This window comes from Corylus avellana, chromosome ca6 (genome assembly GCF_901000735.1).
Source record: "Corylus avellana chromosome ca6, CavTom2PMs-1.0".
Classification (NCBI taxonomy): Eukaryota; Viridiplantae; Streptophyta; class Magnoliopsida; order Fagales; family Betulaceae; genus Corylus; species Corylus avellana.
Genome location: NC_081546.1, coordinates 24,800,898 through 24,861,845, shown reverse-complemented (window position 1 = coordinate 24,861,845; position 60,948 = coordinate 24,800,898). Strand labels below are relative to the sequence as shown.

The 60,948-nt window shown below is 33.8% G+C and overlaps 5 protein-coding genes across 5 annotated transcripts; 2 read left to right on the top strand and 3 right to left on the bottom strand.

Annotated features, from left to right (window-relative positions):
- Positions 1-202: 202 nt before the first annotated feature.
- LOC132183912 (NAC domain-containing protein 54) lies at positions 203-3,434 on the top strand. Its single transcript, XM_059597378.1, has 3 exons — positions 203-359; positions 460-737; positions 2,900-3,434. Exons 1-3 carry the CDS (start codon positions 203-205, stop codon positions 3,188-3,190), a joined length of 726 nt encoding a protein of 241 aa, XP_059453361.1. The 3' UTR covers positions 3,191-3,434.
- Positions 3,435-3,920: 486 nt separating this feature from the next.
- LOC132183911 (uncharacterized) lies at positions 3,921-7,413 on the bottom strand. The gene is made up of 6 exons (XM_059597377.1): positions 7,097-7,413; positions 6,687-7,008; positions 6,432-6,566; positions 6,129-6,211; positions 4,338-4,443; positions 3,921-4,213 (listed from the first exon to the last, which is right to left on the bottom strand). The coding sequence occupies exons 1-6, from the start codon at positions 7,366-7,368 to the stop codon at positions 4,118-4,120; spliced, it is 1,014 nt and encodes a 337-aa protein (XP_059453360.1). The 5' UTR covers positions 7,369-7,413; the 3' UTR covers positions 3,921-4,117.
- Positions 7,414-8,418: 1,005 nt separating this feature from the next.
- Positions 8,419-13,026, bottom strand: LOC132183910 (sucrose synthase 7-like). Its single transcript, XM_059597376.1, has 15 exons — positions 12,864-13,026; positions 12,641-12,773; positions 12,400-12,554; positions 11,945-12,137; positions 11,717-11,835; positions 11,406-11,622; positions 11,015-11,110; positions 10,763-10,936; positions 10,549-10,665; positions 10,303-10,469; positions 9,991-10,215; positions 9,350-9,916; positions 9,130-9,268; positions 8,894-9,048; positions 8,419-8,668 (listed from the first exon to the last, which is right to left on the bottom strand). The coding sequence occupies exons 1-15, from the start codon at positions 12,962-12,964 to the stop codon at positions 8,536-8,538; spliced, it is 2,691 nt and encodes an 896-aa protein (XP_059453359.1). The 5' UTR covers positions 12,965-13,026; the 3' UTR covers positions 8,419-8,535.
- A 1,602-nt stretch (positions 13,027-14,628) lies between these two features.
- LOC132183685 (protein argonaute 1) lies at positions 14,629-21,414 on the bottom strand. The gene is made up of 22 exons (XM_059597057.1): positions 21,299-21,414; positions 19,758-20,464; positions 19,456-19,664; positions 19,213-19,362; positions 18,980-19,113; positions 18,661-18,770; positions 18,443-18,549; positions 18,193-18,331; positions 17,928-18,044; positions 17,639-17,746; positions 17,463-17,534; positions 17,254-17,376; positions 17,001-17,166; positions 16,642-16,901; positions 16,363-16,505; positions 16,102-16,164; positions 15,964-16,027; positions 15,708-15,843; positions 15,545-15,618; positions 15,352-15,446; positions 15,169-15,200; positions 14,629-15,056 (listed from the first exon to the last, which is right to left on the bottom strand). Exons 2-22 carry the CDS (start codon positions 20,454-20,456, stop codon positions 14,839-14,841), a joined length of 3,219 nt encoding a protein of 1,072 aa, XP_059453040.1. The 5' UTR covers positions 20,457-20,464; positions 21,299-21,414; the 3' UTR covers positions 14,629-14,838.
- Positions 21,415-53,413: 31,999 nt separating this feature from the next.
- On the top strand, positions 53,414-59,832 carry LOC132184737 (uncharacterized protein At4g15970-like). The gene is made up of 5 exons (XM_059598474.1): positions 53,414-53,744; positions 57,216-57,587; positions 58,479-58,960; positions 59,345-59,437; positions 59,640-59,832. Exons 1-4 carry the CDS (start codon positions 53,535-53,537, stop codon positions 59,385-59,387), a joined length of 1,107 nt encoding a protein of 368 aa, XP_059454457.1. The 5' UTR covers positions 53,414-53,534; the 3' UTR covers positions 59,388-59,437; positions 59,640-59,832.
- Positions 59,833-60,948: the final 1,116 nt, after the last annotated feature.

Genomic DNA, 60,948 nt, shown 5'->3' with positions numbered 1-60,948 from the left:
TAAGATATTATATATATATATATATATATATATTGTACGTAAGAAGGAAAGGGCTTGCAAGAAACGTTTGTCTGAGAATCTGTTAAAGAGAAAGTGAAAAATGAGCCAAAGACAAAGGACTTTGAATCCTTTTCTATATAAGTCATGATCAGAGCCGGTGTGGTTGTGGTCTCATCATCATCATCATCATCAGAATCATCAGATGGCACCAGTCGGACTGCCTCCTGGCTTCAGGTTCCACCCAACAGACGAAGAGCTTGTCAACTATTATCTCAAGAGGAAAATCAATGGCCAAGAAATTGAACTCGACATTATTCCTGAGGTTGATCTCTACAAATGTGAACCCTGGGAGTTAGCAGGTTAATATTTTCATTTTATTTATTATTTCTTTCTTTTTCTGTATATATATATATATGCATGGCTTATTAATTTAATTATTATGTTACATCAAAACGGCAGAGAAATCGTTCTTGCCAAGTAGAGACCCGGAGTGGTACTTCTTTGGACCGAGGGACAGAAAATACCCGAATGGGTTCAGAACCAACAGAGCGACTCGGGCCGGATATTGGAAGTCTACTGGAAAGGACAGGCGGGTTACATGCCAGACCCGACCCATTGGAATGAAGAAGACGTTGGTTTACTACAGAGGCCGAGCTCCTCAGGGGATTAGAACTGATTGGGTCATGCATGAATATCGCCTCGACGACAAAGAGTTTGAGGACACCTCCGGAATTCAGGTATATACCTTAATCTCATTTTCTCTCCCACGTCATTTTATCATATATATATATAGTTATAGTTATAGTGTTAATGTTGATGATACAGACAAACCAAAACAATATATAACAGCATTGATCATATATTAATTAATGCGCAGAAGTTTGATATTAATTAAAAAAATAATTGATTGATATATTAATTAAGTTGCTGCAAATTCACCCAGCTGATCAGGAGAAATGGAAAAATTAAAACAACACACAAATGCAAAATTAATACTCTTGAGCAAAATAATTTGTTTTATATATATATATATATTTTCCTGATTCCCAGCCTAGCTACTTGATCAGTAGCAGAAATGTTAAACTTTAAATTATTAAATTTACAATTTCTTATAAACTTAAGCTTTTAAAATTAACGACGATATAATGACATGGCATCAAAATCCAAATTCTAAGATTTAACTTCTCATTCAATTAAAATAGTTAACGCATTGGTTGATTCACACGTGAGAATGAGTATTAAAATATAATTAATTTACCATTTCCTATCATATCCTCGATCATGGAAATTAAACTCACCCTTAATAATTAATTTTCATGTTTCCCTCTAATTTATTATAGGCTTTTGGTTGAATCTTAATAATTAGCTCAGTAAGTGATGAACTTAATTTATTAATTAAATGAAGATTAATCTCACCAAAAGCCTTACATTTAGGAAACCATTTTTACAAAAGTAAGCATTGTGATGTCAAGAGTAGTCCTTTTAGAATTAGTCCCCAACCAACCTCATCAAACTCTGACAGTCCCCCCACCCCCTTTTTTTTTTGGACAAGTACTTTTTAATGGCAAAAGACATCCTAAGCTAATTAACAACTACTATAAGTACTATAATTACATGATTTTTTTTTTTTTTGGTTCTTCTCATACACAAGTGTCACTATTTGACTTAATTCCCCCACTGTGAAAAGCATTTTCCTTAAGTGCTTTATTATTTTCACCACCTCTTTTACACCCAAGGCCAGAAAGCAAGCCAATTAAAGCTTCTTCACCAATTGCCACCACTAATTCTCTACAATAATATTACTGTTGAATTTCTGAGGTGTGTGTAGGAATGTGGGAAGTGCATGACGTGCATGCAAAGTTAGGATCTCTCTCTCTCTCTCTCTCTCTCTCTCTTGATATGTTTATTTTATATATATATATATATATATGCATCAACAATGGCTGACATATTATATATATATATATATATATATGCATCAACAATGGCTGACATATTCGTTACTTGCACTGTTGTTAGATCTCTTAAGTGTCAAAGTCATGATGCTCCACTTTGTCTTTCTCTCTAATGAGACAAAAGTGTTATCCCCTATATGACCCAAATCCCTTCTCAAACCCTTTTTTTGCTTAATTTTATCAACTTTTAAACATTCTCTGATCTACAAATCTAGATTCCATGCCAATTAATGTTATGCAACTCAAAAAGCGTCTCTCTCTCTCTCTCTCTCTCACTCTCACTTTCATGCCTAAGAAGGTGTCGGCTCTACTTTTTCCTTTATTCCAAACAACCCAACAAGCCAATGGAGACATCAATCTAGTTATCCATCCATTCATTCCCTAATAACTAGACTTACAGGCATGCAACTGTTCTGAGTCTTCTCATGGATTCTGCATTCTGATTCGGAGTTCGAACTCTATCTCAATCATTTACCTCCCTTTATCAAAAGTTTTTCGTTAAACATTGTGAAGCATGTACTCGTCCCGACATGTAATGGGTGATTCAAAAGCATAAATATTTCTTGACCCTATTTTGTTAGACACCAAGGAAACCACTGACATGCAGTACCTGAGGTGGAAGATCTTCTGCAACTTTTTTGTCTATACACTAAAAAAAAAAAAAAGATAGATATATATTTATATGGTGTAGAGCCTGATCCTGCCGGTGTAAAACTAACACATATATCAGTTTCAGCCCCAATAATTGACTACTTTAAGCTTTATTTGGCCTTGTATGCAGCCTTTAACTATCCATAGAGATATTTTATAGAAGATTTGCAGTTTGATGAACCAGCTTTATCTTTATTTGCCTCTCTCTCTCTCTCTTATTGGCATTCAGAATTGAAAACAGAAAGAAATGCTTTACAGAATTGAGAGATTTTATTATAAGGGGTGTCTTGCAGGATACATATGCACTTTGTCGGGTGTTCAAGAAAAATGGAATCTGCTCTGAAATTGATCAAGAGCAAGGGCAATGTAGTATATCATTACTTGAAGGGTCGCAGGGTGTGATAAATGATTATGAAACCATGTCTCCAGATGTTACCATGGCATCATCATCATGCATGGATGAGGAAGATAAAGATGATTCATGGATGCAGTTCATCACAGATGATGCATGGTGTTCTTCTAGCGCAGCTATGGGTGGTGCTGGTGGTGGTGAAGAAATCTCTCGCATGGCATTCACAAACTAAAGAGTTCATAGCATGCATGGAATGGAATGGATGATTGGTGGCGAATAACATAAACTGGATATATCTTTTATATAATAAGACACTTTTTTCCAAACAGTTCCTAAGATTTTCTCAATTTTCATAATTTGTAGATTAATTATCTTTACTGGGATATGATGGTATGGTTATTGGGTTGCTTCATTACATAGGGTCATATTATCATCAGATGACTCTCTGGAATTTTATTTTTTATTAGCCTCTTCTTGGAGGTGATTTGGATGTTACTTTGTGGAATAAAAGGACATTAATTGAGATCATTGTTTTTGTTATTGTTGGATTATGAGATCGAGCTTACATATACACACAAGCCGAGAACTTTTATCCCTTTTTGTAGCCTTTTAAATAATTATTTATCTTAAAAGCTTAAATTAATAAGAAAGTTTAAATTTAATTATTTAATTAAAACACTAGAAAATTTAATTAAAATTAAAAAGTGAATTACAAAAATAAGAGTCGAGTTCAAGAACTTGTATTGCCATCCCATCCCTACCCAACCCGACCTATCGGCCCGTAGTGGATAGGTCCCAAACACCCCCTCGCCGCCACCGCCACCGCCGGCCACTTTCCTTTCCCAATTCATAGTGTACATTTGCAAGGCAAGCCTACTCGAATAAATTTATATCAGTTTTTTTTTTCTTATAAATAATAATTTATTAAAAGAAAAAGGCAAACCCCTTGTACACCAAAAGCATACAAGAACCAAAAGTATACAAAAGAGACAACCATCCTAATGGTGTCTAAAATCTACAAAGTTAAGAAGAGCTAAAAGATTCGAATTTGATAAATTAATAATTAGGAACATATTGAAGAACACTTTACGTATGGGATTTCAACTTGTTTGTCTGTGATTCACAGGGCCACCACACCTTAATGGCTGTTTCTCTTTGCCTATGTTAAAGCATTCTTCCCAAACTTCCACAGTTCCAACTCTGCTGAGCTTAACATGAAAGAACTGGCACTTGCATGCCCACCACCTCCAAATTCCTGAGAAGAAATGGCAAAAGAACATTTAATTACTCTTTCAACTGCATTTATCAAGTATATATCCCCCTTGTTAAGGAGAGGAAGGGAAACAACATTCATTGAGCAGAATATGTAAACGAACAACCTCTGAGATGGGTGTTGTGTCTTCATTGTCCACACTCCTGAGGCTTATTTTCAGCAACTGGTCGTTTTCAAGCTCCGGGACCCTGTATACAACAGCTCCGATGCCCCTAAGAGAATGTAAAATGCAGAGTGGATAGGTAAGCATGTAGAGGGTGATCGATCTCTCACACCCACAAAAGAAAGAATGCAGAAGATAAAATCTAGTGGTGAAAAAGATCCACATGTAAGTAGACAACATTCAAGCTGAATTCTATAAAGAGGGCAGGACATGAAAAGGAAATAAATACAATACAAAACTAAGAAACCCACACTAGGTCCTTAATTAAAATCTATTTACATAATTCAACTCAACTAAATCTTAACTGAAAGCTATTCACTGCAAATATAATTTTTCTACAAAACTAATGCTTTGATATATGGCTGCCAATAACTCCAATTCGAAAAAGAAATGAAAAAAGTTTGAAAATTTTGTTAAAAAAAAAAGAAAAACACACAAACTAAATTCTGAACCTATCCAAAGGTATCAACTTTCAAGTAATCACAAGAAAGATACAATATTCACAAACTACCATGCACATTGCATACAGGATCGTTTGGAATCTTCATGCAATCAGTGACTGGCCATTAGGTTTGTCAAAGAGATGGAAAATATTTTGCTTTATATCACCAAGCTAGTAATATTCGCAGTTATATGCCACCATTCTCAACCAGGAGAATCCCTTTGGATCCCCCTCGAATCTTGATGCAATCAGTGATGGATAAAATGGATTATGGGGGTCATCAAGTTAGTGAAAGACCTTTCAAAAAAGGTCAATCTTTCTCCTTAAGATAGATAACAAAGGTTATAGAGTTGCTTCCAGTCAACCTGTATTTGTCATGCCACTCCAAACAGTGCTAAATATTTTTTAAAATGGTGTTCTTTCTTTGACAATTGTCCCATATTGAATGCAGCACTTACTAACTTCCAATGTTTGAGCTTCTATATTTAGGACACCTTATCCAGCTGCATTTTGTAACCTCCATCTTGCACACGTCGAAAAGGTAGGAATTTTAAGAAAGGAGGAGCATAGATATAAGAAAGAATTTTCATTGGTTCTTTTCCAGGACAAAATATAGGCTCACTTGTGGAAGCTGCAAAAAATAGAGGCTTTCATATGAATTTTTCAGGCTGCAAGTGGTTCTTGAACGCGTCATGTCCCTTTATCCGTGCTATATATGAGTGGTTTAATACCACCAGAATTGAATCAGCAAACATGACAAACAGAGAGACTACTTTGCCTCTTATATGACATTTAGCTTCAATTCCATCTTTTATAATTGTAGACACAGCAGGCATTCATGGAAAGGCTAGCTTTACTAGCAATCCACTATCAATTTTCCACACACCAAATTCTGTGCACATGCATAAATACAAACACAAGAAGTTGACTGCGAAAAGCTAAATATGGAGTGCTAACTTGTTGCCCTTCTAGAAATTCATTAACTTGTGAAACAATTTCAGGAGAACCACGTATACAAACAAATATATGAATCCATTTGGAAGTATCCATTTCATTTGAGTCACCAAGTTTCTTCATTCATGCCACTAGTCCATCGATAAATCAATGCTAGGTTCAAATGAAAGGTAGTCCTAATATTTTTTTTCATCAAGATTAACATGATAACATGGAGCATTTTCTCGAGTATGTGCAGAAAAACTAGAAACGAAGAAGAAAGAATTTAAGAGAACAGAATAAAAAATGAAATAAGAAAATTATCCCAAAATCATAATAGGAAATAAAATGCCACAAACCTCAACTTCATATTGCTACTTTTTCTAGCTAATTGGTGTCCCAATTCACTCCTTAACTCGGAAATGGAATCTGCATCAGCAGCCTACAATTAGAGTACGAAATTAGTGACTTGTATTCTTTTATTTATCTACAATAAGTAAACATACAAATCAAGCCTTCAAACCAAAAAACGAAAAAAAGGAAAGAAGGAAAAAGATATCAATAGCCATAGTAGACAAATCTCATGACAGAAAGTGGAAATAATGAAAAGCACAGAGATTTATGGAGGTGTTAGAAACCACAGAGAGAGAGAGAGAGAATACCAAGCAATGTCCAAAAAGTCCACCACCAAGTGCAATTTCATAAGACTGACTGAGAGATTCATCTATTAACTTCTGCTTCTGTAACAGGCTCAGCTTGCCTTGACTAATCACAGATTCCACATCCAAAGAAAGCAACTACCAGTTTCATGGTTTACACTATTCATTCTCAGTAAATGCACAACAAAAAAAAAGAGAAAAGAAAAAGAAAAAAAACACAATTGGAATGAAAATCATCAAACCCAACAAATGAATCACCTGTTGAAACAAGGAGGGGTTCAACTGCACGTCAAACTCAATACCCGAATCTTTCAACCCGCTACTAAAAGCTTTGCTATTGGGAAGCCTCCACCTCCACAGATCTCCATCTTCAATGAACTTAAACAGTGGTCCAAGTCGGTCAAATTCACCCACCTCCAACACCGTCTGATTAGGACAAAACTTAAGCTTTTCCTTGAAATAATCAAAAGCAATGGTGGCCCCACTCCTCTCCATGTCTATCACCTTCGTCACATTCTCACCCGCCGCAGTCTCAGCTAGCTTCTCAAGCGCAGTCTTGTGATGGTCCAAAACGACCACTCTGAAGAACCCGCACCCAACATACTCACTCACCCACAGGAACCAAAAAAAAAAAAAAAAAAGAACAAACAAACAAAAAAAAACCAGACCTGTCGACTCTGGAAGAGATCTCCTGGACGAACCCTGGGGACCCCACGAAATCAAGGAGGTAAAGATCGCCAATTTCACTGAGAGGAAGCTGTTGCGCTGTGATGGGCATGTAGACGGTGTGGGGAAAGAAGAGGGCCGGGAGAGAGGCGGCGGAGAAGTAGAGGTGAGCTGCCAAAGCGGCGAAAGCGCCGTCGGGGCACGGGTAGTGGTATAGTATCGCCGACGCTTTTTGGGTTTTCCCCACCGACTTCATCGTGTTGGCCAAGCCCATCCCCGACGTGGCAGAAGGCACGGCCGGTTATTTTATTTTATTTTATTTTTTTCAGAGCAAATTTGAAAAAAAGAAACAAAAGGAAAGTGGGATAAAAAATTAAAAATTACATTTTTATTTCATTACTTTGCTGACATAATAGTATTAATAAGTTCTTAATTGAGACTTTTACGTCAATATTTCTATTTATTTAGATTCTCAACTTGTAATTAGACTATCTTAGAGTTAAAGTAGGAAACAAAGTCTTTCTATAAACCGCGGACACTACTTAAAACACGTTACGTTAATGTTTGAGAAAACTTCACTTTAACCTTCCAAACTTTTACTCGATTTTATAAATCTTCTGAACTTCTAAATCTCTTATTTTGAACCCTTGAACTTTCAATTACTCTCAATGTGGATCATTCCGTCAGATTTTAAACGTTACATGACGTTTATACCCCTAACTTTTGTATAAAATTTCAACTTCCAAAACGTCTTTTTATTTTTTATTTTTTTAAAAAATGAAAATCAATGACATTTTGATTTTTTTTGTATTTTTAAAGGCTAAAATTAACAGAAGAGTTCTAATTGAGAGTAATTGAAAGTTTAAGGGTCTAAAATAAGAGATTTGAAAGTTCAGGAAGTTTGTAAAATCGGGTTGGACTTTAGGATCTTATACCAATTTGGTCTTTTTGTAAAATTCATCCCAATGCAAACCGACTTGTGCATAAGCTCATCAGAATCTGATGAGCTGCTTTTATAGGCAAGAGTGGAAGAATTTCCCTGTTTTTTCCTTGCTCCCTATTGTTGTTATATGATCTATCAGTGACCTTAACTCTCCTTAGGGTGTCCCCAATTTCTCTTTTTTTTCCCCTGTTTGTTCTTTCTTTTTGTTAATGTTTCTGTTCTGTCTCTTTTTACCATTTGCTCAGGAAGCATGGACTTTTCATGGTTTAGCAAACATTCACTTCAATTTTCACCTGGGGTTTTATCAGACATAGAAGAAGAGAGCTCTTTCAAAACACCCAGTTAGCCACCCTCCATTGCAGGCAAAGCAAAGAATATCTCTAAAATGAACTTTGTCTCATAGAGTGAGAGACTGCCGGAAAGGCATCTTATTATTATAAATAAACCTTTACAAATTTGAGGAATTTGAGTGATCTTTCTTCTCACTTCATCTTACTTTCAATTTGGCCCATTTGAAATTGTGAATAGACCATACAACTTCGTTAGGATGTAATAAATTAGAAAGAGAAATGCAAGAACGAAGCACCAAGTCCAAGGGCAGCGTACAGTCTGTACTTGTGGTTGGGGTTCCCTGTGAATAAAATAAACCACTTTTGAGTTAAAATGGGTCAGAATAGAAAACTCTTAATACACGACCCCGCTTACAAGAATCGTGTATAGATTGAATGAGGACTCGAACGGCCGATCTCGTGGTATTAACTAAACGAGTCAACCATTCGAGCTGATCCTCACAGGCAAATCAAGCGACTTTTGTTCAGTAAATTTTATAGTTTTGTCTGAGAGTTAGCTGACATGCCTTGGTTGTAGCGGAGATTCAGTTTTTGGCGGCCGGACTTCTGGTTTTGTTTGCAGGGGTGAAATTCCCTCCATTGGTGCTCGTGGTTTGGATGTAGTTTCTGGCCCTCGTGTTGGTTGTTGGGGTCCTTCGCTTGGGATGAGCAACTTCCTTGCCTGTGCCACAAAAAGTATTGTTTACTTTTAACATAAATTGTCTATGATTTGAATATGTCCAAAAGAATTGTCAAAACTCACCAGATTCCTGAATTGGAGATTGTAGAACATTTGGATGTATCTTTGCTTGGCTAGCTTCTGCTCCTTGTTCAACTGCCTCCAGAATCCATAGATTGTTCCCATGTTCAGCAACTTCTTTGCATAAATCTTCCATGTGTAGCTGCAAGGAAAGAACAACCAGATATAAAAGAAAATTCACATGGCTCTCTTCCTATATCCTGGCATAATATAATCTCAGTACCATTCATATATACGCTGGAGACCAGCTTTTGACATCTTGTTCCAATATTCAGCATCCCTCTTGCATTTCTCAAAGAAATCAGCAATCTTGTTGCTCGATTCATCACCATTGTTGGGGTCAATATGAAAGCCTGAGATCCCATCAACAATAATCTCAGCAGGGCCTCCTTGGTTTGTTGCAAAGGTGGGCAATCCACAGTTCATAGCCTCAATGACTGTCAGGCCAAAAGCCTCATACAATGCAGGCTGCACAAAAGCTCCCTTTGTGTCGGCAATACAACGATACAGCTCCCCATTTCGATATCTATCAGTTTGAGCTGCAATCCATCTGATCTGACCCTTGAGTTGGTATGTCTCTATCAAAGCATGCATCTTTTTTATTTCTGCTATTTCTTCTCTGTCCTTTGATTTGGATGGATCAAAAAATCCTGCTACAACCACAAGATTTACCAGGCTTCTCAGCTGTTTGTTCTTTCCATACCATTCAGTTAATCCTGTGATGTTTTTCACTGTATCAAGTCTTGCCATCGAGAAGATGATTGGTTTCTTCCTGTCTGCCAGATATCCTCTGTTCCAAACATGTTGATTTTAGTTTGTGTGTTGTTATAGTAATTAAATGGAACCAAGACATTAGAGACTTACATGTGCTCCTCGTTATCCTCCTTACTGTACAGTAGCTCTTCAATGGCAGGGCTAAAAGAGGTTAGCCGCCTCTGACTCTCAGTGTAGGGGAAGTAGACAGATTGGTCAGCCCCAGGGGCTGCAATGTTGAACTTTGGATCAAAAACATTGATGCCTGAGACCACCCTATAAAGTCCTGGCATTGTAAATGCTGTGTGGCTTTCATACTGTCCAGGCCTATCCTTACTGAAGAATTACAACATAAACAGTTGATGTTAGTTGTGTGATTGTATTATCAAGACAAAAAGGAAAAAAAAAAAAAAAAGTCGTAACCTTCCAGCAATTTCTTGAAATGTGCTTGTTATGATGAAATCGGCTGCATTCATTGAGATTATGTCAGCTGTGAACTGACATGAAAAGTGGTACTTGGGATCCAAATCCTTCCATTTTGCATCTGAATCTTCATACTTGGTTTTTTCTAAGGCATGAGCAATAGTTCCCTGTGTTTGGAACATGTCAAGTTTCAGATTTAGAGTAAAACATAACAAAGATAAAACTTCTGAAAGAAATGGATTAGACCTGAGTTATTCCAAGTTTGCTAGCCATCAAAGATGCCACCAAGTTTCCATCACTGTAGTTCCCAATGATGAGGTCCGGTTTGCATTCCATGTGTTCAAGGATCTTAGCAGTAGCATCCTATTGATGAGAAGGAGAAAGAGAGAAGGCTAGAATGAGAAATTTTTTGTTGAACAAATAAATTGAGAAAAATTGCTAGACTGAGAGAAATATTTGCCTGAGCAAATCTCTCAAGGTAAGGGTAGATGTCAAAACGGGAAACCCATTGGCGGAGAACTCCATTCTCTGTCATAAATGGGACTCTAAGGATCTGAGAGTGATTAGTGTCAACTATAGGCTCCAGCTCCTGGTTGCACTTTGTCCCTCTAGCATCTGGTATAAATCTGGTTACCTGTGAAATAAAATTCAGAAAGTGAAACAAAAAACTTTCTCCAAAGCATTTCCTACAATCCTTTGTTAAATAGCTCACCACAAGAATCTGAGGCTTCACAGCAAGACCTTGCTGCTTAATTCTGTGGAGCAGTTCTTCTTCTAAAGCTCTTACTTGATCCAGAATGTAAACCACCTAAATTTTAAAATAACAACACGGAAACTTGATACATTAGTCAAGATCTGCGTTTTTAGTCAAGAGGGGATTCGAACTAGTGACCTTCGCTTCATGAGGCGTGGTTCACAGCCGATTGAGCTACCCCTTGAAAATCAAACAAGGAAACTTGATACTAAATGTAAACCACCTATATTTAAGTTAACAACATGGGAACTTGATAATTCAAGAATGTACAAGGTTTTTTGGTGGTGATTAGTATTATTATCATTATTATTTGTTATTGAATAATGATGCTTGGGTGCATTATATATACCTGGCCGCCTGTATCAGGTAATCCGAGGACATCTGACTGGCCAAAGTAGCCATGAGGAGAGAAGATTACAATGTTGAAAATGCTGGGCAGCCTGCTAAAGATCAACTCCAATTTTTCAGGGTCTGGTGCTTGGAGTGCCTCAGAAAGTATTGTCATTGTCTCCTTTGCACTTTCTGCAGTACTTCCCCAGCCTTTCTCGAAGCCCCACTCTTTAAACCTGCAAGAAAAGTAGTACAGAATTAATTAATTAAAGGGTAAACTGTCCAATCTGCATGGAATTTATGAGTAAACAACATGGAAATAATGGTGACCTCTGCTCAAAATTCTGAAATGGGGAGTCTTTGGGGAGCCCAGACAAGTGTACTTCAGCAGCAACCAGGGCATTTTGAAGCTTAGACACAGAATCCAGAGTTCCATTTATCATAAGATTCTGCAAAATTGGAGCAGCATGGATTATTGCCATTAAGTTTCTAGCCATAATCTTTTCTAAGTAATTGGTTTCTTCCATTTCTGGGTTTTCTTGTGAACTATGTTTGTACCTCTCCATTATGATTTAGGGCTTGTAAGTAGTCAAGCAATGGCTTTGCACTATCACAGCTCCCATGTAGCCTTGAGGTCATGAATTTTGAGATGAAGCCCACCCCATTTCCAATAGAAGAAGGAAGTGTCATGCGGGGAGTGGAAAAGTCACTGGCTCCAAAATCTATCTCCAAAGCATCTTCATCGTTTGCCCTACACATTCAACAAGATGAAAGACCATGTTCAAAGTAAAAAACTTACCGAGGCAAAACCGTGCCAAAGTATAAATGAGAGGTCAAGCCTAACTTTAATAGAAGCCGAGCCTAGTTTTTAAGCCTAAAAACATATAGGTAGATAAGGACAGACCAAACTACTTATAGGCAGCGGCGGCGGCCTCCCCTTTTCAAGAAAATATATGAATTTCAAGGCATTGCCTTAAATAACAAAGTTTTCAAGTCATTGCAAACCGAATTACCAGTCTTCATCGAAGATCGTTTCTTTAAATTTCAAATATTCTGAAGTAGTGATACCGTCGACTGATAGATCGTCAGCGTTCACCTTAACGAATTCCCAAAATCCAGGATTGGGTCTTACAGCAAAAGCAACATATGGTGGAACAACAGCTGCCTCCTGCATAGTTTTCAGATGGGAAAATGTTGGTCTTTTTTTTTTCTTTTTTCCTTTTGCACATGAAACGGAGAGGTAATAAAGATTACCTTAGTGGAAGTCAGAATGTAACCAAGTAAGCCCTCCAAGACACTGCTTCTTTCATTCTTGTCTTCTATTGATTTCTCCATTTCCTCCATTATTTGTTGGGGTTTCAGTAACCTTTTCCCATTTGCGACAAACCTTTTCTTGCACCACAAGGTAACAAAAGATGGTCAAGTTTTGCATGCAAAAAATTGGTTGAATGAGAAAGAATGTATCAGCTGAGATTACCTAGCAAAGCATCTTTTCATATGATACCGGCTCTGCTTCAATGCATCTGGCATGCGATCTGAAATTGAATCCGACCGCTTGAGGACTTGCCCGGAAGCCATTTTCACCGAAAAAAGAAGAAACTAAAGAAATAAGCACAAGATTCTCTTGGAAAACAGAAAGGTTTAGAACACAGAAAGTTGTTTTGTATGTTGTTTTTTTTGTGTTGATGTATTTATAGTGAAGTTGTCGTGAGAAAGAACATCTATTTGGTGCCATTTTGAGGATAGAGAGACTGAAAGCAAGAAAGGAATTTGGGTTTGGTTGAAGCAAATTCAGATCTGTCTTTTCTGGCAATATCTTTGAAAGGGGAGGAAAAGAATTTTAAGGAATTTCTGGTTATCCTTTGTGATGGATTAAGTCATTTTTATTCCTTCCTTCTTCTTCCCATCTGAAAATTGCACACTGTAATGGCGGCTCCTTTTGGACATACACTTCATGATATTGAAACTTGAAAGGTTCCCTCTTACTAAGTTCTCCATCTTCATATTGGTTACGAGTTTTGTTAGACCAAGTTTTCCTCTAAAATCGGTTGAAAGAAAGAAAAAAAAAAAAAAAAATCAATCCAATCCAATCTATTAAGTTGACTTGTTGAATCATATACATTTTGAACACATGTTAATTTAATAGATTTGATTAAAGGAAAAAATTCCGAATCCAATTTGAAAAAAAAAAAACTTTGTTCTTTATATATGTATCTTCCCTTTTTTATATTACTAGTACTTGTATTTTATCTACAATTTCATGTTTTTATTGGGCATCAGTCATTTAATTTGTCTCCTTTTTCTTTTTCTTTTTTAATTCAATGTTGAGAGGGGAAAAAGGGAATTACGAAAAAGGAATTAAAAAATTAAAAAATTAAAAAAATTAACCTTTTTTTTTTTTTTTGTAACCCTTGTAATCAAGGGAGAAGCCTTTAGTTATTTTTAAGGGGCATTTTTGTCATAAAAAAAATGTAAAATTATAAAATTGTCCTCCTAAAAATAATTAAATGGATCCCCTCCCCCATTTAAAATCCAGAGGATCCAGGTGGTAATCAAGCAACTCAAGGCCACCCCCAACAGATGGTTCTAGGGTGGTCGACAACCCTACCTCGAATCTTTTTATTATTATATTTTCTTATTTGAAAACAAATTTATAATTTCATAATAACTCCGTCCAAAAACGTAGACAGAATTTGTCCAAATGAATCATTACCTCACGGATTTATAAAATTCATTTTAAAATCACGGTAGTTTATTTATTACAATGTGAAATCACATGGACCAATTGAGAAAAACAAAGCTCGATCTTTTTCCATTAGCATAGCAGCAAATTAAAATAAACTAAGGATCACATAATTTCAATAAAGAAAATGCTTAGTGCTTTTCTAGTATTTTTCTAATGTCATCCCAACTGTAACGTGACTTTTAAAATCACTAATAGATTAAAAATTAATAATAATAATCTCAAATTCAATAATAATTTTTTTAAAAAAAATACATCACAATTAAAAAAACACCAGAAAAACTAAAAAAACACCTAGCATTGCCCTTTCAATAATGTTGCATGAAATGGTAGTCACGATGAGAGAGGCTTTGTGATTATTGATGTTAAGAGGAAAAACACATCAAACTGAACCAACCACAACTTCTTAAGTTCTAAGGTCGTCTGATGCTGAAAAGGTGAAACCCTAGGAGAGCTCAAACAATGCAAAGACATTTGATTCGAGTAGGAAGTTATTGCCTAAAAATAAAACTGCATCCCAAGAAGAACGCAGAAATTCTAGATTCACCATTCACCCAGAAAAAGGAACCTAAAGACATTCATTAACAAAAAATGTCTTGATCAGTTTATCGAGGAAAATTAAATGAAGTTTTGACGAAGATTAACAGAAGGATTTAACCAGTATTTTAACAAAACCATAGAGTTGACCCCTGGACAGGAACCAGCTAGCCTAACAGTAGAACATAACCCTTTTAACATTCTCCTTGAGTGCAGGTAGTGGTCTCACAGCAGAACTTGGACCTGGTGCCCTAGTGCCTCGACCTGCTCCGCCCATGCCGCCTCGTCCAGGAGCTGCACCACTTGTCATTGAACCAGTATCTGATGGGTCTGGCTCCATATAGAACCGAGCTCGAAATGCAGCGAGATGGGCGTAGTACGCCGGAGGCACTGCCAAATCAAACAATCAAAGCATCAGCACAAGATAAAAATAAGCACCCATGTCCAAGCAGCATGTGCAGGCTTCTATGTGTGTGACGCTAGTGAGAGAGAGAGGGCTCACCAATGGAAACAGAGCGAGTGCACCTTGCATATCTGGAAACAAATAAATAAATAAATCACATTTTTTTCCGTTTTTAAGAATGGGAAATCAAAATGAAACTGATAAGGATGATAGAGGTACTCCTCAAGGGAAAAGAACAGGAAAACCAAGTAAACAGATATTAAGGGACCATCAAGGAATTACGTGTAGCAAAGGTTATTTGTAAGGGACTGCAGCCCATCAGCTGTAAACTTGTTTTCATCCCAGAGTACATGGTAATGAGCTGGACGACTTGTACCCTGTTTGACATGTTAGGTGCAACACTAGAATTAAATCCTCATCCTTAACAACATGAATATGTGCATGCAGACTATCAGAAAATCTATTAGAGTGGTACCTGAATACCAGCATGAGAACAAAGGTAGAAATCAAATTCAGTTGGGTGACAAATTTTTGAGTCTACAACAGTACCTGAACCAAAAGTAGTTCAGCATCAAATAAATAAAATCTTTGCAACATAAATAAAAATTTCAAAAAAAATAAAAATAAACATCAGTTACCAGGCAATATGTTTCCGCTTCTATCGACAGCACTGTGGTCACGATGATTGTCAGCAAATAATCTTGTGTGGTGTCGCTTCTGAACCACAACAAAAGTAACCGGAGGCTGATAGTTGGGCTCCAAAGAGGCACATGCCTAAGAAAATGCTAAACAAGTAAGATGGACAAGTATGACCCAAGTATATTCCAACTTCAGCGCAAACGCTGGGAGGGGACAGAAGACTGAAATGCTTATAATCCTGTGAAGCACATTTACCTTACGGATAGCATCTAATTCATACAGCAAAACTTGATAGAACTGCCCTTCACTCACACCATCCCTGCAAATAATATATACTCTATTAGATAGCAAGAAAAGGTATCTAGAAAGGAGTAACAGCAAACACTACAAGACCTGTAAAAGATGATGCGTTGTGGTTTTTGCCCAGTTGCTCTCCTGAAAGACATGAGTAGTTCCCTGCATGAAAATGACAAACAAAAACCACTCAAACCTACATCATAAAAGTTCCCATAAAAAAAAAAATTGATTAAAAAAATAGCTATTGAACAACTTGTGTGCCACTTGCAGGATCCTGACACCCAACCATGGTTTCAACCACTTAGTTATAAGAAGATAATGGTGAGAACAAAGAAGACGGGGGAAGCTCAATCATACTTGATCATGCCACCCGACACTGTCCCTCTTACAGGATCCTGCCATGTCTTGAAGAGATCTTGAATCAGCTCTTGTCGATGGGCTTGAGCACAAACTAAACCAGCATACTTGGTGACTTCTGGCCAATCTTGAGAGGCCACAACCTGCGGTTCAAAGTTGGATTATCATAGTATGCTAATTATTAAAAAATACTTGAAACTGCTAAAGATATACAAGTATGGAAGAGAATAATTGAAACGCATAAACAAGCTAAGCACATTGATAAACTTAATAACATACCGCTGCAATTGACGGGCTTGAATCCTCTCCTGGGTGAGGGTGGGTAACATCAGCACCAAAAATAATAGTAGGTCGGTCACTGACTAAAGGAATACGTCTTGATATTGCATCAACGAGCACAGTATTCCTTCCTCCCACCTTGACATTTATCTTCAAGGCCACATTTGCCAGATATTGTTTGCTCATTTTGAAAACATGCTTTGTCAAACAACACTGGGAAACGAGTCCAAGATCTGTCTCACAGATCCGTTTCAAATCACCTGTAAAAGAAATCAAAACATTTAGAAATAGAGGCCACAAGACCAGAAACAGATTCCAAAATAAGCAAATGAAATTAATTAACTGATCAAGTTTCATACCATAAAGAGACCCATTGTTATCCGGCAAAATAACAATAAGAAGGTCAAGCTCCTTTCTCTGAGGCTGGAGTTTCGTCATGGCATCATGATACCGAGTTTTCAGGACTCTCTCCACCTGATCATAACGGGCACTCAAAGGTGGAAGCACTGGTTCAGGATTAAATACCTACATAAAATGCATAATCAAATGTTAAGACATAGAGCAATTGACAAATATGACAAACAATAAATGCAAGTTTTTCAAGAGCCATACCATGCCAGAAGTGTAACACATTTGCGCAAGTTCTTGGCAAAACCCACGGGCCACACTGTCTTGCACATTTCGCGAGAAGTTTATGCAGATCCAGTTGTTAACTGTTCCCCCATTGACCATTTTCTGCAATAAAACATACCTTTTTTTATTTACTCCGGATTCATACTAAGGTATTCCAATACAAAGATAGTTCTAACTTTAGAAATTACCTTGTTCATCATATTCCACTGCCCGACTTGGGGCAAACAATCCTTTTCTCTGCCTGTATCATGATACTTGAGCTGCACAATGCAAAGAGCATTCAGTAAAACAATAATATTGAGGCTCGTAAAGGTGGTAGGAGAAAATTGAAAGAACAGATGTTGAAGTGATACGGAAATAATACCCATGGTGCTGGAAGAATGCGAGCTTCAACTGAAGCAAGCCTCTCACTGATTCTGATTCCAAACTCCCTTGCATAAGGATCATCATGGTAAGCATTGTGACGAACCGTCTGGAAGGTCAAAAAAGGAACAATTTAGAATACAAGGGTTGCACAAAAGCTGTTGGTACATCAAAAGTGTCATGAGACAAACAATTCCTCCTTTGCAATTACAGAAAAATGGAAAATATTACAGAAAACCAAGCAAGACACATACTTAGGTGCGAATAGACCACAATTTCCAAATACAAACCTGCATTATATCTCGCTCCCTTTCCTGAGGACGCTGGCAGGTCACCTTCAGTAAAGCAGTAATCTGTTTCTCATTCAATCTCTTGGAGTACCTCTGACCCTCGACAATCTTGCAAACCTAAAATCAACAGAAACTTACCAGCATTCATATCCATACGAAAAGAGGAAAACCTAACCATAAGTAATGCATATCCATTCATTTTTTTTTTACAAGTAATGCATATCCATTCATATATGATGAATGAAGATTATAATTATATCTTTACCTCCATAGGCAAATAATTTGGTCGCTGTTGATTCCCCACTTGCAAACAAGGCCACTGTGTATGTTGAATAACGAAACCATAGGTTTCGTAGAAGTATTCAACAACAGATTTCAGTGTACCTCTTTCATCGACCGGAAAACTAGAAGAATTAACAATCACCGTCAGAGAACCAAGTTTATTTTCCAACTATAACCAAATTATGGGAAAGGGGAAAGGAGGGGGCGGAACAACATAAAATATTGATACATACGTCAGCTCTCGTGTTGCCTGCGATGTTAAACCTGATATACGGTACTTCCTACGCATATTTCCACGGTGTGTAACCTCAACTTTGACTCCTCGCAAAGCCTTTTTGATCTGTTAAAACAAAATTAGAGCAATGATCAAAAGACTTCATAACATATAACTTTAATAGCAAAATTGACCATGTAAAAACTACATAAATAGACTAAAGCAACAAACTTTAACCTTTATGCGATCCGAATCTGACAAAGGCCTGGAAGTGACGTCCCGATTCAGCAGCTGTGTGACAAACTCAATTACTGGTAGTGGCTCAATGAATGCGGTAGAAGACATATCTGCAACATTGGTGAAATTGTCAAAACAATAGCAATACAAGATATACCAAGGAGACATATGAAACAGATAACCATACATCAACCAAAAAATAAAAGAAAAGGAAAATTTAAAGAGAGAGGCAAATAAAACAAACTGAAAAGAGAATATGAACTGAAGAAAAAAATATAAAACAAAAACTAAACAAATGGTTAGTGAAAGACATACACACCAATATTCAGAGACAGTCCCATCTGCGTTGGACGAATACTTTGATAGAAGCCACGCCAACTCTCCAACCCCTCACCCAATGACTGCCTTCGCCCCAGATCAGGGGAATAAAATGATCGACCCACAGGAGAGTACCTATGATTAATCCACATAATATTAATACTCCAACATTTCAATAAAATGCAGATGTGCTATAAATTTGTTAAATCCGAAAGGAAAAATCAGATTTAGTACCTAGTAGTAGGCAATTCGCGCAGGACAATATCAAGAACTTGAAGGGCTTCTTGCGGTGCATCAGCTTGCCGACCCTCCAAAAAGAGTCCTAAATGGTGCAGGTCTGCACGTGCAGCCAATTTTATCACAACTTTAAACTCTCTGTCTCTCCTGCAACAACAAAAAGAAAATTATTATAAACAGAGGAGAATATGAAAACTGTGAAGGAAAAAAAAAAGGATAAAAAGACATTCAAATATAAACCTTGGTCCACCAGTTCCATCATCTTCATCAGTAAGTACAATTCTGAACTCCCTATTTTGAAATGGAAGCGGCCCGGCAGTATACAAACTCTTTCGCCCATCATAGGCAGGTAGCCGATTTCCAAGATGCGACTCCTTGTACAATGTCACCAGCTGTTTCATTACAGCACGGTTGACCCCACGTGATGTCACCTCCGGAGTTATAGTAACCTATCATGCATTAACAGCAAAATATATCAAGATGAATTGAAGGGAGAAGAAAAAATTTCACAAGCACACAGAAACAATATTGAGATGACTCACATCATACTGGTGCAAATCCTTGTCAGGTAATTCAGCAAAGAAATGATTTGCCTTAACTATACACATTGTTCCAGTTTTACCCTTGCCAGGCCGTAGAGGGAACCTCATTGATTTACTAGATGGTGGCACGGGTTGAATTTGCTGGCCTTCTTGGATATCGAGTTGCTCAACCTGCTGGACCACTTGAGATACGTCGGGAGGTTGGGAAGACGAACTCGCCTCTGAAGGCGTGGGCTGAGACAGAACGACCCCAGGGTGATGTGGAACCTGAGTTGCTTGGCGCAGGGCGGGATCTTGTGGTCTTGATGGGCCACCAGAGGAAGGTCCTCCGCCACGGCCACCACTCATGCCGCCGCGGCCACCAACACCGTACCCTCCACGGCCACCTTGCTGGGGTGGCCCACCCCTTCCCCTACCTTGATATTCAGGTGGGCCCGCACCATATTGCTGTTGTGGTGGCATTCCACGACCACCGCCACGCCCCCCACCATAACCTCCACCATAACCACCCCGACTTCCTTGGGGGGCCCAACCTCGACCACCTTGGTATCCTCCTCCTCCTCCCTGTTGCTGCTGGGGTGGAGCACTCTCAGGAGCTCGCTGTTGGTAACCCCTACCACTACCGCCCCCGCTGGCTTCCTGCTGAGACTGAGAGCTTTCACCCTCACTAGGAAGCTCGGTTCTCCTTTTCCTCACCATGATGATGTCTGAGCACAGAAAACCGTAATACATTAGCACAGGGACCCATCAACCAACAGAAAGACACAAAACCCAGACCATCTACAACATTGATACTGTCTCATCATCATCATCACCATCATCAAAGGAAAATTTTGTAAATTACATTAGAGAACAATCGAAAAATCTAATACACTGTTCTACCATGAAATAAGGGTGAAACACTTGGGTCTTTAAAATGAAAGCAACAACGTTATTTCAAGTTTTATCCCTACATATAAATGGAAACTACTGTGTCGCATCTTTTTTTTATCAACGAACACAAACAATACAGTACACCGAAATCGCCTATAGAAACACCTAAAAAAATTCAACAAAAAAACCCACAGAATGAATACACAACGCCAAAAAAAAAGAACGAAAAGAGGAAGAAGAAAAAAAAATCCCAAACACACAAACAAACAGAAATCCCAATAATCCAAGTTCACGTCGTACAGAAAACAAAAAGGAAAACCCCCAAAACCCCGAACCAAAACCCTGACCTCCGACTCACACTCAGATTCCCAGAAAAAACACACATCCACTTTGGTGATCCAAAAAACAACATCAGAGTCCCTGAACAAAAAAAAAAAACCCACCCATTTTATAGAATCAAATCAAACAGATCCGCGTGAGAACAACACCAAGCTCAGTCAAACAAAGCAGATCTACAGAAATATACCCTAAAATCAAATGTTATAGAGCCAAATCAAAATACACAAAAAATGGGAAGAAAAAAAAAACAAAAAACAAAAAACAAAGCACGAGCCCTAGCATTCACGAATCAAAAGCAATGGAAAACCCTAAAACCACCAAAAGATTACCTCAGAAATTGCTCTCGGAAAACCGCTTCCCCTTCCGCTGAAACCCACTCAACTTTCCACTTCAAAGAACAAATATGAGAGAAAGGGAGAAACGTAAAAATATATTTAGGCACATTGCCCCTTCCCTTGCAAAGTAAGTAGCTGGTAGGTCGTAGAAAATGACAACTCTATCCCTCCCTTCTCTCTCTCTCGGTTTTGGGGTTTTGTACTACGCGTCACTCTCCCCGCTCTGAGTTGTGGGGCTACGTGAGTGGACGAGGTGGCGGGTCCCACCAAGTTCTCTGAGCTTCGACGTGGAGCTGACATGGACGGAACATTGGCTCTCAGTGGCTTTATGATGACATGGCGGAGTGTGGGTCCGACCAGAAGCAGACAAAAATCGAGAGGGGAGGGTAGCGAGGGATTAGGAACGAGTCACATGATTGGCCACGACCCACGACCCGTCTCGATTAGCACCACTAAGCCATGAAACCCCTCCAATTTCGGTACTCGCGGTGGTCCGGATAAAGGTCGTCTACTCGCTGCGGATGTCCGACACCTGTCGTTTCTGGCTGTTCATCTGATTTTATAGTACCGCGTATGTTAAATTACGAAAGTGACCTTTGTACGGCTATGTCTGAAGTTGGGGCGAGTGCGGGTTCTGCATAACGGGAACGTCGGGAGCAGTCTTCTCCGTTATCGGCTGAAACGGTGGAAATCACAAAAACGTCAATGGCATTATTATTGCTAAACACTCACTAATCAAGCTTAATTAGTACCCTTAAACACCATCGGTATTCTCAGAAGCATCTTTTTTTTTTTTTTTTTTTTAATTTAAAAAATTGGACGATGCTTTCAAGAAGTTTCTTTCTGGCGCTTCGCTGATCGTCTCCAATGCCCTGGCTTTAATTTTGAGCCGACCGATCTGCTAGCCCTTTCTCTAAACTTTAATACAACCGTCCAAATTTTTGTGTCTGTAATTTGAAGGATTTCAACGGTATTATGTGTAGGGGTGTAAACGAGCCGAGCTTGGGCGAGCTTCCCTTGTTCAAGCTTGGCTCGTTTAAATTTTACTCGAGCTCGAGCTCGAGTCGAGCTCAAGGGCGAGCCAAAAAAATCGAGCTCGAGCTAATAATAAGTCGAGCCGAGCTAGCTCGCGAGCTGGCTCTTATATTTAATATTTTTATTTTAAAATTTTTTTTTAACTTCAAGTACTCTTAAACGACTTAAGAAGTTAGTTTGCATATGAGTATTTGCTTAGCCTAGCTAGTCGAGTATGGAGCCTGGGTCAATACAGCAAGGCATTTGGTTTCAAAGAGAGAGGATATGCATCATTTTATAGATAAGCAAACTTAGAGATTGATGTTTTCTTAACAATGTGGGACAACTTAACAGGTTGCATTCAGACTGCATTGGGACAATGCACCCTACAAAAAAATATTTTTTTAACATCTCTCTCTCAATCCCCCTCACCAGTCACAACGGATCTTCCACCTGAACTCTCATTTCCCACTCTCTCACTCTCACTCACCAGACATGTAGTGATAGTGTTTGGGTCTGTTTGATTCATCAATAGTTTATGCCTTTCGCAATCTCCCTCAATAGTTTCTGCTTGATTCTTCTTCCTTTCATTTGGATCTGCTCTAATTGAATCGAGGTCTTTTTAATGATTGCTCTCTCTCTCTTTCATCACGAAGGGTCTAGAATTTTTCATTCTCTAACACTTAAATATAAATGCAATTTTAAGGTTTTAATAATTATGAGATTTATAATTAATTATCTATTACTTAGTTTATATATATATATATATATACACACTCGAGCTTATACGAGCTGTTCACGAGCTTAGCCGAGTCGAGCCGAGCTTGCTTCGTTTAATATTCGAGCCAGGATTTGTGTTCATGAAGTGCTTCATTTAATATTCGAGTCGAGCACGAGCCGAGCCCGAGCTTGCTCGCGAGACGCTTCGCTCACTTAACAGCCCTAATTATGTGTACTTTGTCGTAATCTCAAATCTGGACTTCTACGTTTTGAGAGAGACATCAACCAAAAGTCCCTTCTTTTTCTTGGTCTCTTTTGAAACGTAATATAAACAACAGAAAAAAAATACAAAAAAGGAAAATGACAAATAAGTACCACATGACCTTCCTATGAGGACTAGGGTTATGATTCTATGAATATGATTATAATTGTTATATAAGTTTATTATAAATTAATACATAATACATATTATAATTGTTATATAAGTTTGTTATAATTTAATTTAATTTGAATTAAATTCCTAACATAATTTATAACATTCATTTATAATCTTTGACCCCCCACTTTCTCATTTTATGAAGCAAATGGTAAAACAATGGAGGGTTTTATCTTCTTTTTAAAAAAAATAAAAATAAAAACATTACAAACCATAAAAACTACAAAAAAAACAAACAAAAAGAGAATGCTACTAGAGTGAGATCTGGCTACGGCCCAACATGTTAAATAGTGGGCATAGAAATTTGCACTTCGATTAACCTTTCTACCTTCCTAAGAGAAAGCAAAATGAATAGTCTATAATATCAAAAATGACAGAAGGGATCATCCAATCTTGAGATGAATCTGGCCGTAGGAGAGCTAGGATAACCAATTTGAATGGCTTGGGCATAGCAACTAAGATTATATTAAGATATGAGATTTTACCTAACAAAGGACTATTGATTTTTTTTTTTTTCTATTAAAAAAAGACAGACAACGACATTGGAAAAGCATAAAAAAATTGAATCGTGATTTATTTTAGGGGTAAATACTAAATAGCCCCTGGGTTTCGCTTAATTTTTTTTGCTCTCTATGGTTTATTTTTTATCATAGGAGATTCTTCTGATTTTAATAAAAAATCAAATTCATTCTTCCATCCATTAACCGTTAGTTAGCCTAACGGAACTCCACGTGAACCAATTAGAAGCTGACATTTGACATAAGTGGCCATGGCATCATTGATGACATGGCACCTAATTAAATTTTTTATTTAAAAAAAATTAAAAAATATATATATATTTTTTCATTAAAAAAAAAAATTTGGGGTGGTTTCGGGTATTGGGGTGGCTCGGCCACTTCCTTGGAGCCAAGGGGGTGGCCGAAACCACCCCCAATGGTGGTTTGGGGGTGGCGGAAGGCACCAAGGGATTGGGGTGCCCCTACCTTGGGCTCCATGGGGTGTAGCCGAGCCTCTTTTTAATGAAAAAATATGTATTTTTAATTTTAATTTTTTTAAAAAAATTAATTAGGTGCCACGTCATTAGTGATGACGTGGCCACTTATGCCACATGCCAGCTTCTAATTGGTCCATGTGGAGTTTCGTTAGGACAACTAACGGTCAATGGACAAAAGAATGAATTTGGTCTTTTATCAAAATCAAAAGAACCTCATGTGATAAAAAAATAAATCATAGGGGGAAAAAAATTAAGTGAAACCCTGGGGGTATTTAGTATTTACCCATTTATTTTAAGATATTGATATATTATGATTATTATCAATGAATAAACTAAGATCCTCTTTGGGATGCGTTTGATGTTCCTAAAAATTATTTTAATACTCAAAAGTCCGTTTGAAAAAAAAAAAAAAAAGTATTTGTTTAGTAAAAAAATTAAAAGCGCCTTTAAAGGTTTAAAAAGTCAAAAAATGACCAAAACACACTTTTAACAAAATCTTAAAAATAAAACTTTTGCCCAAAAACTATTTTTGACTTAAAAATGCAATCACAAACAAGCTAAAGTTGTGGATGGCATGATTTAATTATTTATGCCACAAAGACAAGTTAAATCATCCTTATACTGTACGTATTCAACCTGACTTCTTATACTAAACAAAATAAGAAAAGGACAAAAAAAAAATTTTAAAAAAAAAAAGAAAAAAAAAAAAGTAAAGTAAAGAGAACAAAGCAAAAGCAGTCCGTCAGTTTTTGCTTGTCTGTCACCTTGAGCTGAGCTGGTGTACCTCATAAAGTTGCCACGTACATCCAAATTATCCAATCAAAAGAAAATCTGAAAGTCATCCAACATTCTTTCATATTTTGTGGAAGAGGGGCCAATTTTTCTCTTTTTTTAAAATTTTTTTTTTTAATAAAATAAAAAATAAATTTGAAGCAATAACATTATACATGGTCCTTTTTTATTTGATATTTCTTAAAAAAATGGTATTTTTCTTCATAAAAATAGTATTTTTCTTAATAAAAATTGTTATATTTTTTTAAAAAGGTCATTATTAGGAAGACAAATACCATTTTTTTTATATATAAAAAAATAAAAAAATAACAAAAATGACCACATATAATGTTATTGCTTAAGAAATTTTTTTTATTTTTTATTTTTATTTTTATAAAAATGACCACATAAGAAAAAAGTTAGGCCAAAATTGTGCCTTTATCATTTATCTATTTTATAACTAAGGATAATAGAGACACAACTTTAGCCCAATTTTTTCTTATGTAGTCATTTAAAAAATATATATATAAATTATAAAATATAAATTTTTTTTGAAGTAATAACATCTTATGTACTCCTTTTTTTAGTTGGTATTTAAAAAAAAAAAAAAAGCATTTTTCTTCATAAAAATGGTCATTATTTTTAAGAAAAAGACCATTTAAAAAAAAAAATTACCAACTAAAAAAAATACCACATATGATCTTATTACTTCAGAATTTTTTTCAATTTTTTTTTAAAAAAAGACCACATAAGAAAAAGGTTGGGACAAAATTGTGTGAAAAAATTGTGTCTCTATCATTTCTTATTTTGTAATACCACCTAATACAGGATCGTTTGAATTTCATAATACCATGTGTAGTATATTTTGCATATTACCAACACTAAGAATTTCAACTTTATTTTATATATATATGTATAGGTGCTGTTTGGCAACCAATATGACATTACACTGCACTGTTCACAATAAAAAAAAATTAAAGAATAAAATAATGATTAGTATAGAAAAGTAAAAGTGTGATATTGAAAAATAAAAAATTTTTATTTAGTAGTGATTTTTTTATTTAAATAATAATAAAATATAAATAATGTGATATAAAAGTGATAATGTTTTGACGTTGATGTGTTTAAAAAAAATGAAGTGAATAGTATGTGGGTGCATAGGTGTTTTATGGGGACAAATCCAAAAGGGGCAAGAGCACTTTGGTGCCGATTATCTCTTCTTTACTCTCTATGAGTCTCGAAGGTTGATTTTCCTTTAGTTCCATCATCTTTGTGTCTACGGTTCTTATGTGGAACTCACCCATTTTATTTTGGTTGTCTAATTTATCCTCTAGACCTTCCCATTTGGATATTAGGGCACTCAATATAAATTAATGCTTAGGAGAAGCATTATTTTTTGATGAATTTCGAAAATAGTAGTGCTCAGTAACATTGCTTTGGTACAGTTTCCAGATGAAGTGAATATGGCTTAGTGCCTGCAAAATATAGTTATGTCACTTAAGTCAATAATCTTTTTTTGATGATAATAATGATAACAACTTTATTCTTGAGCTAGAGTGTGTACCTTGATTTATGAATTGAGTCCCCTTTATATAGAAGATTATAATGGTGGTTGGCTTCGGTTGCATTCTCCTTATTCTCGAGTGTTAGCATTACCTAAAAATTTAGAATAATGGGGGCTAACCGTCAATCGTACCATAGTCTCAGACCGTCGTCGCTAGTCTTATTCGTGGACCCTCCCATGATCATTCATGATAAGAACAATCGTATATTAATACTAAACAATCGTGGCGAGTCTCGGTCGTGGACTCTCGAGATTCTCGGTGATGGGCTCGAAATAGTCAGCCTTAACACCTCGAGAATCTTAGTAATGAGGTCATAGAATTCTTGGTAATGGTATACCGGGATATCCACTGTAGCGGATCTACAGCTTTGGGTTGGACCTTGTACATACCCAATGGGCTTATCTTCTCAGTTATGTTAACTTTGACTCGGCCCATTTGACTGATCATAGAGTTTGCCTAATTCCTCATTATTATAAATATTCTCCTATTTTTTCAAGTGAAACAATTTAGACAACTTGACACTTAAGTATTTTATCCTAATTTATGAATCAAACGATTACGCTAGAGTCAATTTGAATTTCTCAATCTTTTCTTTCAACATTGACCAACCAAATGTAAATGTGTAAATTCCACAACCAGCATTTAAGCTAGGACGTGTGGTTATAAAAAACATATGATTCCAACATATTGATAAAAATTGTTTGGGGTAGCAAACCTTTTATTTAAATGGTTGAAATTGTAAGTCTTATGTAGATTTTCATATCAATTTGTGAAAGATTTTTAATAAAAATTACAGTACTTCTAACAACATTCACGAAGATGTGTTTTGGCCCTTAAGCATATTGGCACTAGGTATCACAATTTGGTGATAGGGCCCTACAAAAGTCATGAACTTTTTCTTTTTTTTTTAAGTGTTTTGAAGTGATATAAATATGAAAATGTTTTTGTATTTGTACGAGTGTTTTGTATTTTGTTTTGTTTTGTTTTTATTTATTTTTTTGGGTTGATACGAGAAAACAAAGACAAAAAGTAAAAATTTTAACAAATGGAGTGAATAAGTTTTACATGATTTTCAGAACTACTCGTGTGGGTTGTATGATTTATAGCCCCCACATGCATACTTCCACAACACATTTAGTGAGAGATTTATAGAATCTATTACATACTGCAAACATACACAAACGGAATTTAAAAGCAAAAAAAAAAAATAGAAAGAGGAAATTGCAAATTCTCCAGAAGTTGTGTATGGAGGATTAAACCCAATTCCATTAACTATATATTTTTTTTAATCAGAAATCAGTGGTTATATAGGACTGAATTTTGAATTCTCGTCTATGTCAAAGTTGAGAATCCAAATCGATAATTAATTTTTAGAGAAAATTACAATTTACCCTCCTAAAGTTGACAGCATTTTTTAATTCGAACATTAAAGTTTTAATTTTTGCAATCTACCCCCATAAAGTTCTAATTTTTTTCAATTCGACCAATATTATTCCAAAATTCTCATATTGCCCCTAATTTTTTTTTTTTTTTTTATGAAAAATAAAAAATAAAAATTTGGGGGGGGGGGTGCAAAAATGGCCAGATGGCCCCCCAATTTTTTTTTTATAAAAAATAAAAAAATAAAAATTAAGGACAATATGGGAAGTTTTGGACATAATTGGTCAAATTGCAAAAATTTGAAACTTTGGGGGGGTAGATTGCAAAAATTGAAACTTTGGTGTTCGAATTGAAAAACGCTGTCAACTTTTGGGGGGTAAACTGTAATTTTCCCTAACTTTTATTCAAACTAGATTAATTTATATTTAAAATAAATGATTGGCAATTAATGTGATTTCATACTAATAGTTCGTTTGGGTTTGCAATTTCAAAATATACATGTTACACAAGCATTTCTAATGGATGAGCCAAATTTTTATGCAAAATAGCTTTTCAAAACTTACTTTATCTAGTTTAGCTAATGAATTTTTGAAGGCCCTTACATCTGATTAGCTATATTTTTATATATATCATTTAAATATTATTTTTTTTACTCTTTATTGATTCTATCTTTATTTCTTTTTTAAAATTCGTATTTCACTATTTATTTTTTCAATGGTAATTCGTTTAACACAATAAATTTTCAACGATTATTATTTTTCAAGTAATCATTTTTGTAACTATAATATTTTTGAAACGGTTATATTTTATAATAATTATATTTTTCAATGGTTTTTCAAATGTCATATTTGCCAACGTGAAGTATGAAACCCATATTCTTATACTAATGTCAATCATATTTATTAAACATATTTTTATTAAAAATTGTGAAAGAATATTTTCATAATGATCCCTTGAAAAGTGTAAAAAGTTTTGAGAAAAAGAAACTGGTGAAAAAAACAATAAAAAATAAAATGGATTATTTGAAAAGTGCTGCTACATGTAGCTTTTTTTTTTTTTTTTTTTGCTAATCCAATATAAGAGTTTTTTTCAAATTTGATTAGTCATTTTAAATAAAAGTACCATTTGGCTCCTCCATTTAGGAATGCTGGAGATGGTTAGAAAATGACTTTTATCATTTTAGTGCAATTTGAAAATGTGATTTTTAAAAATGAAGTTAAATGTTCTGCAAAATCGCAGTTTTAGTCTTTCAATTTGCGTGTTTTAAAAAAAACCACATTACTATTTGCGTTTTCAAATCGCAATCTCAAACAATCTATTTTTTACAATTTGATTTAAAATTACATTTTTTATCTATAAAATCACAATACCAAACGCACCATAAAACTAGTTTTACTTAATTTGCTCTAAAAATTCATCCTTGGCGTTGAACTTTGTATCAAATTCATCCGAGTGGTATAAAAAAATAACCACACAAAACTTTGAACTTTTGTGCTGAATTGGTTATTCTATCCATTTTTTGTTAGTTTTTGTTGATGGAGAAAATAACAAGTCAAACATATGTCCATTTCATTGTCCATGTCATATCGCCACATAGGCTTCATGCTGAGTCAGCTTACCAAGTGGTAAAAAAAGTTATAACCAAACAAAACAAAACATTACCCCAACGATTTTTTAGATAATTTTTATCTCACATATATGGAATATCGATTTGATAAAGACTAAACCCCAATTATCAATTTAATAATTTTCCCTAAATATTTCTAGGCTACATGACCCATTACTTGTTTGTTCACCAGTTTTTTAATCAGTCTTAGTTTAAACAAAATTAAAATGCTAATAAGCAACTCAATAAAATAGAGATGTTTTTATCGTTTTTTGAAAACAGAATTAATCAATTAATTAATTTATTTTTACTTTACCTGGATGTGACTATGGTAGCATCTATCTGCTGAAAATTGTTTAAGAGAACCTTAGACGGTGAGAACCACATGCGTTTCTTCAAGACCAATTGAGTCATAACTTGATTTAGTTCTATCAAAACCTCAATGAACCCAATATAACTAATACTAATTAGATTCGTATGAGTGATTCTTTATTACAGAGAGTTGAATCCACGTCCTAATACATACCCAACTTCATAAAAAATTAGGTAAAGTCTACTTAATCCTCTCAAACTACCACCTCAATGACAATCTACCCCTCAAACTATCAATTGCGACAATTTACCCCCCAAACTACCAAAATAATGACAATGTACCAATAATTTTAACAAAATGACAAAATTACCCTGACTAAAATAAAAACAAAAAAAAAAACAAAAAACAAAAAAAAATTTCCAAAATTTTTAGGGTATTTTTGTTTTATTAAAAATTTTATAGGGGTAATTTCATCATTTTGTTTGCATTGTGAGGTATAATGTCATTATTTTGGTAGTTTGGGGGGTAAATTATCGTAATTAATAGTTTGAGGGTAGATTGTTAACCAAAACAATGACAATGTACCCCTAATTTTAACAAAATGACGAAATTACCCTTACTAAAATAAAAACAAAAATATTTTTTTAAAAAAATTCCAAAATTTTAAGGTATTTTTGTCTTATTAAAAATTTTATATGGGTAATTTCATCATTTTGCTAGCATTGGGAGGTATATTGTCATTATTTTGATAGTTTGGGACGTAAATTGTCGTAATCAATAGTTTGAGGATATATTGTTATTGGATGATAATTTGATAGGATTAAATAAACTTTGCCCAAAAAAAGTTATTTAAAACCATTTAATCACCGCATATAGAATCAAATTTTTTTTCCTTTTTCTAAGTAAAAGATTAGGTTGAGGAAACCAATTATAGTTATTTTATCTATGTGTGACTATAATAATACTTATCCTGCACATGAGAGGTTTAAACAATAAAAACTACATATACTTTTTTCAATCTGACTGAGTCATATCTTAATCCAAATGCCATCTAAACATCAATAAGAATCTAAAATAACTGTGTGTAATTGGACATATTCAGGAATTTTTCGTTTGTTCTTGTACTTCACCGAATCACCATCAAACTCATCTATGGCGTAGCGTCGAACCTATACACCAAATCTGTCAAAAAATCACAATCACTCCACAAAATCTACTAGAAAGAAATGGAACAACTCTGCCAATTACTCATGAAAAGATTGCAAGGAAAAGCAAATGAAAGAGCTCACTGCCAAAAAAATTTCCTTATTAAGATTGAATTTCTTTTTTTATCTTTAATTTTTAAATTTACCCATCTATTAAAAAAAAGGAAATAAAATCGTTCTCTTTTGTGATTTTATATTTTTTTTTTGAAAATATTAGGTATTTTTTTAATTGTAATGTGACTTTTAAAATCACCAATAAATTAAAAGTTAATAGTGATAATCTTAAATTTAACGATGATTTTAAAAACCACATCACAATTAGGAGGACACCAAAAAAATACTAGAAAAAATACCTAACATTTTTTAAAAATTTTATTTTGATATATTTTTCACTGTTTTTGAGATATTCTTTGCTTTTAAATTGATATGATTTTATATTTTGTAATCAATTTTTGAGCCAGTAGTTGAACTAATGACATCTCATGGAACTAATTTTACAGAGTTTTAACATTTAATATTTGTTAATTATGAAGAAAAAATACAAATTCAAAACACACTTAGAGAAAACATAATTAATTTTTAAAAACAAACTCAGGATTCACTTTTGTTTCTTTTATGAAAAATATGAAAAATAATCATTTATATATATATATATATATATATATATATATAAAGAAACATGTATGTATAATCAGATTGATGTAGATGTGACCATAGAATTGAAGAAAAAAAAAAAAAAAAAAAGAGAGAAAAGGATTGATGTAGATGTGGCTGTGTTGTTTGACTGAGACTCTTATGGCTGTCAGCCAAACCCTAATGGTAGACCCCAGTCCACGAGCTTCTAAACCCTATAATGGCAGCTTTTCTGTGATGTTTTTGGGAGATCGCACCCACCCAACAACCACAGAAGCCCCCCTTGACCCTCTTTTTGTCCAAGAGCCACTAGGTGCTAGCCATTTTTAGCCTTCATCTCTCTCTCTTTCTTTCCTTCTTTCTCTTCTTCTTTTTCTTTTTCTTTTATATATATTTATGTGTGAGAGATTTTAGGGTTATCTTTATTTTGCTTTCATGAACTCTTTTTGTCCACGAGCCACTACAATAGTGCTAGCTATTTAGGGTCCATCTTTATTTTGCTCGCATAATGTTAATTCTTCGTTTCCTAACCAACAGAGGAGTATGATGGAAGATATAGGGGTGAGCATATTAATCAATTTAGTGGTTACCAATTGTTATTGAATCATCGATCGATTGATAATTGACTTTTAGCGGTCAGTATAAGGAATAAAAATATTGTTTTGATTTCGATTCTGTGAAATAAGCGGTATAAATTTTTTATCGTCCATTGACTGACAATTAACCAACTTATCCGATTTTTAAAGTGAATTTTAAATTTTATTTAGTAGGTTTCTTTATTGTTTTGTTCTGCTAATTTATAGTTATCATTTTGGTTCGTGTTCCATGGATTTACTTTTTTCTTTTCATTTATAAAGCATATGTTTTACTGATTCTATAGTTACAAGAAAATTAATAAATCTTAACATCAAAATTTGTAATCGACAATTAACCGACTTAACAGATTAACTGGTTAATCGAAAAAGGCGAAACTATTCATTGTCAGTATGAAATTGATTAATTAATCAACTTAACCGACTTCCATGGTTCGATAGACGAAAATGCTCTTATTAATGCTGACCAAATCGATACCCACCCCTAATAAGATAATAGAAGGTGGATCTTATCTTGTATTCCTATATAGTTTTTTGGTGCTTAGTACTCTTGTATATTTTCATATCAATTAAAAAAAAATATGTCGTTTTAATCTCCCGAATTTTCTTCTCAAAAATAAAACCAGCGGACAATCCATGTGATGCTTGGGCCAAAAAGGAAAAAAGAAAAAAAAGAAACAGTTTCATTAATTTTTAGAGTTTTATTTTGGGTAAATGACGAATTATTAAATCATAAAAAACAGAAATGATTTTTCTGTTTTGTTTTAATGATAGTTTTGGAAGTAGTGTTTTTTTTAAACAAATGATTTGATGTGATATTAAGATGAAAAATATTTTTTTGTAGAATTTTTATATAACGTGTTTTAAAAGTTGTTTGATAAAATGTTTTGTATTTTGAATTTTTTTTAATGGCTTTGAGAAAAAATCGTGTTTAAAGTGTGTTTTTGGTTTTAATATGATCCACATTCTCCTCTTTGGTTTTAAAACTTTTATGTAATTGAGAGGTGTAATAGTTGTGATAGGTCATCCATTTCAACTTAGATAATGACAATAAAGAGAGAAAGAAAAGAGTGCTTTGTGTTCAGGGACAACAATGTCGTTATGTTTATTTCAACAGTTATTAGTACATGTTTTGCAGTGTGCGATTTCGAATACCATAAAAAATATGATCCAACGCTTTGCAAGCTAAGAAGTGGCGTGCAAGCCACTGTGGTAGCTATTAAAGGTATTCAAACTATCCCATTTAACCATTAAAGGTGGTAATTCAATGGTCCAATGAAGTTTTCAAGTGGCCAGAGTATGTATTAGGGATTGGGTTCAAATCTCCGCAATGAAAAATCCATACATATACGTTATTAGTATTAGCCGCCTTAATGTCTTGGTAGGGCTGAGTCAGACTATGATTTAATCGAATTTGAGGGAGTGCCTGCAGTTTTCATCGTTTAAGCCATTCCTGTGTGGCTACCAGCGGATAGGTGCTACTATGGTCACATTAGGTAGAATAGCCATAATTGATCTCCCCGGCCTACCATTTTAATTAAAAAAAAAAAAAAAAAAAAACTATCCCTTTAACTATTTAGGAGGCCAAACTATTAGAAAGTGGCCAAATCAATATTGTGGTCAAAGAAATAGTTTGGCTACTCAATGACTTGTACAGTACCTTTTTTTTTTTTTTTTTTTGTGATATCTTTTATCACGCCAAACATTAAAAAACACAAAAATATTTTTTAAAATATATTTTAAGTCAAAACAAATGAAGTGAAAGTCTAAATCCTTAGCTAGGGTTTAAACAATTGTACCTAATCCAATCTTTTATTGAAGCCATCAAGCATCACTTGCTCTCACAAGTGCTTTTCTTGTGATCATCCCATGGTGGACACTATGACCACAATGTCTAAAACGTGATGCTAGGAAACCTCGCCAACCAAACATATCTATTTCATCTCCTGCTTCAAAGATCACAAACAATGCATGCCATATTACCTTTTGTTTATAAAATAATAATTTTTTTTTTAAAAAAATACTACCTTTTTCCATTGCAAGAATTGTTTATCAACAAGAAGGCAGTACAAGCACGTAGATTTTAATATCATATGCCTGACTCAGATATGCCTGACTCAGATCTATGTTCGCCTGCTATGCTGAAATGGAGATGTCCATATCATTATTCATTACTTTATAAATCAAAATTTATAATTCAGTTTACTAAATTGACATTATTTTAAAAGTATATAATTATGATGATACACTAAATTTTCTTAAGGCCTATTCTTAAATGATAGTTTAATTGGTTGAGAACCACACCTGATGAAGCGGAAGTCAGTAGTTCGAGTCATCTTTACCCTTTTTCCGCCCCAGACATGTAAAAAAAAAAAATCCTAATGCCGATCAAATACCCTACTACATGAAAATAATCAAACAACTCTAAATTTGTCACTTGACAAGCATCTAAGAATCATATTAAGAAGTCTCTGCTTAAAAAGAGGCCAATCTCTCCAAAAATTAGGTATTGCCATTTATCTCTCCCAAAATCTCTCTATTCAATTTTTTCTCTTAAAAATGTATTGACTGAACCGAAGGATCAAAGTGTCATTCGTCTCTTAAGAACTGACAATTTTCTTTATTTTTAGAAGTCTCATGTTCCGCCGTCTAAAAATTCACTTCAGTAAGTTCTTACACATTTTTAATCGGAGCATGTGAGACTCACATAATTTGAGGATGAATGCCGGTTTAATATAATAAGTCAAATGAATTTATTATAGTTTAGAAAGAAAAAAAAAAAAAAAATTGTCTATGAAAAAAAAAGTAGCTTTTTTTTTCAGTTGGTGCATTCCATATTATTGTCATACTCAGCAAGGAGATTCCCATTGAGGAATTGGCACAAGATTAGGACAAATGTCCCAATAAAATTACTTGAACAGTAAGTTTCCTGTACTGGAATTGCAGGCGAAGTGATTCCAAGTGGACTTTCTCTTTCATATAATTCCTTAATGGGTTTTAGGTTAGATAGAAATGATTGGCATGTGCCAAAGGTATCCCACTCTGCCCATGGAACTTCAAGTGACCAATATTTTTGTAGGGTTTTGAAGGATTCCCCAACCAATAGATTGGGGGTTAAATGGCTGTGGGGGAATTAGGATATACCTATACATAATTATGTACCTCTGCCACCATTGCGTTGCACATGATTTGCTACATTTATTAATGTCTAGTCTACATCAACTCTTTTTTTTCACTTTTTTTGTTTTACTGAGTAATTGATATGCTATGATATACTATGCTTTTAAGATACAAGACAAGCTAAATAGAAAAAAGAAAAAAAAAAGAAATACAAGGTAAGGTGAACAGTAGGGTGTTTATTGTATATACTTGGCAACTGAATTATATATATACATATATATATATAAAATGTGTTTCAAAGATAAATGTCAATTTAATAGATTGAGTTGAAAAAAAATATAGCCAATTCAATTTAAAAGAAAATTTTGTCCATATTATTTAGTCAAATTATTATGATAATTTTTTATATGACCCATGAACCCGATACAAATCCAACACGAAATTAACGGGCTAGAGTTAATGGGTTTGATCAGTTTAATTAAATGAGTCAAGTTAAAGTTGACTTGTACAATCTTACACCCATGTCTCGATATGACCCGAACCCCACATTTAAGGTTGGCAATTGTTGACACAATTCTTTAACCTAGCATGAACCAAACATGAAATTAGCGGGTTGTTGTCGAGGGGTATGACTTGTTAAATTAAATTGATTGAATTATGGTTAACATATATAATTTTATATTTATGCCTTGACATAATCTGAACTAAATATGCAAACATGAATTGTCATTTGTCACCCCTTCATCTATTGTAATTTTCCTTTCTCATCTATACCTTATAAGTACACATACCCTAAACCATTTGGTCTTTCTTTTTTTTTTTTTTTTTGGTTTTTTCTTAATAAGTAGTGGTGATCTGATCTTGTAGAATCTCCATGGGATTGAAGTGGAAAAGCAACAAGAGAAAAAGGGCAAACAAGATCTTATACGTGTCTTAGTATTGTCTTATAATATAGAATTCATGAACAACACACACAAAAAAAAAAAAAAAACCATTTCATCTAGAGGTTGTCATGTTGGATGCCACTTTGATCCTATTAATTAGTTTCACATATAGTTTAGTAGTTGATGATTCTGATAGGATATGAAGAAATAATGGGCAGCAAGCATACACACCAAAAACACCAATCATCCACAATTTGAACCACCCCAACAAAGTCAACACCCCCATCACAAGGTGAACCCAATTATTAAATTCCAAATGATTGAATTGTTTACTAATTCCCTACAAATGGTTGCCTCTATTCCCTCTTTCACGGTCAGCATGCACATGAAAAAGGGAAAAATAAGAGATATTTTTTCTAAATATTCCAAAGGAAAAGAGCCATAAAGATGAGCCTGGCCACTTGTATTTTACGTGCAACTCCACTGAGATTACATTCATATGTTCATTAATGAGAGATACCAAATAGATTAGAATGTCTTATAATTGGTTTTCCGAATTATATATATATTGGAGCAGCCTAACAAAGAGCAGATAGCAAAGACCAATTGCCTAAAGCAAGTGTACCCTCCATCCTGGGCTATTGGGGACAAGTGGGCTTTGTAACACCCTTTTATGTAGGGGTGACAATTCATATTTGCATATCAGGTTCGAGTTGTGTCAATTTGTGGGTATAAGATTATATAGGTTAACTCCAACCTGACCCATTTAAGTAAACGGGTCAGATCCTTCAATCATATCCTGATAATTTCGTGTTGGACTCGTATCGAATTTGCAGCTTGTGTAGAAAAATTATTAGCCCGTATATATGTCGCTTGTCGGGTTCAGGTCTGTTGATGTATGGGTATAAGATTATATAAGTTAATTCTAACCCGACTTATTTAAATAAACGGTTTAAACCCTTCAATTATAACTTGATAATTTTGTGTTAGATTCATATTGAATTTGTAACTTGTGTAGAAAAATTGTTAACCCTTATGTTGTTTGTCACTCTTGAATTGTATTGATGTGTATAATACTATATATGTCAACCTTGAGTAATTATAAAAGTCCCTCTTAAGTCATTTGAAGAATGATGTGACTATTAAAATCACTATTTGATCAAAATTCAATAATGATCAATCATAAGTTCAATGATGATTTTAATAGCCATATCATTCTTGGAGAGACTCAAGAGGGACACAAGAGGGACTTGTAGCATATTCGTCAACTTTAACGGACCCATTTAATTAAATGAGTTAGACCCTTCAAACTCTAACTAGCTAATTTTGTGTTAAATTTGTGTCATATTGACAGGTTGTATAAAAAATTTTCAACCCTAATTCTATGTAGAACTATCCAAATTACTTGTAATTCAGACTGACAACTATATGAAATATTTGTCCTAATTTTCATACAAACTAAACATCTTTTGCTACAATTGATTACTCAGGAGTTTGTTTTCTTTCATTAAATTTTACATGTTTCTTTACCAAAATGTTGACACAAAATAAAGTAAATAGAAAATCTATCACATAAACCTAGCTCATAGCCTTGGTTGAATGGGCCTTTGAATTGTTCCCAGGAGTCGTCTAGTGAAGGGGCCAATCTCAAAGTGCAAAGTCTTTCCTCGAAGGCACTCATAATCTGAAAGCTAACGATTGGGCCCACTTAGTCCCCAAATGGGCCCTTCTAAAAAAATTTATGATTAGCTTAATTAATATGTCTGACAAAGCAAGGAAAATTAAATATAATAGTTGACATTAACATGGAACATAATTTCTAAAAAATGACAAAAAAAAAAAAAAAATTACCTGTAAAAACAATAACCAGTAGGTTGATTTAGCAAATTTTCAACATCACAAGCTTAACAACTAAAGCATAAAAATGTAAGGCGATGGCTCAGTCAGACTTAAGGGAGCGTTTGCGGTTTTCACCTTCTAGGCTTTTCTTGTGTAGTTTTCGACTAGCGGGTAAGTGCTACTATAATCACGTTCAAATAAAATAGACACAGTTGGTCTGTCCCGCATGCTTTTTTTATTTTTTTAATTTTATTTTTATAATTAAAAAAAGCACAAAAAGGTGAAATAATTGTTATCATGCACAAACAAAATACACATATCCATGCCAAGACCCAGCGGATTAGTGACAAAAAAGCCTACTTGGATTTCAATCATACAATTACAAAGGTATTATCTAAAGGGTAATTAGGGTGAAAAACATTAAAATCCAACCCTACATTTGTACAAAAAAAAAGATATTTACTCAAATCATATATTTGAACTTTTTCCCAAATAACAAAAAGTTCCAACACACATTAACAACATTATGGTGACTTTTAGTGATAAACATAATGCTCAGCATGATAAGAAGGAAAGACAGCAACAATTGAATAAAGAAAAAAAGGTAAACAGCATTCGGGAACTTGAGTCAATCATTTTATCAAACAATTTTTATATTCAATCTTTTTTATAATGGGAAAATTACATTTTAGGGTTTGTTTGGGATTGCAGTTTTAATAAGTGTAATTTTAAAAATTGAGTTTTTGAAATCGTTATTTTTTAAAATTGTAAAGGCGTTTGGTAAAACATATTAAAAAATAATTTTTCATCAAATATTTGTTATGCGAAATCGTGATTCTGGTTTAAATTCGCGCATTTTCAAATAAGCACTCCCTAACCTGCTTATAAAAATCGCAGATTTTTTCTTCTTATTATTTTAGATTAAATATTTTTTTAAAATCATAATGCCAAATACTTTACGTTTTGCGATATCTTTTAAAAACGCAGATTATTCTTGTGAAATCGCAATCATAAACGCACCCTTACTCGCTTTAACTACCATCATATTTGTAATATCTTTCAAGATTTTCATTTTTTTCAATTCCCTCTCCAATTTATCATAGGGTTACAATATCATTCTCATGCCCAAAATTACAAAAATACCACATAATTAAAATTAAAACAAAAAAATGGGAACTAAAAAAAAAAAGAAAAAGAAAAAAAAATTAATGCAAAAAAAAAAAAAATCTGATTTTTTGTTTTTTGTTTTTGAATATTTGATCTTAGGATATATATAGATGATACCTCAACATTTTCATCTCCTGAAATGTTGGCGTCATTCTTGCATAGAGAGAAGGGAGATGTTTTTTAAAGCGTTTTCACTTTTCATTCCTTAAACGGCATCAAGTCTAGCAAGAAGTTTTAAGTTTATAAAAATCTATGTGGGAAACATTTTTCTCTATTAAAGTTTGGGACGATTTGCAATTCGACTTCTAAAGTTTCAATTTTGGCAATCTACCCCTCAAAGTTTCAAATTTTTGCAATTCGACCAATATTATCTTAAAATTTTCATATTGTCCCTAATTTTATTTTTTATAAAAAAAAAATAAAAAACAAATTTGGGGGTGCAAAAATGCTAAGAGGAATTTATTTATTTATTTTTTTTATAAAAAATTAGGGACAATATAGAAAGTTTTAGATACAATTGGTCAAATTGCAAAAATTTGAAACTTTGAGGGTGTGAATTGCCAAAATTAAAACTTAGGAGATCGAATTACAAATCACCCCAAACTTTGAGGAGTAAAATATAATTTTCCCAAACTATGTCGTTCAATAAAACAATCTGAGCCCTTCATAAATTCACAGCAAAAGCCGGATCCAATATTATATTCACGCCGTCACTCTAAATTGCGTTGCCGACTTGCTGTAGCGACTTGTCGTGTCTGCCGTTTCGCTTCTTCTTCTTCCTCTTCTCCGAACGCGTCACTTGTGCAGCCAACACGTCCCACCGCCCAACGCCGTAGGGCAAAAGGTTTGTCTTGATCGTCTATGATGTTTTATTTTTTTTTAAGGTTCGGTATATATAATAGGATGAGTTTATTTTATAGAATTGGCGTTTGTTGCGAGATTTATTTATTTATTTTTCTTTCATGGGATACATTTACACATAAAAAAAAAAAAAACTTTTATTACTGATAATCATGTAAAAAAGAAAAGAAAAAAAATGCTTTTTGAAGGTACCAACGATAATTGCTTTTAGAAGATACCATCAATTCACCCACGTGTAAATTAAATATTGTATGTGTTAAGTGTCACCTATTAAAAGTCATTATCACTTATGACCAACGATGTTGTGTAGGGAAGCTGTATCGGACCAGGACGTTATGGAGCATAAAATTGACCGACTATCGAAATTGCCGAAACCTATTCTAGAGCACATTTTATCATTCATCCCTTTAAACCAAACACTTCAACTTAGTATATTGTCTAAGACATGGCAAAACGTTTGGACTTTATTCCCCATTCCGGTAATTAATCAAGATGTGGTTTCGTCAACTTTGTATTCAAACAAGGAGCAAGAAGCCCAAAGAAAGAGAGATGCCTTCAATTATTTTGTTGAGAGAACTTTACTTAGTCGCTGTACCGAAAAGCTAAGTTTGAAAGAATTCAAGCTTAGAATGACCATTGATGAATCGTATCGTGCTCTTGTGAGCCGTTGGCTTGGGTATGCAATTGAAAGCAATGTCAAAGAGTTGCAGCTCTGTGTGTGGCCACAAGGATACTATGATGTGCCAGATAGTGTAATGGCAGCAAAATCAATAACTAAGTTGTGGATATGGGGGTGTAAATTCGAGTCATTTCACAGTGATATTAACTTATCCTCCTTGAAAAAGTTGGTTTTGGGTGAAGTTTATATGGATGACCAAACTTTCCAAACTCTAATTGCTGGTTGCCCTGCGGTGGAAGAGATCAAATTTCAACACTGTTTTGGGATGAAAAATATGCGTCTTTCAGGTCTTCTTAAACTCGTGACCTTTGAGGTGAGTCTTAATTTTGTACTTGAGAGCATTGAGATTGAAGCATCAAATCTCGAATCTTTGCTTATCTATCTTCCGACACCATGCCAAATCAACCTACTTAGTCCATGTGAAAATCTAAAGAAGTTAGCATTATATTCGGCCACTGTGACAGACAAATGGTTGCATGACTTTCTTTCTAAACACCCACTCATTGAGAGCTTGAGCCTATGCGACTGCAATATGTTGAAAACGATTAACATTTCAAGTGATCGCATGAAGAGTTTGATCTTTTTACATTGCAAAGAGCTGGTTGAAGTTAACATTATTGCTCCTAATTTACGTACACTTAGGCAGTATGGTAATGTTAAATTACCTTACGTGGCTAGAGCCTAGAAGATAGAAGCAATATTTGTTAGTATTTGTTATTTCATTCATATTTATTAGTTTTGTCATTTCATTCGCATCTGTCAATAGTTGTTGTTTCCTTTGATTGGGTATGTAAGGAATAATTTTCTAAATGTTAGTAGTTGAGTTGTAGTCCACCTTGAAGTCTGTTCTCGTGGGACTCTTTTATTATATTTCGTCCTTTAAATACTGCATTACCATGGAATAAAATCAACTCAGTCAAGTTAATTATTAAACATTGTATTTGTAAGAGTTGGGAGCACCTCTAATTTGCCCCCCTCTATCTCCATGGCCTCCCAAACAGTTTTTTCTTCTAGACAACACTCATGGCCTCTTATTGGTATTAAAAAAAAAACCTTTACTATTAGCGAATTTCATCTCGGTTGATGAAGATTCCTAATGGGAAAATTATGTTGTTTCTGTTATGTGTTCATATTTCTTAATTCTGTTCAAATAGCTTTTTTCTTTTGGTCTAAAGTAAACTTGATTCGATGCTATTAATGTTAGATACTATATTTTCTATTTTAAAAAGAAATATATTAAAATGATATTGTACGTTACTTACCGGTAATGAGGTTTGATGATTACATACTTATCTATCTCAATTCTCCTATAAATATGAGCATTTATTGAAATATCATCAAGTGAATAAAAGCTGAAATGCATAATGCAGCCTTAGGACTTTGTCATGTGGATGTAAGTCATAGATCAAATCACGTAAAATTCTTGTGTTTTTATTCTCTTATCTTTTCTTTCAATTTAAGAACCTTAACTCTTGAGAGTTTTTTTTTTTTTTTTTTTTTGAAAGAAACAAAAATTAGGAAGATGTCTTACTAATGATGTTACTATATCCATGTTGTGTTTCGGTTCACATAAGAAGACCATGTTTATAAATGTAAGAATCTTAATTATTACAAACTTCTTTCAGTTCTATATTGACGGAGTTTTCTTAAAAACTCTCTACTTTAAAAACTCGGGAGGATCTGCAAATGAAAAAGCTTTAAAGAAATATGTTTTTGAGAATGGAGAAATATTAGACAACTTCCAACATTTTAAAGCACATGTATTGCTTAAATGTGACAAAGATGTAAAGCTTGAGAGAATGTGCACATGAAAATATTCTAAAATTACATTTTAGAGAATGGATATTTCTTTGAGATTGTCTACATGATTGAGAGAATGTGCCAGCAATGTGCAGCCCCAATGGTAAATTAGAGAACATTACAAAAATTGAAAGATCGGGTGGTATTGTGAGTTTGTTGGTCGTTAAAGGGAGATAAATTTACTTTTTCCTAAAAAAAGATTAAATTAAATTTTATTCTTTGATAATATAATCCATAATTGTATAGTGGGTCATTTTTAATGCATTTTTAGGCACTTCAATGCAACGTGACCCAATATCAAATAACATCCATTACATCATGTTAGATCAAACGGATTATCTTATGCAACAAACACATTTACTTTCTATTTAACAATTCTAAGAAACGACCACCAAGGTGGTAGTCGAGTTGGTAATAGAATTACTTTCATTCTAGTGGTTGCGTGTTCGAATCCGCTTGCGGTAATAGATGCGTGAACTAGATGCTACTTTGAAGGGGCTTTACCGGCTTGCACCTTGGTGGGGTTGTGGTGACGGGCTCGCCTTCCCCGGCAGTAGCTATGGCTCAAACCGAACATTCCACAGCTGGTGGGGACCCCGATGGTAACGCCCAAGGGGGAAAATTACACTGATCGCCCCTTCCCACCCTTTTAATTAAAAAAAAAACAATTCTAAGAAACGAATTTTATCATTCGTCAACATGTTGCGTGCGGTTATAAAAACAATAATAACTCTAATTTTCCATAAAAAAAAAAAAAAAAAAAAAAATTATCATAGTTTGCTTCAAGATTTTATCTATATATATATATATAGGAAAAATATATAATGAGCTCTCCACTGTTACTTCCATTTTCCATTTAGTGCAATAGTTAAAATCTCAAAAAGAATATCCAGTTAGCACTTGGCTGCTCATTAATATTATCGCAGAAGGAAAATTACTATATTGAAGCAGTGTTATTAAATAGAATTTTTTTAAAAAAAAAAATTAAAAAATGATTTAAAAATGACGCCGCTTTTGAGGGAAAAAAAAAAACGGTGGTTTAGGTGTGCCATGGGGTGGCCGGCGAGCCACCCCTAAACCACCGTTTTTTTATTTTATTTTTAAAACGATGTCGTTTTTGGGGGGCATTTTTTAAATTGATTTTTTTTTTTCCAAAATGGAATTTTAGTAACTTAACCTCAAAAAACGACGTCGTTTTGCATTTTTCATTCTATTTGACGGTGTTGACTAACGGAGTGGCCAAATTGTAACTTTTTGGTAATTTGGGGGCTACTTTATCACTTTTCGAACATTAAGGGGCTAAAATGAAAATGGCTGATAGTTTGGAGGGCTAAATTATATTTTTCCCATATATATATATATATATATATATATATATATATATGAAAAATGTTAGGTTTACAAACAAATTTTACAAAAAAAATTTTACTACATGATGTGGCACAACATGATTGAGTTTTTCAAAAGTTGATTGGGTTTCATCACATTTTACAAACACTTGTTTTAGAAGCAAGAAAAGTATAATTTATTTAATACTAAGTAAGATCATCTTCTAGGTTCCCAAGAAGTAGCTCAATTGGTTGAGACCACACTTAATGAAGTAGAGGTCACTAGTTCAAATTCTCCTCCTCCCTCTTGTGCGGACATGTCAAAATATATATATATATATATGAAAAAAATAAAATCATCTTCTAGGCCAAGTCACCAAAGGAAATTGGAGGATTACGGGTGTACGCAGCCCCACTAGGCCCATAAGGTCCATATATGATTACGGTCCAGTAGCTAGAATCCTTATGGGCCGACCATAATTAAGTTGGCACAAAAAATTGAAGGGCTTCTATTGTACCCAACCCTACTAGGCCCATAAGGATCGTCTGCCCTAGGATCCCTTGGGCTCAAACACATCCAAAATCCTCCCTTACTGAAGAGCCCATGAGGCTTGCTTGCCGAAGGGCCCATTTGCTCAAAGGCCTCATGGCCTATTGGATTAAGACAAGACCAATGGGCTACGAAGAGACCCGTTGTTCAAGCTCAAGATCGGTCCTATTCTAAAACTATGATAAACCTATATTTTGATGAGATCACCAGAGCTTATTCCTCCCTCTCATTAGTTCAAATAATGAATTTCTCACGTCATAAACTTCCCCCAATATTCATGAAAGGAAATCACTCGCACCCTCAATTGCATGACCTCAATATCATTTAATTCTCTAAATAATATTTGAGCGGGAGACTCCCAAACCCTCACAAAGAGAGGCGTGAATGAGGAGCCTATATAAGGAGGGGATGCCCCTCCTCAAGTACGCATTTATACACACCCTTACTCTATTAAATTTGACTTTCTTTCTATCCACTCTAAATTAAGCATGGAAGGCGATTTTGTCAAACCTCCGGTGGATCTTTCAAACTATTTATTCTCTTTTCAATCTCCTAGTGCTTGGCAACTTGCCGTGTGGTCACTATATCAACAATTTCGCCTAGTTTCTAGTTCCGAGGGATAGAGAGAACCATATTCATATCATCATAATAAATCTTTGTACTTAAAAAGTGTCCGTGTACAAAAATTTTACTTGAGACTAAAATGACTGTTTTAGCCTTACTCATTGTTTAGTCATCTTGAAAAATTATGGGCATTATCTTAGAAGATATGGGCATGAGTGTCTTATCAAATATTTGTGTAATAGGCACTTTTTGGATTGCATAGGGATAGGCGTGAGAAATGACATTTGTACACTAAAATTACTATTTTGACCTTACCCATTGTTTTGTCATCTTATAAATTATGGTCATTATCTTAGAAAATATGGGCATTTGTGTCTTATCAAATATTTGGGTAATAGGTACTTTTTGGATTGCATAGGGATAGGCGTGAGAAATGACTTTTGTAGACTAAAATTACTACTTTGACCTTACCCATTGTTTTGTCATTTTATAAATTATGGTCATTATCTTAGAAAATATGGGCATTAGTGTCTTATCAAATGTTTAGATGATAGGCACTGTTTAGATGGCATTGAGTCATAGAGATAAGCTTGAGAGACAGACTTTTTTTCCCCTTGTGTTCAATAAGTAATGTCCACTTCTTTTCCTTTGGAATTTTACTAAATGAGGCATATTTCTTTATCTGATTTTTTGTTTGTTTGGTGATGGTAATGTGTGTCTGTTTTTATTTGTAATGTTTTATGAAAAAGACTGATGTTGTATTTCTTTTTATAATGTTTTATGCAAAAATTAGCTTCTTCTTCTTGCTTATGCTTGACAAATATATTTGCTTCTATTTCTTTAAAATGTTTCACTCGTGCCGGATATTTCTTTGTCATTTCTTTTTGTTTACTTTAGAGTACATTAAACATATCCTACTCAGTAATGGATAGGTTTATTTGTATGGAATGATATTAATTTATAGGGTAAAGTCCACATACTCTCTTTAAGCTATTACCCAATTGACAATGTCCTCTCCAAATTTTCAATTGTAACAATGTCCTTCCAAACTACCAAAACATTATCAATGTTTTCCCAAGGTTAGCAAAAAGATAAAAATGTCCATATATATTTCTCAATAAGACAAAAATATCCTTATAAATTCAAAAAAAAAAATAAAACAAAAATACTCTATTTACATAGTGCAGAATGTTGACAAATTTTTTTTCCTACTCAATATTCTAATACTATGGTTTTAGTTTACTTCTCTTAAAAAATTAAATATGTGCTTTTATATATATATATGATATTGTATTTTCAAAGTTAAATATCACAAAAATACCTAACACCAAGAATCAAGGCATGTGCACTCTAACTAGTAATCAAACAAGTCACCATTCAATGAGCTTTTTGTAAGTGATTTTTTTTTTTTTTAATTTGATTCTTGTTTTCTTCTCTTTTCTGAATGAGCTCTTATTACTCGTAAAATGAAGTTGTAGATAGCTAAATTTGACTTTGACTTCAAAAACTTTGGCAGGTAAACCTCTTCTCCTCCCTTTAATACTATTCACCTCCTTTTTTTCTAAAAAAATTAACATAAAAATATTCTCACTTTTTTCACTTTTTATATCACATAATTTACTTTATATATCACACTATTTACTTTTTACTAATATTTAAATAAAAAAAATCTCTACAATATATATATATATATATATATTCACTTTTTAATACCACTTTTTTCACTTTTTTATAACAATTATTCTTAATTTTTTTCATATCCATCCACGTCAGCCTGAGTATCTCTTGCTCAATTTGCAGTCAAAGTCAAATTTAGTTAAAAAGCCAAAATCAAAATTATTGAAACAAAGCAAGACAACTCGAAGTTGCTTTAAAGAAAAACAACTCGAACACCACAATACTTTCACCATTGGGTGGCAATGGGATTGCCTATATTCTGCATACACACACACACACACGAAATCAATGCATCATTTACCTTCAACTCCCATTGATGAAAGACTTTGAAGGCATTAATTCCTAAAGAGATGCGAAATAGAATTCCTAATTGTGTAGGTGTTTTAAATATAATTTAAATAAATATTTTTAAAGAGTTGAAAAATAAATTTTCTTTAAAAGAGAGATAGCCAACCCCGATTGGTGTCATATTGTTGTGTATTCGATATTTGCTGACATAATTTCTTAATTTCACGCGGGGATGATTCATCAAGTTTTAAATGAGGAGAACTTGGCTCGATTTTTCGTGAACTTGGCTTGATTTTTTGGTTCAGTTAAACTCGATTCAGTCTTGGTTTGAATAATAAATAAGTCGTTCATGAACATAATAATTTGCTAGAATTATTTGTATCAACTTGACCGCTGGAATAAAGCTTGTAAGCTCGGCTTGTATAAGTTCAACTCAACTCGTTCGGCTTAAATCGTTAGCTCGTATATATATATATATATATATATAGTTTTTATAAATATAAATATGTATATTATTTATCTCAACCTTTTATCACGTGCTTTTACAAACAAAGCATAACTACCTCCTTCAAGTGCAAAACAACTAGATCTTTCGAATATGGACAGAAATGGCGACCCCTTCGCCTCAATCACCAAGCTCTGCCACGTTTTGGCCTCCTAAGAGGACCGCTTAAGTCGCTGCGCTTTTGCTCGCGAATCCGACGAGGAGGAGGAGGAGGAGTGCGTGGAGTCTACCAGGATCCTCATGGTGTATTTGCTGGAGAGTAGCAGCGCCCACGATGTGTTCCAGACCCCACCGAATGCTTCCGTACTCTCGAGCTCAGAGGAGCAGTGGTTGATGGCTTTCGATCATCTGATCAACTGGAGGTCGATGGGCCACGTGATGCCGTGGATTTGGGGAAGGACTCGGATCTAGGGTTTTCGGAAGTGGAACTGACACAAAAATCCGAACTTTCAGAACATAATATGGCTTCGGAGGCTCCAGAAGCTTGTGTAGGAGCTCTAACTGACACCATCATTACAGAGAATTTGGATGTGAGATTGGACTCCAAGAGTCGCCCGATCTTTGAAATTAATGAAGAAACTGTTGTGGAAGCAAACCACAACGATGTCGAAGTCTGTGCTTCGACGAAGAGGAAGCTGGATTTTTTTCTATCGGAATCCAAAGAAAGAGACGAGGGCGATTTGGAAGATGAGCAGCCGGTGGGGAAGGGATCAAAGAATGTGGAGATTATTAGCATATTGAATGTGTTGAAAATTCTCAAGGAAGGTTGTGATGATGATGATGAGAGCTTGAAGAATGTTAGTATTCTGGATATTTGTAGGCAGCAGGGCGTGACTTTTCCTTTGCCAAGGCGGCGGCCGAAAGCCGAGTTTGACGCAGTTGATGATGGCGGTGGTGGTTGAGATAATGGAAAAGTGGATGTGCTTTGTGGGCATTTGAGTCTTTCTTGCAGGTTGTCCTATTGATGGGGGTAGGTAAGTAGCTAATGTGGAGCATCTTTTGGCTTGTAATTTGAAAAAAAGAAAAAAAGAAAAGTGCAGCATGTAAAACATAAAATTGACATAACATATTATAACTTACAAGATCTTAACTATCATGAATTTCATAATAAATTAATAAAAAGAAACATACCAGAATTCATTGCTTCTTTTAATTATTCTTTGAAAACATAAACACTAGAAATCAGTTTCTCTCACTTGACCCACTTAAAGTACCCAAAGATGATGGAAATTGAGTACATTTATAGGGCAGAGAGAGGACCGGTTTCCTTTATTCCTTTACAACTCAACTTCCCATCAAAGTAAGAGTTAATTCAATAGGAAACCACTTCTCTTAATTAATTAACCATCAGTTTATTAAGGATTAAGATTAAATAATCTCATAACTTAAGGAGTCTAATAAATACTCTTATGTGCCATGTCATATGGGACACTAAATTCTTACATTAGCAACCCATATGATTCTCATGGAATGCTCAATGTATTTACGTTTTAGGGTATGTCTTGATTTGTTATTTTAAAAAGTGCGATTTAAAAATAACGATTGAAAAATGTGTAATTTGAAAATATAATTTTTAAAAATGCAGTTAAGTACTTGGCAAAATCGTAACTTGGAATTTAAAATTGTACTTTAACTTTTAAAATTATATGTTTCCACAAAAAACACCTATTTACGTGTCATTATTTGAAAACGCAAATTTTGTGATTTTTTTAATTTGCAATTTTTTAAAAACATAATCTTAAATAATTAATTTTTTGTGATTTGGTTTAAAATTGCATTTTTTATTTATGAAATCGCAATCCTAAACACTCTTAAAGTATGTTTGTCCTAAATTTCACGACAAAAAAATGTAATTTTAAATAAAATCCTGATTGCTGGGAATGGTTTACTCACCCCAAGTTTGTTAATTGCTTGCTTCTCTAACCATGTGTTTGGGAGAATAACTGCCCATTTTACCAATATTCAACATCCAAGTAAACAAAGAACACATAAACAACAATCAACAAATAGCATAAACAGAAAAGAAATAAGGCAATGCGTGAAAATGAGGAAATTGCACAAGTAGGATGCTAGCAAGTGACAACATATAATGGCTTCCATCACACCAAAATTCTCTTTTTGTGTAAATTGGCACGTAGCTGATCCACGACAAAGGCAATGTTGGGCCTTGTCAATGTACAATACGTGAGTGAGAGTAATCATGAACAAGTTTGAATAAATAAAGATATGGCCGTTATTACGTATCGAACATCATAAACAAAAGAAATTCATGTGTCGTGCAGGCCAAGTGAGAAAACGTTAGAAATTCTTTAATTATCAAAGTGCGGCTCCCATGCCATTTCGTAGACGAAAAATATGATTTTAAATTAAATCGCAAAAAATGAATAGTTTTAGATTACATATTTCTTTAAAGTTTTTGTTAATGAATTTTTTTGATTCGTTTGAGCAAATATGGCTGAAGATAATTCTAAATTTCTCCGCCGCATATTTTAGCATATTATTATGTTGTTGTGTTGTTCAATTGCCGTCCCTGAAATGAAGTTTAAATGAAAGGAGAATTATTTAATGAGATTAACTTATGCTGAAACAAATGCATCAAACAAGTTTACATTGGACTTTCCAAGGATTTCAATAATAAAAAATCATTAATAATATTAGAGTAAAAAAAGAAGACTCAAATTTCAAAATCTCAATTCATCCTAATATCATTCTCACACAAAATAATTTTTTTTTTTTTTTTTAACAAAAAGAGATAATTTTCTCTAACTCCCTTAATTAATGTGACGTTTTATTAAAATGAAATAAATTAAAAAATTCAACTTTTATACAATTGAATTGACGTGAACTGCTTATAAACTATTAAATTTATAAATTATTTAATAAAAGTTAATCCAATAATTTATTAAAACTCCACATCAAAGTTTTTCATGACCTATATAACAATTAAAAGGAATTTGTAATATTTATAAGAAGTCAACTGCAAGAGAACAGAGTTTTTTAGTGTATGTCTATTTTGTCTCTGTCAGATCCCAACCCTCCTCATGGTCCTTCCTTTTCCTTTCTTGCTTTCTCCCATTCTGTATCCCAAGTTCCCAACCTTTCTTATGGTCCTTCCTTTTCCTTTCTTGCTTTCTCCCTTTCTGTTTTGTTTTGGTGTTTTTGTCTCTGTTGTACTATCTGATATATATATATATATATAAACAATCCAAAAAATATAGTGATGCCTAGAAATTGATTGGAATCTAAATAGTAAATGTGAGAGAGCTCATAAATTTTAGGGTTAACTTTATAAAGTTCTCTCGAAAACTTTTAATTTCATCATTCAAACTTGTAATTTGATGCAAATGCAATCTACTCTTGCGATGCCAAATCCTGTCTTAGGTTATGAAAAACACCAAAATACCTTCAATTATATATTTTATAAATTAATGTGAAATTAAGGATAAATTTAAAATTTTATAAAAGTTTTATGAGTATAAATGTCATTTTATCCATTTTAACGTCCATTTAACACCAAACCTTAATGAAAGGAGTAGATTGCATCAAATTAAAAGTTCGAGATGATGAAATTAATAGTTTTTAAACTTTGGATGGATAGAGATCTCTTCCAATTACTCAAAATTGGATAATCTCATGTTACGAAATCGTGACCCTTCATTTTAAATCCAATGGTCTATAAAATGCCAGCTGCTTTTGTATAACTGAAACATTAAATTTTGATTTTAAGCTGTCTTTTATTTTACCGAGGTTTAAATGATTTTATAGACCATTGAATTTAAAACGAAGTGCCACGATTTCGTAACATTAGATTTTCCAATTTTGAGTAATTAGAGGAGATCCCAGTCCACTTTGGATTGTCTTCTAAAAATACATTGAAGTTCAGAAGGCTTTTATGAAGTTTTTCTCAAATTTATTTGCTTAAACAAATTTTGACCAGTCTACTCACTCGTCTAAAAAAGAAAAAAAAAAATCTTATTTTTACTTGAATTGTTAATAACGTCTCGATAAAAAAATGAGACAAATTAAAGCTGGCCGATTGTATCGAGGCATCTCGATAGTGGCATGACATTATAAAACACATATTGAAGCATTTTAATATTGTTTTGGCCTTTGATCGAGTCCAACGTAATTTGTTTTTGTTTGGGCAAAGAAATGACAGCCAAAAAGGTTGGCGGAGACCCTCCATGGACGAAAACAAGGAAAATAACGTGAGGAGACCCAAGACTAGCAAAGAAATTACGGAGAAAGATACTGGACATACTTGTCCAGGTTGTAAATGTCAGGATATTATTATTTTCCGCAGGTTACTTACAAAAAATTATAAAATTACATAAAACTCCCGCACGTTACGCACACGTGCTTTCTTTTCGAATATTAAAAGTCAACGGAAAAAAAAACCTTCATGTGGATGGATCGGAGTCGTCTTGCTTCCCCTGTAGTCCCTATTGACTTCTTGGGACACAAACTTGCTATTAACTCTAGAATAAAATTAAGGAAAATACTAGTGGTTCTTTTAGTAATTTTTTAGTTTTTTTTTTTTTTTTTAATTATGATATGACTTTTAAAATTATTATTAAATTTGTGATTATTATTATTAATTTTTAATCTATTGGTGATTTTAAAAGTCACATCACAGTTAGAAAGATACCAGAAAAACACTAGAAAAACATTAAGTATTTCCTTAAAGTTAAATATGGATGTTGTAGTATTTTATTAGTTATGAGATATGTGACAGAGCAATGACTATTAGATGAAAAATAGATTGCCTATATTCGAAATTTTAAAAATTAGAATTTCTTTAAGAATTTCAGCTTTACAAGGCTCCAATTATGATAAAAAAAATAATTACCCATTGAAAGAAGGAAGATGAAAAGTTAATTCAACAGTTGTTTTTAATTCAATTTAATTAATTACTTTCTTCTTTGGAAATCCCAATGTTCATATTCATTGAATTCTTCTGACATCAATGGATTCTTCTCCCATTGATCAATATAAATAAGCAAATTAAATGCTTATAAGATGGAAAGTCTCCAAAGTGACATCCCACATCTTATTCAATTACATCAACCCTCTTTATAAAATTTTATTTTTCTCTATCTTTCTCTCTTCAAGTCTTATTTAAAAGATTAGTCATATTACCAATTGATTATAAAAATTTCATTAGTAATAGAGAAATAATTCATTTCTTCCTTCGGTCATTTTCTCGTCCTCTCAATTTTTAAAATTACTATTAAATCTATAAGACCCATATATATTAAAAAATATATGAAATTAAAATAAATATTTTAATATAAAAATGCCCCACTTAACCTTATCACCTTAGACTGAACAGTTGACACTTCAAATGTGATTTTTATTTATTTTTTTTTAATTTAGTCTATTAAATTAATATGTGATTGTGACGTAAATTAATTTTAAAAAAATTATTCCAACTCAATTAGAAGGAATATCCAACTAAGTTACCCAAATCAAGATTCATTCATTATTATTTTGCAACTTGCAAGTTCCAACTCTCTCTCTCTCTAGTATTTTATTATTATTTTTTAATTCAATAATTAAATATATCATAAGCTTATTAATTTAGAAGAGTGACGAGAACGGGCAACAATTAATTAAAAGAGACAGCTTAGCTTCCGCTATAAAAAAATGACACTAGCATATACGGCGAAGAAACCAGCGAAGAGAAACACCAGCGCTTCAACTCTTCTACTCTGAAGAATATCTACCATCGTCCGGCAATGAGCAATTCAGCCGCCGACCCCGGCAACGACAGTAAGCCATCGTACTCCGGCGGTAACGACGTCCATCGGGTTGTCAATCGGGTTGTCAAGGTCATGCTTTTACTTGGCGGAGCAGCAGTCTTAATAGGCCTGCTTCTTTACAATTCCGCCTACCCTTTCCGGTTTCTTCCCGGCTCTTATAATCGCGCCGCTGCATCTCCGTCTCCGGTCAGTTTTTCTTCTTCATCTTCTTTGGATATATAAATAATAAATATATATATATTTGTTGGTGAAGACTTGCTTTATTTTTCCATTTTTCTGAGCTTTCTTTATGAAGACTTTGAAACCGCTTCATCGCTTAACACCGTAGTGGGCTGTCTTTTGGCAAGTAGTGATTTTTTTTTCTATTGAATTTAGTGAATTAATTCAAATTTTATTTCTGTAATTTATCTCATATTTTTAATAAATATTTCACATATTATTATTATTCTTATTATTATTATTATTATTTTCGAATTATGGATGATGAGAAAGGGAGATAGATAGTGGTGAAGATGGGTTATAGTTTTTGACAGGACAAGACCCCTTGATTATTCCAAAAATATGTGGATAGTAATCAATCCAATGTCAAAGTCAATTGCCTTCATTATTAGTATTTTCCAAGTAATTGCCTTTATTATTAACTTTTTTGTTTGTTTTGTTCTTTATACTATATATACTTTTATCATATACTTGGAATTTTTTGTTAGGAAAAAGACCCAAAAGGTGTTTTTTCTTTCTATATCTTAAAAATAGTAATGATTGAGAGCGATGGCAAAAGAGTAAAATATTAGGTAGTAAATGTAAAATGTAAAATTACTTTTTTGTCATTCCAATTAATTTCGAAAAGAAATAGGGTTAATTACTTATGAAATGAATGTTGTTTGGATACTAATAATTTAGACAATAAAACTGAGAGAGTCTTTATGTGCCGACCTCTATGGCACCAGAATTTTCATATTTATTTTAGGACGTAAGCTTTGATGTATTTTCCAACTAAGCCTAGTTTAGTATTGCCTTTAATTTTCGGAACAATTTTTTTTTTCTTTGCAATTATACCCTTCTAATATAATTTTTTTCTCTTTTCTCTCTACCTCCTCTTTGAACCGACCACCATGGGATGGCGGTCAATTGAGAAAGGTACGGAGGGCAGAGGCGGGAGAAAGAGAAGAGAAAAATTGGGAGGATATAAATGAACAAAAATTACCCAAAAATTAATAGAAATACTAACATAAGTGCTAGATTGAAAATGGATTAAAACTAGGATCCGGATCCCCTCCAATTGAGGAGATATTGAAAATTTTCCAATTGTTAATCGTGGCTCTTCATTTTAAATTTAATGGTTTATAAAATCATTTAAACCTCGGTTAAACAAAAGTCAGCATTTAATGCATCGGTTATACAAAAGCAACTGACATTTTATAGATCATTAGATTTAAAATGAAGGGTCACGATTAACAATTAAAGAATCTCCAATTTCTCTTGGAGGGAATCTCAATTCTTAAAACTAAGGTCTTTCAAAATAAAAAATAAAAAATAAAAAAATTCAAGTCTTAAAATCAAAATAAGATAAAGTACAAGTTTTTTTTTTTTTTTTTTAAATAATAATAATTCCACCACTTTTATAGTAAAGTTTATATTATTCTAAGCATTTTCCATTCAATTAAAATGTTTACATTATGTTTGGAATTAAGTTTGGGAGAAAATGAAATTAATCCCTGAAAAAAGAGAAGACAGAAGAGAGAAGACTATGAATTCTTCGAAATCCGATTGTGATATTTTAAAGGGAAAAAAAAAAAAAAATTGAAGAATGTAATTAAAGTTAATAAATGAACCGGGCTGTCAGTTAAGTAGTCGGTGAATGTCAGTTGAGCCTGATTAAGTTGGGTTCCTAAAAGACTCGTAGCCAATGGTAGAACGTCAAGTCAAACCCAGGCCCAACTTGTGGGGTCCATGATTTCCAATTCCACGAAACACAACTCGATCAATTATTGAAGTTTCAATCAATATAACAATACTACTTGCAAAAAAAATAATAAATAAATAAATTCAATATAACTATAAATTAGGACTAATTTTTAGTTTTACCAAAACAATAATATATCTTTTCTTTTAAGGCTTGACAACCATTTATGATTTTAAAAAGCATTTGTCATTAAGTTTTCTACAAAATAGATCGTAGGAGTTATTACAACTCAGTCTCTAAAAAGTAACGAATGTCTTTTAACCATGTGTAAAAATAATAGAGTGTTTAAATTCTAGAAAGAGACGGCAAGCCAAATGGGTGAGTCTCACACCTCAGGTTGCGTGGGATACTTGAATTATAATACAATTTGAACACGAAATTTATTCGACCATTTTAAACATAAATAGTAGAGTTAAAGTTTCGTGTCATAATTGGTATAAAGATAAGTCTTAATCCTATCTCCAACCCACTTGTGTCATGACCCATTAGAGGAGAATAGTTAAAAGAACATTCGGAATCTTTTATAGAATTTGTCTCCTTCTTGATGTGGAGGCCACTCGTGTGGTTGCGCATGTTGTGCATGCATACAAATTATTCATGTTTGTACATAGACTATGGCAATTGGTAATGCTTTATGATGTGGTAGTGTGACGTGACATTTCAAATAATGACTAATTTATGATGGAGAAATGTTATAGTGGAATAAAAAAAATTATTTTTGACCCATAAAAATTTTAGGTGACAGAGGTCATTATTTTTAACCTATAAAAGTCTTAGGTGACAAGAGGTTATGGGCTCCCTCCATAGTTGCTGTAACCCCACCCACTGATGAGCCTATAACTGCTTATCACCTAAGACTTTTATAATTAAAAAATAATCTTTTATTGCACTATAGCATATCTCTTTCTCATGAGTGGTGTGGAGTCTGTCGACCCAATCGGTCAACCACCCCAACTGAACTTAATTTCAGGCGTGATTGTTACCATTCCTAACGTGCAATTTGGTGACTGCACTATTAGATCGGATAATTCCAATTGCCTGTTGCGTAATAGTAGGACATTACTCTTTACCTTTCCTCTCTTTCCTACCCCTATGTTTCCTTTCCCCACTATCCCTCCATCTTGACCTACCCCATAGGAGCCCCTTAGTGTCATACTAGTGGTGTTGCTTTGATATGGGGCCATGACCCATGTGAGAAGTCGAAGAGCAATTAATTTGAAGGATGGCCTAGTTGAATCAATATGTTCCACGTTTAATTGGAGTTTCAAGAAGCCTGAACTTACGTGTTTTTATTTTATTTTATTTTTTAAATTTTTTTTATTTTTTTATTATTACAATACATACAACAATGACCATTAATGGATGCTTGGATTAAAACTGTGCTCTCACTTGATTAGTCTTTAAAAGAGTTGACAGTGTTTGACATAATCCATGACTTGACACAAACTTAAGAGATTAAGATTGATGATTCTAACTCATTTAAATTAAATGAGTCAGGTTAATTAGAGTTTATTTATGTAAGTCTTATATCTATACCTTGACACGACAATTGAACCCGACACGCGACGTTTAGAACTGACAATTATGTAAAATCCACATACGTTTTATAGCAAAATTTGAAAAGTGAAACTCTAATTACCATACGAAAACACATTAATTTTTTCTAATTCATTTCCCATATTTTATTTTTACAGTGCCAGGCAAAAGTTGATTTGGATAGAGTTCTTAGAAAAGCATCCATGGTGGATGGAACCGTCATCTTGACAACTCTAAATGACGCGTGGGCAGAACCCAAGTCTATGTTTGATCTCTTTCTCGAGAGTTTTCGTATTGGGAATGGAACGCAGAGGCTTTTGAATAATTTGGTCGTAATTTGCTTGGACCAAAAGGCATATGCTCGTTGCTTATATTTACACCCTCATTGCTATTATCTCGACAGCTCTAAATTAGGAGACAATTTCACAAGTGAGGCTTTGTTCATGACTCCAACATACTTACACATGATGTGGGCAAGAATTCATCTTTTGGCTTCTATCCTTGAGATGGGCTACAACTTTGTTTTCACGGTACTCTCTCTTATCTTTAATTGTGTCAACTATTTAAATTTTCGGGTAACGTTACTGTGTTTGGCATCAAATGAATTTTTGAATATATTCTAATCATATTCTGGGTCAACAAGTTGTAAAAGAGTTGTAGTTATAGATTTAGGTTGAAATAGAATGGAACTGGTAAGTTAAAAATTGAGGGGCAAAATTGTAATATTACTTTTTTTTTAGTCAATTTTGCCCCTCAAAACTCAAAAGTAACTAATCGGTTCCAAATGAAATGGAAATGATCCTTCTCCATGTAGGTGAAATTCGATTTTGTTGTATTTAATGATGTACATGGTGTTACGTCTTTTGAAATTTTTGCATGACATGACAATCTATGTGTACATGTTTTAGAGAATTCCTTTTAAATTTGAAATTCTCAAATTCATAAATTTCAGCTGACCATTTCCTCTAAACCTCTAAAATAAGCTATGTTCCATAATTTAACGAGGAATCTACCTTATTAAATTTCTATCACTTAATAGTTTTCTCGTTAAATTCTGAAACATGATTTATTTTAGACGCTTAGATGAGATATACGACTGTAATTTATGAATTTGATAATCTCAAATTTAAGGAAAATTCTAGGGTATCTCAATCTCTAAGGAAATAGAGAGGATCTATTATATGATTTAGATTTTATTACAATATGTGGCAACATATATGATGCACTACAGCTTTTATTACAAATATCCTTACAAACTGACCTTAATCATTAGGGCAATTATGAATTGTCAATTCGGTTTGTGAGGAAATCTTGTAGTACCTCAAACAATTTCTCCAAAGTCTATTTGCTTGAAAGGGTAAATGAGGAAGTGGGTTTTATATTATAATTTGACAAATTTGTTTACTTAATTTGATTACCAGGATGCTGATGTGATGTGGCTTCAAGACCCATTTCAACGTTTTTATTTAGATGCTGATTTCCAAATTGCTTGTGATCAATTCTTTGGGAACTCTTATGATGTAAACAACCGCCCAAATGGAGGATTCAACTATTTAAAGTCAAATAATCGGACGATTAAATTTTACAAGTTTTGGTACGAGTCCAGAGAAGCATATCCAGGCAAACATGATCAAGATGTGCTTAATGAGATCAAGGGCGATCCTTTCATCAAGGAGATTGGTCTCAAAATGAGGTTCCTTGATACTGCTTACTTTGGTGGCTTCTGTGAGCCCAGTAGAGATTTTAACCTTGTTTGCACAATGCATGCAAACTGTTGCGTTGGTCTTGACAACAAAGTTTATGACCTTAGAATCTTGTTGGACAATTGGACCAAATTTATGTCACTGCCCCAAAGTACGAAGGCATCAACACCATCCTCATGGACAGTTCCCCAAAAATGCAGGTATAAATAAATTAAGAAAAAATACAGTTTACCCTCCTAAGTTTCATCATTGTTTTTATTTTCGCCCACCTCCATTTGGCTCCTTAGGGTCGAACAAAAATTATTAATGGAGTGACTAAATTGAAAATTTTAGAAGCTTGGTTGGAGTATATTGCAAATTTTTAAACATTAGAGGCAAAATCAAAAAAATGGTACAACTTCGGACAAGGTAAAATACATTTTTCTGAATAAATTGTTTGAATTTGTTAAAATAAAAAATATTATTTGGATATGATTTGTTGAAAAAAGAAAAGAAAAAAAGTTTCTTTGATCATTAATTAAGTTGGTTGTGTTGCTAATGTGTTTTTTTTTGTTTTCCCCTGTCATGTGGTCATGGTCATCAAGGGGCTCACTTAGTAGGTTAACAAGGAAGCATGGCAAGCGATGATATATGGCAATATTTACACATTTTTAAGTGTTCCATTCATATAAATCCAGGTAAATTATTTTAATTGGCATATATATATATATATATCAAAATGCAATTTTGTGCATATTTTATAAACATATATTTTCAATAATTGTCATTACTGTTGGGCTTACTGCATGTGTTATCTATTGTTGGTGATTTTACTTACTATATTGTGAACTTATGTGTTATTTTTTTTTTTTTCACCTGTAAAATATTTTTGTTTTACAGTGTAATTGGTGCTGTAGATGAGACAAATGATGCAAGTCTAGGTGGATCTAGCTATCACTGGAAAGATTTACTTTTGTTTTGCAATTGTTGTACATAAATGGTGCTTCATTCTCTGGAAATGTCATTGTGCAAATAGAGAAATCGAGAAGATAGTGACATTGTAACCTAGGTTTAACTATCCATATTGTTTTTAATTAAATGATTGGGTTTCTCGAAATAAGTAAATGTACTATATACAAAACATTTTGTAAAAGATGGACCTTATCAGAAAATACTTCCACACAATTTTCATGTGTGGACATGTCCAAAAAAAAAAAACACATTTTTAAACTAAAAACAAAAAATACCTCACAAAACACATTAACAAATGTACCCAAAACACTTGTTTTAGAAAATTTTGAAACTTCTTACAAGAATATTTTGTACCTTAAATTTTGGAGATGTATGGATTAACTTGTTACTTAAAAAAAACTTAAAAGGCCATACATTCCTAACCCTCTCTTCCATGTCAATGCATTTGTGGATCGCGCCAACTTAACCTGCCTCTCTACATCAATAATAATACACCAAATATTTTCTAAGTCACTAACCTGAATAGAAGAATTTTTTGTTTGATGGTAAAATGATTGTTTTAACCTTTTTGAATGGTAAAGATTTGAGAAGAGTATCTAGAAAAGGTAGGAGAAAAAAGGGGATTATTTTAGGTAGACAATCAGATTATTGTCCACTTGAACCAAGTAGTGAACTTGATTGATTGACAACTTTGGCATTCTAGGCTTACATTAAAAACAACCAAGTTCTAAGCATTATACAACTGTCTCAGTGAGTATGAAAATTTAAAAAGAATCGCACCGCACAACACCAATTGCTTAAATGAGATCTTTCTCAAATGAGAATTCTGAGATCTTAAATGGGATATTAAAATCTCAGGATCCTAGGAGGCAGACAACCAAAACAAAGAAAACAAACCAAAAGCACTTTTTCCAATAGCTAGAAAATTCAATCAAAACAGAGAAAACAAATCAAAACTACTTTTCCAAGAGTAGGAAAATTCCTCATCTTGAGTAACTAGCAGCATGCACCTACTAAGGGATCCGGATCTCCTGAAATTCTTAAAAAAATTTTAGTTTCTAAAATTTTAAATTTAAGCCATCAATTTTCATTTAAGAGTCATTATTCTGTCATATGTCTCACTACTAATAAAATAATAATAAACTTTTAATGATACTAATGATATTAATAATCATCATTATTTTATTATTTTATTAATATTGAGACACGTGACAGAATAATGGTTTTTAAATGAAAA

Excerpts from the sequence above, each read along its gene's own strand:
- LOC132183912 (XM_059597378.1), top strand. The coding sequence starts at position 203 with ATGGCACCAGTCGGACTGCCTCCTGGCTTCAGGTTCCACCCAACAGAC. Across the intron at positions 360-459 it reads TGAACCCTGGGAGTTAGCAG|AGAAATCGTTCTTGCCAAGT; the intron begins GTTAATATTTTC and ends TCAAAACGGCAG. Across the intron at positions 738-2,899 it reads AGGACACCTCCGGAATTCAG|GATACATATGCACTTTGTCG; the intron begins GTATATACCTTA and ends GGTGTCTTGCAG.
- LOC132183685 (XM_059597057.1), bottom strand. The coding sequence starts at position 20,456 with ATGGTGAGGAAAAGGAGAACCGAGCTTCCTAGTGAGGGTGAAAGCTCT. Across the intron at positions 15,844-15,963 it reads AATTAGATGCTATCCGTAAG|GCATGTGCCTCTTTGGAGCC; the intron begins GTAAATGTGCTT and ends GCATTTTCTTAG. Across the intron at positions 15,201-15,351 it reads ACAAATAACCTTTGCTACAC|ATATGCAAGGTGCACTCGCT; the intron begins GTAATTCCTTGA and ends ATTTGTTTCCAG.
- LOC132183910 (XM_059597376.1), bottom strand. The coding sequence starts at position 12,964 with ATGGCTTCCGGGCAAGTCCTCAAGCGGTCGGATTCAATTTCAGATCGC. Across the intron at positions 12,774-12,863 it reads ATGAAAAGATGCTTTGCTAG|GTTTGTCGCAAATGGGAAAA; the intron begins GTAATCTCAGCT and ends GTGCAAGAAAAG. Across the intron at positions 10,937-11,014 it reads TGAAGCCTCAGATTCTTGTG|GTAACCAGATTTATACCAGA; the intron begins GTGAGCTATTTA and ends TTTATTTCACAG.
- LOC132184737 (XM_059598474.1), top strand. The coding sequence starts at position 53,535 with ATGAGCAATTCAGCCGCCGACCCCGGCAACGACAGTAAGCCATCGTAC. Across the intron at positions 53,745-57,215 it reads CCGCTGCATCTCCGTCTCCG|TGCCAGGCAAAAGTTGATTT; the intron begins GTCAGTTTTTCT and ends TTATTTTTACAG. Across the intron at positions 57,588-58,478 it reads GCTACAACTTTGTTTTCACG|GATGCTGATGTGATGTGGCT; the intron begins GTACTCTCTCTT and ends TTTGATTACCAG.
- LOC132183911 (XM_059597377.1), bottom strand. The coding sequence starts at position 7,368 with ATGGGCTTGGCCAACACGATGAAGTCGGTGGGGAAAACCCAAAAAGCG. Across the intron at positions 6,212-6,431 it reads GACTTTTTGGACATTGCTTG|GCTGCTGATGCAGATTCCAT; the intron begins GTATTCTCTCTC and ends CTCTAATTGTAG. Across the intron at positions 4,214-4,337 it reads ACACAACACCCATCTCAGAG|GAATTTGGAGGTGGTGGGCA; the intron begins GTTGTTCGTTTA and ends ATTTCTTCTCAG.